This window comes from Grampus griseus, assembly GCF_964374135.1.
Source record: "Grampus griseus genome assembly, chromosome: 14".
NCBI lineage: Eukaryota > Metazoa > Chordata > Mammalia > Artiodactyla > Delphinidae > Grampus > Grampus griseus.
Window position 1 is genome coordinate 3,550,948 of NC_139008.1, and position 71,932 is coordinate 3,622,879.

The 71,932-nt window shown below is 50.8% G+C and overlaps 1 protein-coding gene across 2 annotated transcripts; it reads right to left on the bottom strand.

The window, feature by feature from the left end:
* Positions 1-1,991: 1,991 nt before the first annotated feature.
* Positions 1,992-50,772, bottom strand: MMD2 (monocyte to macrophage differentiation associated 2; the record flags this gene model as incomplete). 2 transcript variants are annotated; one of them, XM_082670586.1, is made up of 7 exons in its annotated part: positions 1,992-2,195; positions 5,849-5,918; positions 6,733-6,834; positions 11,623-11,697; positions 15,552-15,712; positions 17,904-17,985; positions 50,717-50,772. In XM_082670586.1, the coding sequence occupies 7 exons, from the start codon at positions 50,761-50,763 to the stop codon at positions 1,992-1,994; spliced, it is 741 nt and encodes a 246-aa protein (XP_082526712.1). The 2 variants fall into 2 exon arrangements, with proteins under 2 accessions (XP_082526712.1, XP_082526711.1); XM_082670585.1 differs by having other exon boundaries at positions 5,849-5,972; positions 50,717-50,763.
* Between the last annotated feature and the right edge of the window lie 21,160 nt (positions 50,773-71,932).

Genomic DNA, 71,932 nt, shown 5'->3' on the forward strand with positions numbered 1-71,932 from the left:
CTGAACAGAGTTCCCATCAGAGGAACCGGCACCCCAAAAGGTGTGGGAGATAACAGGGCAGGCTGTCTAGGGGAAAATGTAAGACCCAACACCCAGGAGGAGGAACAATGAGACGCAGGTATCAGAGGAGCTCAGCGGGGGTTGGGGGGCCAGTAAAGAGAGCCCGGGTCAGTGTCCCAAGCACCCAGCATCGGCCCTGTCACAGGGCTTTGGTCCCCATCAACCCCTTGATGACGGGACTGTCATCTCGGCTTGCCATGGCGCCACGCTTTCGGAGCTTTCCTAAACAGCATCCCAGGACCCACGTGAGCCCTCCCCACCTCAGGCTCAGGCAGAGGTCGGGTCACAGTGTCCCTGCCCCCAACCAGGGGCAAGCCTTGCCCTCCAGCCTGCCCTTCCCCCGCAAAGCTTCCCCTCCCCCCCCAACTCCAACCCTGACCCCAAATGATGAGGAGTACTTGGTGGACTCCACAGGGCAGGTGTGCAGAACAGAGGCAGCTTCCAGGGTCTGGGAGTGTCAGTGTAGACACGCACGCACGCGCGCGCGCGCGCGCAAGAGGACAGAACATCCCCAAGGCATCTCCCAGCTCAGAACCTGCCTGCCTGAGGAATGTGTCGGACAATTTAATACCGGCTTGGATGTGGGATTCCAGCTGCCGGAGTCCTGAAATACCCTGGAATGTACGAGAACTAAGCATAAGGCATCTTGTCTTTGCCCACTTGACTCTGGTTGGGAGTCGTAGAATGAAGCCTGTAGAATGAGACCGATCTTGACCCAGAGAGTCTGAGATTCCAGGTCAGACCCCGGATCTAGGCCTGGATCCCTCCCAGTAAACGTCCCTGTGCCGGGTACAGATCGCTGGCCCAGCCCTGGGAGGGGGCCGAGGATAGGCCCCTGGAAGCCTTTTCTTTGGGCGACTGGGGGATTCAGAGGCTGGGGTGACCCAGTCACTCTGCCCAGATCCCTATCAAATTAGCCGAGGCCTTCTCTCTAGGGCTCATCGGAGGAGACTCCAAGGGCCGCTGATGGGCACCCGGTAAGAATCTGAACCACAAACCCTAAACCGGGAGCAAGTACACAAGTTCTTGGGGTCTGCCTGCCCCTCCCCATTCCCACCCCACCCCCAGTGAATGGCTCTCATAATTTCTCTGGACTTTTCGGCATGAGAACAAATGGCCAAGCGACAGCTTTCCCATCCCCAGCCACCCATTCCTCTGCACTGAGAACCAGCTACGGTGCAGTAGAGCGACAAGGGCTGCTCTGGGTACACTCGGTCTCCCCCCACGGGCCCAAACCGGCCCCTCTAGGGGATAAGCCTGCTCCCTGACATGGAGACACTGAACTGGTCTGGCCATGACCCCAGTGCAGAGCACACGGGGCAAGCAAGGCCAAGAGGTGCCATCATGAGTGCCAAGTCGATTGGTAGTGGCTTCCCAGAGCAGTCTTGGGAAGGATCCTGATACCACGCCACGCTGCAGTTGATTGGTGATGTCTGCCACGGTCGTGGATCTTCACCAGCCCTGATCTACAAGCTGGGTGACTTTCCCTGAGCAGGGGACAATTCCCCAGCCAGGACTTTGGTAGCAGAGAAGGAGGCCCTGGCCACCCAGGTATAACTAACCCACTAGACTCCCTGATAGATTTCTCAGGACCTTATAGGAAGCTCATATTGGCCCATCATTCCTCAATTGGCCAGGACCACGTCTGCCCCCTTTTCTGACGATGTTGTATTAGGAAACATTTGTCTAGAATAGAAACACATTACAGGGTTAATTTCTCCTCTGTAAAAATGATTAAATGCTTTCGTTCTCACCTAGGACCCAAGGGGTGGTCTGGCTGTCACCAGAAGTAACCTTGGACCCATCAAAAAGCTCTACCCATAGGAGGGAAGACGGGGGGCCTGGGCGCTGGGCGCTGGGCTCAAGTTCACAGAAGCACTCCCTGTGATGCTCTGCTCCAAAAGCCTAAATGTCCTGTGCAGGCTGACACCTCATTTGGACACCTTGGCCTGCAGGGTGCTGGGCAGATACAGGTACCTCCAGATGGCATAGTAGTGGGTACCAGCACCAAATGCCACAAAGAGATGCCAGATGGCGTGGGCAAAGGGGATCCTCCCGTCACTCTTGAAGAACACCGTGCCCAAGCAGTAGAAGACCCCTCCGGTCACCAGCTCCCAGATGCCCTCGGTGTTGGGCTGTCGGCAAGGACAAGGGTGAGCACAGGTCAGACGAGCAGCCAGCAAGACCAGAATCACCCAGCCATTCCCCCACCACCCAAGGTGAGAAGACGCGTGGATGGTGAGGCAGCCCAGAGCCCCAGGCGGGGCATCTCAACACAGTGACGTCATCAGTTCTCCCCAGATTCATTCTCCAGTGTAACGCATTTCTATCAAAATCTCAAAGAATATGTTCTAGCTTTGTTATCTTTTCTAAAAAGCAGTCTCTCTGGGTGTATCCCCAAAGAAGTGAAAGCAGAGACTCAAACAGGTACTTGTACATCCAAGTTCACAGCAGCATTATTCACAGTAGCCAAAAGGTGGCAGTAACCCAAGTGTCCATCACGAGAAGAACGGATAAACAAAGCGTTATTCACGTTACTTTATACAATGGAATATTATTCAGCCTTAAAAAGGAAGGAAACTCTGACACATGATACAACATGGACGGACCTCAAGGATGTTATGCAAAGTACAATCAGCCAGTCACAAAAGGACAGATACTGTAGGATTCCATTTACGTGAGGTCCCCGGAGGAGTCAAGATCATAGTCAAGAAGTAGAAGGGTGGCGCCTGGGGGGCTGGGGGTGGGGGAGGGGAGTTAGCGTGGAACGGGGACAGAGGTTCAGTTTGGGACGATGAGAAAGTTCTGTGGATGGATCGTGGTGACGGATGCACGACAAGGCGAAGGTACTTCACGCCCCTGAATTGTACTTAAAAGTGGTTAAAAGCATAAATCCTACGCATATTTTATCACGCTTTTTTAACGTAATACATACTCACGGCGAAAAATCGTAGAGCAAAGTGAAGTGCAGCAAGAAAAAGGCAGCAGTCCCAGCCCTCTGAGGTGCGCACCATTAACACCTGGGTTTCCGTTGGTTATGGGGGCTCAACGAACAGGAGGGACGGAGGGAACGGGGAGTAAGAAGAGCCCACTGCCCCCTCTCCCTGAGCCCACTTCCCGCAGGTATCACCGCTCACCACCAGTAACGGTGTCTGCCGGTATCCTTCCAGGATTGCCTAGACACGCACGATATACCTACGGTCTGCACTTCATATACATGTACGTGTGCAGAGGAACTAATCATTTTAGAAAAGGGGGCTCGCACCATCCCTGCCGTCCTGAGACATCCGTTCCACGACAGAGTCTTGTGGAGATCAGGCTACATCCCCACGCGGAGGTCCATGCCAGTCTTTGGAACAGCTGGGTAGTATTTCATTGAACATACGTATAGTCACGCACCCAGTTCTCAAGCGGTGATACCTGAGTATTAAGGACATGTTACAGTAACACTTCCCAGTGCTTACTGTGTGCCAGGCCTCGTACACAGCGCAAGGGGCCTCACGTGAGGTAACTCATGCCATCTTCACAGCAATCTCACGAGGCAGGGTGACTATGTGACAGGCACGGACACACGCCCACGACAACATGCCAAGTGAGAAAAGCATGTCGTAGAACAGTGTGATCCCATTTTTGTAAAAGAAGAACAAACAAGTCGATACGTCCGCATATCCACGTAGACTTGCCTATAGATAAAAAATGGAGGGAATTCTCTGGCGGTCCAGTGGTTAGGACTCAGCGCTTTCCCTGCCAGGGTTCAGTCTCTGGTCAGGGAACGCACATCCCGCAAGCCAAGTGGTGCAGGAAAAAAAAAAAAATGTAAGAGATACACAACGAACCATTAATGGTGGTTGCACCTGGGGCGTCACATTGGGGAGGGGGTGAGAGGGGGATTTCAGCTCTTTTATACGTTTTCAGACAGGACTTATTTTTTGCGGTGAGTATGTATTTAAATATTCACTTACAATATATGCATTTAAATTATGTAATACATAATTTGATGGATATTATATAATTAATAGATACAACTGAAACGCACACATTTAAACAAGTAAACTTGGCGGGGGGAAGGTACTCTGTAAAAATAAATACAAATCGCAGGGAAAATGTTGAGTAGGAAAACTAATGGGGAGAGATTTCACTGCCAAGTATTAAGATGCAACAAAAGCTAAAATAAGTGACATGTGTGGCACTAGTATAAGAATAGGCCAACTTGTGAAACGGACCCACGTACACGTGTATGAAGCTAACATATGATAAAAGGAACATTTTTAAATGGTAGATAAATAACTGCCTAATCGTTTGGGGAGGAATCACCACATACATAAGAAACGGCGGTGGGAATACAGAGTTTAAAATTAAAAGTTAAACCGTAAAGGAAACAGGAGAAAATATAGGTAAATACTTATATAAACTTGGGAAAGGGAAGACCTTCCTAACCATAACACTTAAGGTAAAGCCATAAAATTAAAAAAAAAAAAAGAAAAAACAAACATGCTAGATTTGACTACATACATTTTCTTTAAGAGCTATGTATGGATACTAACACACTCAGAAATTTTTCACTTCAAAATATTTTCAACTTTAAAATAAACCACTACTCATAGATAAGAGATTAATTTAGACAAAGATCAATGCCTCAAATATATATAATGTAATGTCATTTAAATTTATAGGATACGTTATTTATTGGTCATTTCAAACAGATAACAGTCAATTTTAATTTTGGGGAAAAAAAAGAAATATCTATTTAAACACAAATTCCTCCAGCAAGATCTATAGGACATACGTCCTTTCTTCTTTCGAAATAATTTTATTAGCTATAATTGACGCACCATAAAATTCACCCTTTTAAAGTTCACAATCTAGTGCTTCTCGACTACATACATTTTTAACATCTGCCAACAATAATCATTTAAAAGTAAGAAGCTGTTACCTGGCCTAGGGAGGTACCAGCAGGCTTAGTTGACCGTGCCCATTTGACAGAAGGGACAACTGAGGCTCAGAGAGGAAAGGGGATCCACCCACGGCCACACAAGCTGCTGCTCTTCCGTGGCTGGGGCCCTGAGGCCTCTCCCTGCAAGGCTCTCCTGCTCACAGGGCGAGGTGGTGCAGCCCAAAGATCCCGATACTCGGGGTTGGAGGTTACGGGGCCACATCCCAGCTCAGCCCCTTGAGGGCTGCATGTCCTTGGGCCAGTCACCTTCTCTCTCCGAACCTGAGCATCCTTGTTCATAAAATGGAGGTGGTCACATCCATCTCCAAGGACGCCTGGGGCGGGGAAGTAAGGTCCTGTGAGCAAGCTTCCTGCACGTCACAAGGGCTCAGGACGCACAGTAAGGAGGTCAACCTTCACGTGTCAAGAAGCAGCTTAGGGTGTGGAAGCATCAGAGGGGGTGTCAGAAGTCTGAGACTTGGCTCTGCCTCCATGGCCACCTATGTTATTATTATAGATTTAGTTTAGCGATCGGGTGCTTACTCTGCTCCAGGTACCATTCTAATCACTGTCCATGGGTTTTTCTTACTTGAGCCCTAAATAGGCGGGAACTGGAGCCCCGAGGGACTAACGCACTCATTGGAGGTGAAGCAGCGAGAGGAGGCGCCGTAGAACCGGGGAGCCGAGCCCTGGGGTGACCTGCACGTTCTCCTGCCTCAGCCCGCAAGTCACGCTGACCCCGGGCCTCAGTTCCCTCGTCTGCCAGAGGAGAAGGTTCAACCTGACAATCTCCAGAGTCACTGTGAGTCCCCGCCAGCCAGACAGGAGGCCCCACGCCGGGTGGGGGCAACTTACCATGGAAAGGATGACCAGGGCGGGGAAGAAGCCCATGACGACGTAGCAGAGCAGCTCCACGAGCTTGTACCTGCCAGGAAGACAAGCCATCTTGGCCTCAGGACAGCCTCCCCACGAGGGATAGCTCCCCGCTCGGGTTAGGAGGGGACACCCTGGCCGGAAGCATGAGAGAAAGAGACTCCACCCTCTGCCCAGCACTCCTGGGCCCAGACTTCATCCAGCTACACCCAGCAGGTGCTGGCAGAGTTGGGTGGCCATGGGAGGGTCTGTTTCCCTCTCTGAGACTTGGTTTCCACATCCATGAAACGGCATTTGAGGATTGCAAATGCTGGGTGTAGCATGCCTGTGGGTGCTTCCCATGTGCAACCCAGGGCAGACATTACTATTCGATCCCCGCACCTTTCCGCACAAGGCCCAAGCAGCCACTCTCCATCCATCTGAGTGGCTGCACCAGCTGACACCTGTTTGCTGTCCCTGGAGTTTCCAGGAGTCTGTTATTCCCTTTGGCTTCAGCTCTAGCTCTGCTTCTTTCCCACACTTAATCCCTCCCAGCTTGTCACTCAGCAGGATGGAAGGAAGTGGGCAGCCCTGAGAGCCTCTCCCCCTTATCCGCTAACACAGCTTCGGGAAGGCAGGTAATACCTGACAGCATTCAGTGGGTCTAGGAACCTACAACGCCTTTTTTTTTTTTTTTAACTCTTCAGATTGACCCTATGGGCTGTGGACCTGGTGGCCATCAATGGACCTGAACACAGGGATGCCAGGCACAGCTGAGCCCTCATGCTTCTGGGGTGACTCTGGGGTCTCGTCTCACTGGGGGCAGGGAGGAGGCCCTGACGGAGGCAGCCCCCCACCTGAGGCCGCTCCCCCAAGCCCTGGCTTACCGCTCGTGGAAGAAGAAGACATAGACGGTGCCCACGGAGGCCATGACCCAGACCAGCCAACGCATGTGCGAGGCCCAGGGGCCCAGCTCGCGAAGGTTCAGCCTGGGGGGGAGAGCCGAGGGCACAGCCTGAGAAGGTTCAGCCTGGGAGGGAGAGCCAAGGGCACAGCCTGAGGCGGGCCCTGGGATCCAGCCCTCCACAGCCAGCCCGTCACAGGAACACCGACCCCAGAGAACCCCTGTCCCCACGGCCCCACGTGTGGGATGCGGCCTCTCACGGGAGGACACGTGGACAGACAGAAAGGGAAACGGAAACAACAGGCAATTATTAGAGCAAAATTAGCACAACTGATAACGTCCAAGCATTGAAAGAAAAGGGCATCTCAAGCCAGTGGGCATATAAACAAGTAAAGCCTGTCTGGAGAACGTATCGGACTCTGAAGGGCACGTAGCCCGTGGCCCAGGCACTCCAGGTTCAGGGGCTGGCCAGAGGAACGCTGTTCTGCGAGCACACAGAGGCGCAGAAAAGGACATTCATCCCAGCATCAGCCCCTGTAGGAAACGCCTGAAAACCACTCAAACTGGCCACCAAAAGGGGACAGGAATATAAGGTGAGTGTCCCTCCAGGCTGGTTACCTACGTACTGACTCTCAGCTCTACAGTCACCCTTTTTGCTGGCTGGGTTATTAACTGAGCTGGGCCTCATGAATTTCCTCCTTCGCAACTGGCACAGCATCAAGTCTGTCGGTAGAGGCTGATGGAGAGACTTTGCAGAAGGAATTCCTTCTTTCCTTCCGGATTCCTGTGACTCTCTCCCCAGGCTCCCGGAAAGTGGGCTTTTCTCTCCACTGCTTGGCACAGGTGGTGTCTCCAGGGCCAGGCATCTGTGGGTCCCAGCCTCCTCCAGCCTTTGGCCTCTGTGTGTTTTCTCCAGCTGTTGGCTTAGGCACACAGCCGGGGGCCCCGGACAGTGCAGGCCTGTGCCCCGCCCCACACACATGCATTCCTGTCCAGCACGCCGACTGTCTTCAGCCTGTGCAGCCGTCTGCACAACTAAACTGCACGGAAACGCTCCAGATTCCTGCAGAGAGGGACCCTGGTTCCAGAAGAGGGTCATTTTTCTTTTGCCCTCAATATTTATAACTCTACTGGGTTTGTTTTCCGAAGCACTGGGGAAGGAAGATTCTGTGTCACACTTGATCCTGCCAGTTTTTTCCATCCTTCGTGACATGGTCCTGCTGGCCTCGTGAATCCCGTGAATGACGTCTGCGTCCTCTGATTCTCTCTCTCTCAACCCCACATCCGAGCAACTGCCAAGTTCTGCCGACTCTTCCTCCTACAAAGCCCGCGAGCCAGGGCACATCTCCCCACCTCGGCACCTGTACCCCTCCTTCACGGCACAGTTGTGGTTCACTCCTTGTGCCAGTATCCTTGGGACAGTCAACGTCTGCATCCTCCGTGAGACTGTAAGTCCCATAAGGAGAGAGAGTCTGCGTCTTTGCTCACAGCCGTATCTTCAGACACCAGCATGGGATGGGCACAGAGCCGGTGCCCGAGTGGTCACAGCCAGGGATAAAGAGTAGAAATCCAGGCACTGAATCAGCCAGGCGGGGGACAGTCAGAGGGCTATTCTAGAAATCTACATCGAGGAGAGTTACGGCAGCTGAGCACAAAACCTAGCTTTAGGGCTTCCCTGGTGGCGCAGTGGTTGAGAGTCCACCTGCCGATGCAGGGGACACGGGTTCGTGCCCCGGTCTGGGAAGATCCCACATGCTGTGGAGCGGCTGGGCCCGTGAGCCATGGCCGCTGAGCCTGCGCGTCCGGAGCCTGTGCTCGAAAATGGGAGAGGCCACAACAGTGAGAGGCCTGCATACCGCAAAAAAAATAAAAATAAAAACCTAGCTTTACTCTAATTGGCAACATCCGAAAAGAAACCTGAGATCACCTGGCTCCCAACAACTACAGGTGGTGCCTGGGGGTGACACGGGGCCATCAGGAGGCGGCCTTGTGGACTGAGTGCCCAGCCACGGCTTCTGGCTTCTCCCTCCTGCTCTCAGCTTCTCCCGTGGCTCCCACCTACCCACTCCAGCAGCAGCCCCTCACCCAGGACCAACACTGCTTCTCAGAGCCTCCATACGCCTGCCCACCTGGCATCCGACAACCAGAAGCATCCTGGTCGGCAGGACAGAAGCACGTCCCCTCCTCCCGCAAAGCCCAGCTGGGTATGGGGCTGCCTCTGACGATGTCTCCAGGCTGACGGCAGCAGGGCTGATTTCCTAACACTCCCGAGAGTCGCTGATTTCCTGGGGAAAGCTGATGCCGGAAACCCTGGCATCCGCCGCTCTACATCCCCTCTCCCCCACCTTCAGTCACTCAGTCCACTCAGTTTCCTGTAAATGTCTTTTCCATCCAACCATCCATCCATCCGTCCATCCATCCATCCACCCACCTATCCATCTATCCGTCCTCTCGACTCCAAGGCCGCTACCAGGGCCCCAGCCATCACAATCTCTCTCCCAGGTCCTTGCACCAGCCTCCTCACACCTCCCTGCTCCCAAGGCATCACCTTTAAGTCCAAAAAATAAAACTACATCAATATCCTGTTTCAAACCCCCAACCACTCCTCAGTGTAGACCAGCAGCTCCTGTCTGTACCCTGTTCACCACCACACCCGCACTACAATGACCAGAGGACCGTGGAGCAATAATCACCCTCAAACGCCGGTCACAGGAGGTGGAGACCTGTGGTTTATTCGCCCAGAGCACTGTCCAGCAAGCAGACTGGACGCTGACTCCTGCAATCATGACTCCACGACTCTCACCACATAATGTTGCCCGAAAGAAGCAAGATCCGAAGGAACGATGATCCCATTAACATGAGGTAAGAAATCAGGCAAAACTACCCTACGATGGTAGATGTCAGGACTGTGGTTACCCCTGGGGGGCAGCGGACTGGGGAGGGGCTGGAGATGTTTTGTTTCTCCACCTGGGTGCTGGCTGCAGCGTATGGGAACTCACTGTGCATATCCCCCAGGCACGTTTCAAAAGCAGTTGTCGGGCTTCCCTGGTGGTGCAGTGGTTGAGAGTCCGCCTGCCGATGCAGGGCACACGGGTTCATGCCCCGGTCCGGGAAGATCCCACATGCCGTGGAGCGGCTGGGCCCGTGAGCCATGGCCGCTGAGCCTGCGCGTCCGGAGCCTGTGCTCCGCAGCGGGAGACGCCACAACAGTGAGAGGCCCGCGTACCGCAAAAAAAAAAAAAAAAGCAGTCGTTTTTGTGCGCACCGACAAAACCCGTTGATTAGTTGAGATGATAAAAAAGAACGCTCCGTTTACGACAGCCAAAAATGGGAATTCCCCAGGCAAAAATGGAACAAACCTCTGTGGCTTCCACTCCTCAGAGGCCAACGTGCAGATTCTCAGAGCAGCACACCTCCTCCAGGAAGCCCTCCTGAGGCCGCCTCTGCAGGGTGGTGCCTCCTCTGAGCTCGACGGCTGCATGCGCACAGGCCCGTGTCACCGTGTTGTCACTGTCCTGTCACAGAGCCCCTCTGCCAGCCAGAACCTTAGTGTCCTGACCCCCAGCACCGCCCAGCCACCCAGACACATTCAACAAGTGTGACTGGAACGGCCCTTCTCTCCTCACAGGGGCTCTGCAGGCTTCCCGGCTTTTCGCGTGTGACCTGAGTGTTTCTTTATTCCAGAACTTTCGAAAACCCTGAGGCACTTGCTGGGGGAGTTTATTTTTTGGTTTTTCTTTTTTAATTAATTAATTTATTTATTATTTTTGGCTGCGTTGGGTCTTTGCTGCTGTGCGTGGGCTTTCTCTAGTTGCAGCGAGCGGGGGCTATTCCTCGTTGCAGTGCACAGGCTTCTCATTGAGGTGGCTTCTCTTTGTTGTGGAGCACGGGCTCTAGGTGAGGGGGCTTCAGTAGTTGTGGCACGTGGGATCAGTAGTTGTGGCTCGCAGGCTCAGGAGTTGTGGCTTACAGACTTAGTGGCTCTGCAGCACGTGGGATCTTCCCGGACCAGGGCTGGAACCCCTGTCCCCTGCATCGGCAGGCGGATTCTTAACCACTGCGCCACCAGGGAAGTCCCTTGCTGGGGGAGTTTAAACTGGTACAATCTGTGGAGGGTGACTTGGCAACAGTTAGCCAAATGAGTAAGGCCCACTCCTGCCCTGCAGCCATCCAGTCCTCAAATTTACCCCACAAAGACCAGGCTTGGCCACATGAACCTGCTGTTTCTGTAGATCAGAAAAGCTTGCCTCAACAATTTCACCTGATTCGAGCCAACAGAACCAAGCACCTATGCTGAGTGGTACAACAGCAAGGACTTTCACTCCAGCCCTGTTTGTTATAGCAAAGGAAGGGGGAGTGCCTACGTCATAAATATTCAATAGGGGTGGCCGGGGAACATTATACTGCTGTAAAAAAAAAAAGAAAGAAAGAAAGAAATAAAAAGGAGTGGGGAAATCTTCAAGGTACTAATACGGAAAGATGTCCCCAAGTCCACGACTAAGAGAATGAAAGCAAACTGCAGTTTGTACGGTATCCTTCCTTTTGTATTAAAGTAGGAAAGTATAAGTATAAATATAAGGATATAAAATATAGGCATGCTGCGTGTATTTGCATATATACATATGCATATACGCAAATGTGTGTCTGTACATGTACTCATACATACACGTTTGCTCTTTCCTACACAAAAGCAGTCCGGAAGGATACACAGGAAACTGGTACTAAGTAGTTGCTTCTAGGAAGGAGAATGGGTGGTGGGTGTCTTTTTACCTACACGCTTTTGTGCCAACACATCACCCAGCCAAACACGAAGAAATTCAGACAAAGGAAAGAGAGGACGCCAGCCCTCCCAGGGACCCACAGAGACACTCACCAGGGCGCGTAGGAGGCCGCGATGAAGAAATAGATGACCATGCGGTCGGACATGTGCAGACAATGCTCCACCGTCCTGTGGCAGAGAAGGCGGGTTACGGGCCCTGCCCTGGACCAATGGGCTTTGGGGGAGCCTGGGCTCGGGGCTGACGCACCTCCGTCCACCATGACCCCTCGGGCCTCGGTGTCCCCATCTGTGAGTGACCAGAGCAGTGGTTTTCCAACCAGGCTGCCTGTCACCCTAGGAGTTGAATGGAGACACCTCGGGGGTACCACCGAGGACCCTCCTCACCCTGACAGCCTCCTCCCATATTTTAATCAGAGAAAGTCTGCATTCTGTTTTATATTCTGGGCTTTTTGAAAGATTTCAAATGATAAAGAATTCAGTAGCTTAAAAAAAAAATGTGAGACACAGACTCACAGATACAGAGGACAAACTAGTGGTTACCAGTGTGGAGAGGGAAAGGGGAAGGGGCAACATGGGGGAGGGGATGAAGAGGCACAAACCATTACGCATAAACTAGGCTACAAGGGGGATTCCCTGGCGGTCCAGTGGCTAGGACTCAGCACTTTCATTGCGGTGGCCTGGGTTCGATCCCTGGTCGGGGAACTAAGATTCCACAAGCCGTGTAGCACGGCCAAAACACTAAATGAATAAATAATAAAATAAAATAAGCTACAAGGATGTATCGTACAATCCAGGGAATATAGCCAGTATTTTGTAGTAACTATAAATGGAATATAACCTTTAAAAACATTGTGAATCACCACGTTACATACCTGCAACTTATATAATACTGTACGTCAGCCATACTTCAATTAAACAATGAAAGAAATTCAAGGACCTACTGTATATCACAGGGAACTATACTCAATATTTTGTAATAACCTATATTGGAAAAGAATCTGAAAAAGAATATATATATACACAAACACATATATATGTACGTATAACTGAATCACTTTGCTGTGTACCTGTTAACTAACACAACATTGTAAATCAACTATACTTCAATTAAAAAAATAAAATAAAAATAAAAATGAACTTTAAAATGCATACTCAGGGCTTCCCTGGTGGCGCAGTGGTTGAGAGTCTGCCTGCCGATGCGGGGGACATGGGTTCATGCCCTGGTCCGGGAGGATCCCACGTGCCACAGAGCGGCTGGGCCCGTGAGCCATGGCCGCTGAGCCTGTGCGTCCGGAGCCTGTGCTCCGCAACGGGAGAGGCCACAACAGTGAGAGGCCCGCGTACCGCAAAAAAAAAAAAGCATACTCAATAGAAGTCTAGCAAGCAGAAGAAAGTACGGAAAATTAAATGTTTATTAATTCTATTCTATTCTCCTTTCATTAAAGAAAAATAAGTGCAAAACCAACAAACCTAGGTGCCGCCTGAAGACCCTCTGGGTTCTGGCATTCTGGTTCAGGTCCAGGCTCTGAAGCCATAAGACCTGGGTTCGAATCCCAACCCTACCACAGAGGGACTAGGGCCTTGAGCAAGTTACTTACCCTCCCTGGTCTCAGCTCCCTCAGCTGTAAAACAGGGAGGACACTGGCCACCTATCGGGGTCGCTGTGAGGACGAAGAGGGTCAGGACTCAGCACAGCGCATAACAGGAAGTGCTCATAAACGTTACTGTTTCCCTTATGACCTCCCCTTGAAGAGCAAATTACAGTCATCAATACCTCTGACCAGTGTGGTAGCCAGCCTCCAAAATGGTACCCAAGGAGCCCCACTTTCTGGTCCTCACACCTGTGTGCGGCCCCTCCCACAACAAATATGGCAAACATATGGAAACAACAGGAGGTTGCAGAAACGATGGTGTGTGGTTTCTAAGGCTAGATCATAAAAGATATCACAGCCTCTGCCTTGTTCTCCTGAATCACTAACTTTGCGGGGGGACGAGCCATGTGGCCAAGGGGAGGTCCACGTGGGAAGGACTGAGCACCCCCAAGCATCCAGCACCGACATGTCAGGCCTGGGAGGGAGACACCTTGGAAGTGACTTCTCCAGCCCAGGTCCAGCCTTCAGATGATGGCAGCCCCGGGCAGCATCACGACTACATCAGCAACCTTGAACCAGAAACACACATCTAAGCTCCCAAATTCCTGCCTCTCTGAAGCTTTGAGAAAGAATCAGGGTTTACTGTTATTTGAAGCCTCTACTATGATTCAGGGTAATTTGTTACGCAGCAGTGGATAACTAGTACAAACTGTGATTCTATCTAGCGACCGCAGCCTTCATTCAATTTGGCCGTGTTTCTATCTGATGCTGGGCTAACTGCAAGTCTTCCTAGAAATAAAAAGAATAACAATAGCTGATACATACAGAGCACATTCTATAATCAGAGCACCGTTCTAAGCTCTTTACGGGCATTAACTCTGTAATCCCACCTAGGAGGCAGGGACCATACTTTTCATCCACCACGTCGCAGATGAGGACACTAAAGGGCAGCACCGTCACACCACTGGTAAGTGGGCCCCAAACCCAATGACCGCTGTCTTTAGAAGAAAAAGGAGAGGGAGATTTGGACACAGAGACACACGGGGAGGAAGGCCTGTGAAGACAGAGGCAGAGATTGGAGTGATGGTGCCACAAGCCAAGGAACCATGGGAACCACCAGAAGCTGGAAGAGGCAGGGGAGGGTCCTCTCGTAGAGACATGGCCCTCCTGATACCCTGATCTCGGGCTTCTGGCCTCCTAACTATGAGAGGCTAAGTTCCTGTTGTTTCAAGCCCCCCAGTGTGTTGTAATTCATTACAGCAACCAGGAGCCACAGAGAGGAAAGAATGGGGACAGGAGGGGCTGGGATACAGCAGAGTCACAGGGATTCTGGGGGCAAGGGGGGCATTGGACATGGGGACCAGTGGTCACTGCAGCTGCTACAATGGACCAGAGCGTCCCCTCACTTTATGGGGGCCCTGGAAACCCAGAATCAACACTGGCTTGGACACAACTATGTGACCTTGCGCAAGTCACATTCCAGATTCAGTGTCATCAGCCACAAGACAGGGATTCTACAAGCTGCAACGTGGATGAGCCCAGGACATCACGGTCAGTGAAAGAAGCCAGTCACAAAAGGCAGAAGCGTCTCAAGGTCCATCAACAGATGAAGCGATAAACAACGTGTGGTCCACCCAGACAGTGGCGTATGATTCAGCCTTGAAAAGGAAGGCGATTCTGACACCTGCTACAACACGGATGAACCCTGAGGACACTGGGCTCACGAAAGGATAAATATTATACGATTCCACTTACGTGGGGTACACAGAGCAGTCAAATTCATAGAGACAGAAAGTAGAAGGGTGGGTGCCAGGGGCGGGGGAAGGGGGAATGGGGAGTTAGTGTTTAATGGCGACAGAGTTTCAATTTGGGAAGATGAAAAAGTTCTGGAGATGATGCTGGTGATAGCTGCACAGCAATGTGAATGCAGTTAACACTACCGAACTGTACACTTAAAATGGTTACGATGGTAAATTTTATGTCCTGTGTATTTATCACAATTTTTAAAAAATTAAGAACAAAACAAATCAAAATTAAAATCCAGGATTCTAATGCCTACATTGCAGAATTATTGGAAAGATGCAGAGGGACATCTGCAGAATGCCTGGAACCTAGGGGGCGCCCAGAAGGGGGCGATTATCATGACGATGATGAGGGTCCCTCACAATGACCCTGGGAGCGAGGGGCTTGTTCTTCCGGACTCGCAGAAGTGAGCAAACGAGGCAAATGAGGGTGAGGTGGTCCGCCCACGTGGCAGTCAACCCCGCCGGCCCGAGGCCAAGACGGCACAAGGCCTTCCATCCAGGGCCCCTCCTGGCTCAGCCAAGCGTGGCCCGAGGCATCCTGCCTCACCCCTCAGCCCACCGTGGGTCCCAGCCCTGGTCACCCCTCCAGGAGCTCGCCCCCTCCCATGGGCTAGGCAGCAGGCACCTGAGGTGGCTCTTCTTCCAGGAGATCGTGTGGAACACGGTGGACACCACGAAGAGCCCACAGAGGCCGAGGCCGTAGATCCAGGCAGAGATGGTCTCCCAGTCATCGTCCGACAGGAAGTAGAGGTTGGAGCTGCCGAGAATGCTGGGAATGATCCAGAGCTGGAAGCAGGGTGGAGGGAGGTGCTGCAGGGCCAGCCTTTGGGGTGGGGTCCAGGCAGATGTGGAGGGAGGTGCTGCAGGGCCAGCCTTCGGAGCGGGGTCCAGGCAGATACAGAGCCCCTGAGCAACCCGAGCCTTTTCTCCAGACCTGCGCTGTCCAACAGAACTTCCCACGACGGAGGGAAGGTTCTAGACCTGCACCATCCAGAACTTCCTGTGATGGTGGGAAGGTTCTAGAACTGCGCTGTCCAGCAGAACTTCCCACGACAGAGGGAAGGTTCTAGACCTGCACCATCCAGAACTTCCTGTGATGGTGGGAAGGTTCTAGACCTGCGCTGTCCAGCAGAACTTCCCACGACAGAGGGAAGGTTCTAGACCTGCACCATCCAGAACTTCCTGTGATGGAGGGAAGGTTCTAAACCTGCACCATCCAGGAGAACTTCCTGTGATGGTGGGAAGGTTCTAGACCTTCACTGTCCAACAGAACTTCCCATGATGGAGGGAAGGTTCTAGACCTGCACCATCCAGAACTTCCTGTGATGGTGGGAAGGTTCTAGACCTTCACTGTCCAACAGAAATTCTATGATGGAGGGAAGCCTCTAGACTCTGGACTGCCCAACAGAACTTCCCATGATGGAGGGAAGGTTCTAGACCTGCACCATCCAGAACTTCCTGTGATGGTGGGAAGGTTCTAGACCTTCACCTGATGGAGGGAAGGTTCTAGACCTGCACCATCCAGAACTTCCTGCGATGGTGGGAAGGTTCTAGACCTTCACTGTCCAACAGAAATTCTATGATGGAGGGAAGCCTCTAGACTCTGGACTGCCCAACAGAACTTCCTACGATGGTGGAAACATTCTAGATTGGCACTGTCCAGTATGGGAGCCACTAGGCACACGCCGCTACTGAGCACTTGAAATGTGACTTGTACCACTGAGGACTTGACGTTTTCATTTTAATTGGTTTCAATTTCAATTCCAACAGCTACACGAGGCCAGAGGCTACCCTACTGGACAGCGTAACTCTACAGAATATCGCGGTAAAACAGGAAGCCAAGATCTCCTCTCTGCAAGAAGCATCTCTGGCCACTGCCCCCGACCCCCTGGGTCCACGGATACCCCAGCCTCCCGGTCAGGGCACCCCGCTTCATGCCTCTGTGCTGTTGCATCTGTGGTTCTCTGTGAAGAAGGCATCCCTCCCTATCATGTCCACCTGGAAAACTCCTCACTCTTCGAATCCTGGTTTATCCATCGTTCCCTCTGAGAAGTCTCGGAACTCTCCAAAGCACTGGGGGTCCAGGGTCCCGGCAAGGGTTTGCCCAATTTCGTGTGTTAGGAGCCCTTTTTCTGGAGAGAGATTCTCCAGCAGCCCCAGCCAGCAGAACTCTAACGTGGGTGGCACAGGTGATTTTAGATTTTGTAGTCACCACATTTTGAAAAGGAAATTACTTATAGGTGAAATTAATTTTAATATTTTGCTTAGTCCAATATATCCAAAATTTCATTTCAATGTGTAATTAATATGAAAAGTATTAAGAAGATACCTTACATTCTTTTCTTTCCATGCTAGGTCTTTAAAAGCTGGTGTGTATTTTATACTCACAGCACATGTCGATTCAGACAAGCTACATTTCAGTTGTATGAGGCCAGTGGCTACCAAGCTGGACAGCGTAGGTCTAGAGCTTCATTAAATCCTCAAAGGGGCCCATGAGCCAAAGGGTTAAGGACCACTGCCCAGAGAAGGATTTCTTACACAAGGCTGGGGTGGGGGGAGAGGGCAAGTATTCCAGGCAGAGGGAACAGCATGTGCAAAGGCACGGGGTCATGCCTTCTATTTTGGAAACAGCAGGTGTCTCAGAGCGCTGGAGCCTGGGGACAAGATCGTGGCAGTGGAAGGTGGGCCAACATAACACAAAGGCTAAGACCTATCTGGGAGCTTGCTACCGAGCCTGGATGCTGTACAAGTACTAGGGAACCACTGAAGGTTCTTAAGGTAAAAGAGAGGCACGCTCAACGCCTCCAATTTCCCCAAATGACCTTCCCCCGAGATCCCACACGCTCTTCCAAGGGCCATGGAAGACTTGAGAACAGGCCGCTCGGGACATGGCCGTGGAACGGAAACACAGTCTCTCCAAGGGCAAAGAGGCTGCGTCCCCAGACCCCTCTTCAGCTCTCAGCCCCCCAAGACTCACAGCATGGGTGGCGCAGTTGGCGGCATGCTCGTACTCCGTGGGCTGGTACCTCCTGTGGGCAGGGACTCGGTGGTTCATGAACCTGCAAGGAGACACACAGTTCCCGGAAGCTTGGCTGGGAAGCCGGGAGCGGCCCGGTCACAGAATTCCCAGGAGGCCTGAGGACCTCGGCCCCTGCTGGTGGGAAGAGGGTCCGCCTCCCCTCCCCTGCCGTCCCCTTTCCCTCCTCTTCTCCCCTCCCCCTCACGCTCCCCTCCCTCCCTCCCTCCCTCTCTCTTTCCACTACACTTTCTTTGCACTATCCAACATTTTGTGCTTAATCCCCAAAGTGGTGTTTGCTGAATATCGGGTTGCAGGGAATTCCCTGGCGGCCCAGCGGTTAAGACTCGGTGCTTTCACTGCTGTGGTCTGGGTTCGATCCCTGGTCGGGGAAGCTGCGCGGCACAGCCAAAATAAATAAATAAATATTGGGTTGCAGCATCCTCTTCATTTCTTACTTTTAATTTGCTTTAAGCACAACAGACATACAATATAGCTCCCCAAGGTACGGCTGGATGGACTGCGACGTAGACACGTGCCCACGTGACCACCAGAGCCTCTTTTGCACACCCAAGAAAGCGGCTTTGTTACCGAACCCAGGTCCGGCCGCTCGCCGCTCGAAAGCCAGTTCTCGAGAGACAAGTGTTGGTAGGAAAGGGAAGGTTGCTTTATTATGGAGGCCGGCAATCGGCGGGGAGGGCGGACGCCTGTCCGAAGGCCGACTCCACGCCCCGCCGACAATCAGGGGGCAAGAGCTTTCACAGACAGAGGGAGGGGGCTACAGGCAGGAACAGCACAGGCAGCTCCGACAGTCGTCTTGAAATTGGTCATCAGTGGTCTGACCAGCGTCATCGCGATTATTTTAGGTACAGTTAATCTTCAGTTCCAGGGTCGGTTTGTTTCCATTTCTTTGGGCCAATTCTTGGAATTGTGGCAGCTTATGTCACGGCTACAGCCTGGTCATCATGTAGCTAACTTCTTCCACCTGGTGGTGTTTCAGTACCTATAAGACAGCTCACGGGATATGGCTCAGAATATTATCTCTAGCCCTTGAGGAGGAACTAAAGGTCCTTGACTTTGCTTAATGACTGAACTATTATTATTTGGTCTCCTTTGACTGTGTTCCTCTGTTACTGCATTTTCTCACTTCTCTGATTAAACTTATTCTTTGGCTAAATTTTTTCCACAGACAAAAGGCAGGCGGAGGACATTGCGGGGGGAGGGGCAAGGACCATAGCGTCCTGCTCCATTTCACCTTTATACCCCTTCCCAGGGGTACTGCCCGCCAAGGACACCCCCCTCTGACACTGCCACCATAGACTAGTTTTGCCTATTCTTGAACTTCCCATCAGTGGGATCACACAGCACACACCCTCTGGGTCTAGCTCCTTGGGCTCAGCATGACTTTTGCCAGCCTCAGTAACTGGCTGTTTTCGTTGCAGTAGAGTATTCCACCCGGTGAGGGGACCACAAGTTATCTATCCCATCTCCTGGAGGCGGACGTTCCAGCCTGGAGCTGTTATGGTAACTCTGCCACGAGCGTTCACTGTAGTGAACATATGCATTCATTTCCGCTGGGCGGAGACGTGTGGAACGGCCACGTGACTCTATCTTGACAATGAACATTCCTTTTTTTTCTTAACTTTTTTTTTCTTTTCTGGCTGCACCATGCAGCCTGAGGGAACTTTGTTCCCAGACCAGGGATCGAACCCATGCCCCTTGCAGTGGAAGCATGGAGTCCTAACCACTGGACTACCAGGGAAGTCCCAACAATAAGCATTCCTGATGCCCTGGTGTCTTGGAATCTTCCAAGCCCCATCCACTGCCTCCGCCCCATTCTCTCACCTGATCCTCACGGGAGCTCCTGGTCCCTGCAGGCTACCATGGAGCCACAGAGTCACCACCATGCCGGGTTTATGGAGGGGAAGCTCCAGGGCAGAGTTAGGAAGTGACATCACCCAGGTGGGATGGGACATGGCCACACCTGGCTGACCAAACTCTCTGCAGGGGTCTTCAGGTCAGGCTGGCGGTGGGGGAGATGAGATCTGCAAACACCTGGCTCTCGGGCGGCAGGCAGGACCACGCCGGCTCAGAGTCAGGTAAGTGGACAGTTCACCTTGGACTTTGCCAAGAATCAACCACCAGCTGGGGTTAAACTCCACTAAAACACAAATAAAACTTCCCCCCACACCCCAGGAACCGGATCATTACTATAAAGACCTACACAAATGAGAACTGGGTGTATGGTTCAGAACAAAGGGCACCATGCAGTACAGTGCACAGAGCATTTATGGAGTGCCCACTGTATGCTGTGTCCGTGCTAGGGGCCGTCCACTTAGCATTTCTTGAGTACCTTCTGTATGCTGGATCTATGCCAATAAAGCAAATACAATAACAACAAAAATAGGGTTATGGGTTGAACTGTGTCCTCCCAAAATTCCTATGCTGAAGTCCTAGCCCCGAGGACCCGAGAATGTGGGACTTATTTGAAAAGAGTCGTTGCAGATGTAATTAGTTAAGATGAGGTCATACTGGAGCGCGGGGCTGAGCCCCTAATCCAATATGACAGGTGTCCTTATAAGAAGAGGAGAGACACAGAATGAAAACAAACGGCAGAGACTGGAGTGATGCAGCTTCAGGCCACGGATGCTGGCAGCCGCCAGGAGCTGGGAGGGAGGCCTGGAGCAGACTCTCCCTCAAGTCTCCAGGAGGAACCAACCCTGCAGACATCTTGACTTCGGACTTCCGGCCTCCAGAATGGAGAGGGACCAGATTTCCGTCATTTTAAGCCGCTAAGTGTGTGTTCGTTTGTTACCACAACCCCGGAGACACTAACACAGGTACACACAGTGTTAGCTTTGATAGATTCTGCCCAAAAGCCCCCCAAAGAGGCGGTGCTAATTTACGCTCCCTCCACTAGGGCTGGGGGGGTGGGGGTCTGAGGCCAACCGTGAAGGGGGTGCAATGGACGCCTTTCTTCCCAGCGGGAAACCAAGTCTCCTCCACCTGTTACTGGGCTGCCCTCTCCCCTGCTCCTTTAACAAACAGCAACAAGCCACCCGTGGTACCAGCCCCTCGGATCTGAGGGTGACGTCATGGTTGCCGTGGCGACCTGGATGGGCAGTTATTTATTTATTTCTGGGTTCCACAAAACTTTCCTTGTCTCTCACCCAGCACTGCAGCTATTGAATGAGAGAGAGAGAGAGAGAGAGAGACAGGGGTCGGGGGCCAGGGCCCCAGGGCCAGGGGCAAACGCCCAAGAAACAGAGTTCCCACAGCCCTCAAGAAAGGAGAACTTTTTCTTTCACTCCTTGTAGCCTAATTTCTTTCTTCCTAAACCTCTAGACAGGCGTTTGAAGAGGACAATTAATTCACTGTTTACGTTTTTAATTTTCCTTTTAATTTATATTCAGTAAAATTTCCCCTTTTGCTACACATTTTTATGAGTTTTGACAAATGGAGAGAGTTGTATAATTGCCACCATAATCAAGATAAATAAAAGGTCCATCACTGCCCCCCCATTTGCCCTCCTGCCCCCTGGTACCCTAACCCTCCCCGCAGCCCAGTAACCACTGCTCTGTTCTCTGTCCTCATAGCTTTGCCCTTTCCAGAACATCATATAAACGGGATCATATAGAAGCTCTACAGACCTTTTTTTTAATGTCTAAAGAGAACTGATTGCATAAAATCAAGTGTATTCTTAGGTGAAAAGAAACTGTGCTTTGAATGCCGAACAGGGACTTAGTTATTAGCTCTTGTTTTCTGTGAGAAGAAAATGATGAACCCGCCTAACATTACTATTCTTGGCTGTCATCTCAACCCTTCCAGGCTTCCCCCCACCCCCCCGCCCCAGCACAGCCTTTTGAGTTTGGCTTTTCTCACTCAGCTTAAGGCAGGTGAGATTCATCCATGCTGTTGCCTGGGTCAATGGTTCCTTCCTTTTTATCGTTGAGAACTATTCCATCGTAAGGATGTGTAATGACTTGTTTATCCGTTGCCCAGCAGAGGGACAAGGGAGTCATTTTGAACAGCTGCAATTCAGAGATAACGTTTAGACTATCTGGAACAGAGCTGGCAGTCAGCTAGGCAGCCTTCAAGATTGTGGGAAATTTCAAAGAGTCGACATTTCTAGCAAACTGCCGCTGGTTCAACGAAAAGAGGGAAATGGGCCTTCGGCCTGCTTTCTGGAGAACAGAATCCCCATTCTGTGGCCAACCCTTGCCACTTAGATAACCACGTGGCCACTGCATTTGATGGGGGTAGGGAGGGCAACTCCACGTGGAGGGCTCCCAAACTGAGCTGGCAGGGAGACAAGGACCGAAGGTTGCCTTCCACCCTGAGCTGGAGAGGGCAGGGCTTCGGAGCCACGCACAGCTGGGTGGAAAGTCCCTGTATGATCACTTAGCTGCTGTGTGACATAGGGGAAATGTCTTAACGTCTCTGGGCTGCAACTTCCTTGTGTGTTAAAGGAGATAATAGTACCTAGCCTGCAGGTACCATGAAATGATACGGTTCAAGAGCCCATACGGGGATGTTTGACATACAGCGGTGCTCGGAGAATAAATGTTCTTTTCCCCTCTCCCTGGGGAGCTCCCCTACGGAGCCCAGGCACCGTTTTCTTACTGGACCCATCCTGGTACTTCACAAAGAGCGCCCCATTAAAGCCCACAACATCCTTGCAAAGTAGTTACTATTATTCCAATCTGAAGAGAAGAGGTCAGACCAGCGTTTCTCAGTCTTGGCCACACGTTAAGAATCATCCGGGAAAGGGATGGGTGGATAAACAAAACGCAGTCCAGCCACACAACAGAATATTATTCAGCCATCACACCTGCTACAATGAGGGTAAACCTCAAACACACGACGCTCAGCGGAAAAAGCCAGACACAGAAGGTTCCACATTGCATGGCCCCATTTATATGAAATATCCAGCCAGGCAAATCCATAGAGACAGACAGCAGGTCAGTGGTTACCAAGGGCTGGGGGCAGGGGGAGAAACTGTTTAATGGGTACAGGGGGTCCTTTGGGGGTGATGGAGATGTTGGTTGTACAGCCCTGTGAATGTATGCATGCCACTGAACTGTTCACTTTTAAACGGTTCGTTGTATGTCGTGTCAATTCTACCTCGATGCTTTTAAAAGCTAAGAAAACGAATCACTTGGGAAGCTTTTAACTATGCCAATGCCCAGGCTATACCCCAGACCAGAGAGGCTGCAATCTCTGGGGCTGGAACCCAGGCAGGGATATTTCTAAAGCTCCCAGGGTGGGACTTCCCTGGTGGTCCAGTGGCTAAGGCTCTGAGCTCCCAATGCAGGGGGCCCAGGTTCCATCCCTGGTCAGGGAACTAGATCCCGCATGCGGCAGCTGAGAGTCCGCATGCCACAACAGAGATCCCGTGTGCCGAAACTAAGACCCGGAGCGGCCAAATAAATAAATAAACATTTAAAAATAAATAAAATTCCCAGGCTGAGAAGCACTGAGGTAGGTTCATTAAAAACCCAAGATGCTAAACTGGCCTGTGACTAAAAGTTACACAGACCTGGACAGAAACTAGTAACAGGAATGAACCCGAATGTTTAACAGGTGAGAGGTAAATGCAGAAAAAGAGGCCTGAAAGATAAAGGAGAGATGGGTGGATTTGGGGGTGCTGGTCACAGAGGACTTCCCTCATATTTTAATTTCCAGGATGAGGTAGAAGATAATTTGACCTGTATTGTTTGACTTTTTATGAGATTATATTCAAATTTTCCTTGCATAACTGAAAATAAGTCTTTAAAACTGTACCATGAAGAAAAATGGGAAAAAAAGAAAACTGAAAGAAAAAAGAAAAAAACTGTTTAATGACATGGGAAATGTTTGCCACATAATACGAAGCGAGAAAGAGAGAATCTGTAATTCGTTATGATTATAATAAGGTCAAACTATGTTGTGGATGGAAGAAAACACACATAAATGAAATACAGATTTGTGGTGAGGCAGTAGGATTCTTTTTTTTTTTTAGTAGAATTCATTTTTGATGACATACTTCTTCTTCTTAAAAATTCTTTTAAGGGAGTTGACGGGAGATAAAGGTGGACTGCCTATCAGATCACAGTACCGTATCAAGGGCTGAATTTCCGGGAGAAGTAATACTGCGGTTACACGGGAGAACGTCTTTGCTTTAGGAAATACACGCTGCCGTGTTTAAGGATGAAGTGTCCAGATGTCTGCAACTTATCCTCAAAAGGTTCAAAAAGAAGAGAAAGCAGCAAAGCCAACATTGCAAAATGTTAACATCTGGTGACTAAGTGAATGACTGGCACCTAGATGTTCACTGAACTTTTCTCGCAACCTTTCTATGTTAGTTTGAAATTTTTCAAAATAAAATGTTAGGGGTGGAATTCTTTTCCTGTCATTATGCTAATGCTTTTACAATATAAAGATTTAATCGCACACGACTGTTGCCAGAAAAGGCAAGAAGGAAGGGGTGCGGGGCGTCCCAGAGACATGATGGTCAGAGGCACTGAAGACCAGAGAGGAAACTTCTGGAAACCAGAAGGGCATCAGGAAAAGCTTGGTGGCTGGAAGGAGGAGGCATGTTTCGAGGCTAGGAGGGAACCCACGAGGCTGGAGTGGGAGCTGGGGAAGCGGCAGGGGGTCACAAAGCAACACCAGTTCCTATATCCCAAGGTTCTAGCTTTCCAGAGGGGGCAGGGGGACAGTCATCTCCCAGCACCCATTCTCCCCTCTTTCCCTGGGAACGCTGACCTTTAACTTGGCACACGGATGCCCAGAATAAAGGAAGTCGCCGGAGGAAAACATCTGGAGGTAGGCTGTCTTCCTACCGTCACCCAAGTACAGTACGACTGTCGAGCTTTCTGGCAGCAGGGGAACTTCAAGCTTATGCCCATAACTCCCTGAAGACATCATTGATGTACCTTGGTTTTACAGATCCCACAATTTGAACTTTCTTAACGGATCATGAAAAGCAGAAAATAATATGACTTTATTTTCTACTTTTCATGATCAATTAAGCTTTTTCATCGGCTCTCCCATTGGCCACAGGACAACAGCCATACTTTCCAATATGCTTCCAATTCACTGAAGGTGCCACTAGATGGATGGGTAGGTGGGGTAGGTAAGTAGAGAGAAGGCAGGCAAATAGCTTTCTAGACAAATAAGTGGATAGTTGGATAGATGTCTGGATGGATGGATGGATGGATAGAAGGAAGCAAGGAAGGATGGATGGATGGATGGATCAGGGGTGGGGGATGTTGGGGTGGAAGGATGGGGTGGAGGATGGAAGATTGGCGAGATGAGTGCAGGTGTCAGTCATTTGGGGTGCTATAACAAGATACCATAGATTGGGTGGCTTAAATGAGATACATTTATTTCTAAGAGTTCTGGAGGCTCAGAAGTCCAAGATCAGGGTGCCAGCAGATTCAGTGTCTGGTGCAGACAGCAGCCTTGTTGCTGTGTCCTCACAAAGTGGAAAGATAGCTCTGATGTCTCTTCCTCTTCCTGTAAGGGCACTAATCCCATCATGAGGGTCCCACCCTCATGACCTGATCTAACCCTAATTACTTCCCAAAGGCCCCACTTCCAAATACCACCACATTGGGGGTTGGGACTTCAACATACGGATTTTAGGGAAACACATTCTGTCCACAGCATGCCACCACTGGTCCCTCAAACTTATGTACTTCTTGAATGTAAAATGCATTCATTCCATCCCAGCAAGCCCAAAAGTCTCAGCTCAACCCAGTATTACCTCTAAAGTCCAAAATTCAAAGTCCCATCTAAACATCATCTAAATCAGACATGCGTGAGACTCAAGGTACAATTTATCCTGAGGCAAAATTCCTCTCCAGCTGTGAGCCTGGGAAACCAAATAAATTATGTGCTTCCAAAATACAATGGTGGGACAGGCACAGGACAGACATACAGACATTCCCATTCCAAAAAAAAAAAAAAAGAAAATATACCAAAAAGACGGAAGGGGTGATGGGCCCCAATGAAGTCCAAAACGTAGCAAGGCAAGTTCCTTGAGATCTTAAGGTTCAAGAATAGTCCTCTTTGATCCGATGCCCCGCCCTCCAGGCCCCCTGGGGTGACAGCATAACCTCCACAGCTCGGCAGGTCACCCCACCTCTGAGACACTGGGCAGGGCCCCACCCTTTGAACCAGAAGCAGCCAGCCCCGTCCTGAGATCTAGAAACCGCGTTCATCATCATCCTTCCCTCTTCCAGGGAAACAGCACATGTGTGCAGCCCTCCTCCATTCCTTTGGTCCCGGCTTCAGAGGGAGGCTGACTCGGCCCACGGTCCGCATCAGCACTAATCTCTGTATGAATGGTCTGTGGGCCACACCCGTGATGCTCCCTTCTGAACACGTGCTCGTTTTTACACTATAGATAGGCTGAGAATTCTCCAAATCTTTACATTCCGGTTCCTTTTTGCTTGATAATTCCTTCTTCGATTCATTTCTCTCCTCCTGCATCTCACTGTGAGCAGCTGGGAGGACCAAGCCACTCCATCAATACCGGGCTTAGGCAACCTTCTCAACGCATCACCCAATCCCATCACGCGCAAGTCTTACCTTCCCCGGAACATGAACACAACTCGGGCAAGTTCTCGGCTGCGCTATACCAAGGATATTCTCTCCATTGTCCAGTAACATGCTCCTCATTTCCACCTGAGATCACACCACACTGGCCTTTACGGTCCATATTTCTGCTAACATTCTGTTACCGATTGTTACAAATTCTCCAAGAAGATGAAAGCTTTCTCTACCACTCTCCTCTTTTGCTGAGTCCACACCAGAATCACCTTTAAAAGTCCCTTCTCGGCTTTTTCTGGCACGAACTTCAAGACCCTCCCAGTCTCCACTCCTTCAATCCCAGCTCCACTCCTTACCAGCCGCGTGTCCAGGGACAAGTTACTCAAGTTTTTCGGGCCTCAGTTTTCTTATCTGAGCAATGGGGATGTTATCAGCCTCCACCCAGGGGGATTCTAAAAGGATGGAATGGGTTAATCTGTGCACAGCACTCAGCACGTGTTGACACATGACTGAAATTGATGATTCTGTTACTATAAATCCTCCATCCTATTATTGAACCCATTTGACAGCTGAAAAAACCGAGGTCCTGAAAAACCAAATCACCTGCCTAACACATGACAGCTAGGAAAGGATGGAGCCAGGATTTAGGCCCGGGATTGTCCAAGCTTGAGACCTGGGCTCCAGGGAGGTAGTAACACCTGCCTCGCAGAGGAGAAGACATGATGTGCCAAGTGCCCCACGCACAGTAGGCACCTGTACATGTTGATCACTCTCTGCCTCCTCCATCACCTCTGGAAGAGATGCTATGACGTGTCTAAGTAAGGAAAGAAGAAGCTTTGCTTTAAAAATCAGGCCTCATCACTGCACACCCGTTAGGGTGGCTATTATTTTAAAAGAAACAAACAGAAAACACATGTGGAGAAGTGGGAACCCCTGTGCACCGCTGATAAGACTGTAAAACGGTGCAGCTGCTGTGGAAAACAGTATGGAGGTTCCTCAAAAACCTGAACATAGAATGACCGGCAATTCCACGCCTGGTTCTACACCCACCAAAGAACTGGAAGCAGAGATTTGAAGAGATTCTTGCACACCCATTTTCAGAGCAGCGTTACTCACAGCAGCCAAAAGGTGGAAGTCACCCAAGTGTCCGCTGACAGCTGAGCAGATAAACAGAATGTGGTTCGTCCACACAATGGAATATGACTCAGCCTTAAAAAGAAATGCAATTCCGACACATACGATGACATGGACGAACCTCGAGGACATGATGCTGAGTGAAATAAGCCAGTCACAAAAAGACAAACACTGTAGGATCCCACTAGTACGAGGTCCTTGGAGGAGTTAGAGTCATAGAGACAGGAAGTAGCAGGGCAGCTGCCAGGGGCTGGGGGAGGGGGAGGGCGTGTTAGTGTTCGATGGGGACAGAGCTTTAGTTTGGGAAAAAGAAAAAGTTCTGGGGATGATAGTGGTGACGGTTGCACAACAATGTGAACGTGCTTAATCCCACTGATTTGCACACTTAAAAATGGTTCAAAGAGTAAGTTTTATGTTATGTATAGTTTACAAAAAAAAAAAAGAAAAATTCAGGCCACAGGCAAAGCTGTGTGCATACGAAGACCCTCTGTTAACATGTCAGCAAAAAGTGACACGAGCTGAGTTTCAGGTTGTGCCGTCGTTACTCTCGCCCCAGAATCCTGCGCTGCCCAGGACCTAGCAGGGTGGAGAAAGGGGCCAGAGCAAACGTTACTGCACAGAATCACCGGGGAGGGACTTCCCTGGTGGCGCAGTGGTTAACAATCCGCCTGCCAATGCGGGGGACACGGGTTCGAGCCCTGGTTGGGGAAGATCTCACATGCCGCGGAGCAACTAAGCCCGTGCGCCACAGCTATGGAGCCTGAGCTCTAGAGCCCACGAGCCACAACTACTGAAGCCAGTGCACCTAGAGCCCGTGCTCTGCAACAAGAGAAGCCACCGCAATGAGAAGCCCGTGCACCGCAACAAAGAGTAGCCCCCGTTCGCCGCAACTAGAGAAAACCCGTGCGCAGCAACGAAGACCCAACGCAGCCAAAAATGAATAAATAAATAAATTTATAAAATTAAAAAAAAAAAAGAATCACCGGGGAGATCTGAAAAATCCCAATGCCCAGGCCACATCCCTGACAATTAAAACAGAATCACGGTGTGGGGAGTGGTGTCCAGGAATTGGTATTTTTTAAACTTCCCACGCGATTCCAGTGGACAGGCAAGCCTGAGAAGCAGTGGGCTGGGGGGAAGAGCCCAGCAGGGAGGGGATGATGGGCCCCCCCAGATGGTGCCAGGTGCTACACAACGGGAATGTTCCTGGACCCCAGGACCACAAAATGAACACCGGGCTCAGCAGGGGCAGCAAACGGGCTTCAACTCACACGGCAATTCTGGTCCACTGATAAGAGGCTGCCTGGAGTGCTGTGCTAAAAGGATTCTGCGAACGAATCTAGATGATGAATTAGCAATGTCTGCCATGAACGAATCTAGATGATGAATTAGCAATGTCTGCCACGGGTACCAGGCAGGCGAGAGGCAGCCATTCCCTGGTGTAAGAGTTACCCAAATGCTTTCACTCCCTCCTCCTCTCGGAGCCTCACAAGGACGCTGGAAACTGAGCAGAGCCGAGATGATGCTTGTCATTTTATACAGGGATTCGGAGAAGTGAAGCCACTAGTTAGAAGTGGTGCAGCTAAGATGGCAACCCAGACCTTCTGACTCCTTGTTGAGACCGTCCACTCACTTCCCGTTTCAGCCCTGTCCATGGTTCTGATAGGAAAGGTTCTGCCATTAGTCTTTCACGTTGTAGTGTAAAGTATCTGACCATCCTCTCCAGGATGGAGGAATGGCTGTGGAGCTGGAGGCGAAGGAAGAGAAGGGACAGGGCCCTTTCCCAGCTCCTGAAACCCACACCTCATTGGCCAGTGGTTAGAGCAGCCCTGGCCACAAGTTATCCGTGACCCCAGTCCCCCTGAACCCTGGCTTTGTCAATCCCTCCCATGCTGGACAGTCCACACCAAGACTCCCAGATCCCAATGACCAAGGCAAAGCCCTGGCGGACCCAGAGCATAAACGCCTGTGCCAAGGCCAAGAACAGAAATGCCAGGCAGCTTCTGCATGGGCTAAAAGACCCTGTGTTCCAGGGGGATCTGCTTCCTTTGTTTCCTATCCCTGACTCACTCCCTTCAGTTTCTCCTCACCCCAGGAAAGCTCTCCCTGTGGCCCACAGTCATCACGCCTCTGGGCCTTCCACATATTGTTCCTTCTACATAAAAGCCCCTTTCCCTCTTCTCCAGGTGGTAAACTCCTATTCAGCCTTCAGAGTCCAGGTCAAAAGGCCCTTCCCCTGAAAATTCTTCCTTGATCCCTACCTTCACACCCCATCCAGGCTGGGTTGTAAACTGCCTTCTCTCACCTCAACGCCACTGCTTAAGTTGCCTGTTTGGAATCTCCTTCCCTCTTTTCTCTTCCTGGAGCATTCCTAGGCAGAGAGAGTGGCTCTCCCCTTTGGACGCCCAGAGCTGCCCGTGCGACCCCTACTGTAGCACAATTATACATATTTGGGTGCTCTGGGTCTGCCTCGGCCCCGAGACTGCAAACCAGGGGACTGGCCCTGATTCCGCTTCATCTTCCTGGACCCAAGGCAGAGCCTGCACACAACAGGTGACGCTCAGCAAACAACCTTATGATCAATCATCTCCGAGCATTTACGAAGTTGTTTAGACTCGAGGTAACAAGTTGGGAACAGTTCCAGTCTTTTAAAACCTTCAGAATTTTTGGAATAGACAGACTCCAGAGACATGGGTTAATCCAGCCAGGACCCTGGCCACTCAAGGTCACACGATTCCAGGGGCAGGGCCAGTTTGCTGCTTTAGAAAAGCAGGAGGTATGAATGGAAACCCCACTGGAGAGCCTGGGGAGAAGGGGGGAAATATTATTTCTTTTCTTTCTATTTCTGGGCTGCCTCACTGGCTACAATGTTCATTTACTACTTCAATAATTTTGTTAAAATCTAATAAAACAAAACGTTTTAAATATGCAGGTCTGTGTCTGAAATCAATATTCGAGACCAAACGTTCCCCAACCTACAGCATTCGAGTTGCGAGAGGGGAGAGGCTGTTCCCAAAGAGAGTTCCGGTAACCACCCAACTGCCCGTCCAGGGCAGGATGCAAACACACTGCGGAGGGTCCCACATGGAACCAGACTGCAGAGAGAAGCGGCGAACGCCCTGCACTCAGAGACAAGGGTGCATCGCAGTCATGGTGCCAAACAGGACAGGCTCTCTGACTCCATTTCTATAAACTTCAAGAACCGGCACCAGGAGTCTTTGAGGATAAAAGCCAGGACAGTGGTTACCCTTGGAAGCGGGGAGGCAGTGACCAGGGGGCGTGACGGGGTTCCTGGCAACTTGCGACACTGAGTGATTTGCTGTGGGTGCTGGTGCCAGGAGTGTGTTCGGTTTCCCAGCCATAACGGAAAGGCACACACTTTCCTGTAATTACACTTAGATAAAAGGCGAAAAGATGGAGTAGCCCCAGGCCCCTACCAGCCAGGTCTGGGAGGGGTCTGTAAAAGGTGTGCTTCCGACACCCCCCCCCGGGGCCCCTATGGGCAGCCCCAGGCACGGCCCAAGCTCGCTGACCACCTGCCCTGTCCCCACCACCTGGGCCTCCCTCCAAGCCGAGTGCACCCCAGATGCTCCTCTGCCGTCCTGCTCCCCGGCTTGCAGTCCGGAGCAGCCAGGCCAGGCTCAGAGCTTCTGCAATTTCTCCCTCCCCTTCTGGCCTGGGCCAGCCTGGGGTGCACAGCCCCCAGAGAGAAGCAGGCCCGCTCTCCCAAATGAGCCCAGGCTCAGGAAAACCGCTGCGGCCGACCCTTCCGGGCTGGGCCAGTGCCTGGCAGTGGCAGCCCTGAAGCCCCAGGACAGAGGACTAAAGAGATTTGTCCAGGAGACAAAGCGGGAGTCTGTCCGTCCCACAGAAGCAAGGGCAGCCCAGGGCAGAGCTGGCCCCGGGCCCTCTGAGCCTCTTCCTTTCTCCAGCTTGGTCCCGGGCTACTTCTTTGTGTCCATTCATGAATTCACAGCTCCTCCTGGACGGCAGACAGCATCTTGGCTCCGTCTTTGGGAAACAGAGTCGGAGAGAAACAGTCCATGGGCTGGGGCCAGCTCAGAATTGTGGTGAGATCAAAATCCCAGAGGGGAGACAGGAGGGGAACAGGAGGGGAAGCCAAGGAAGGAGGGGAAAGGGCCAGGGTCTCTGGCAGGTCGGGAGCAGAGAACACGTGGCATTCCACGTGAATGGCGCCCCCTGGGGGTGCGTGCCTGGTGGTACTGACCCAACACAGCTGGGGCCAGACACCCTTAGCCCTGCACCCTCCCCAGGGCTCCCTGGGGAATCTCTTCCCCTCTGGCATAATGAGGGTCCACGCCTCTGAAGCAGGGGCCACCCCATCCTGCCTGCCTCACCAGGAAGCTTCCAGAAGATAACAAGATGAGGAGATGCCATGGGAACCCAGAAGCCCAGGGTGGGCCTCCATCTCCACAATCTTTGTAACCAGGGGCTGATGCAAGCCCGGTGGTCGACCCACTGCCTCCGTGCTGTGAATGCCCATCCCCCTCCCCGGCGTGCAGACCCCAAGCCCGAGAGCTCTGACCTGGGGGATCTGTGCTGCAGCTGCAGGAGCCTGGGAGCTAGCGCTCCGAGAAATCAGCCTCCACCAGTGACGCGGGGGGAGCTGACGGATGCCCCGCTCCCCTGCCCTCAGCGGAGACGACTCCAAGCCACGTCCCCCCGTGTCTCCCAAGCAGAACTAATTAAGCTCCGAGTGCCTACAGTGCAACCGCTTCTTACAAACCCTTTAGCGGCTGCGTGCCCTGCCCTGTGCTCACTTCCGCACTCCCCTATTGCCGTATCTTGGGGTCAGCTCCCAGATACACCCCTTGTCCCTGCATCCTCGTCCCCGGGTCTGATTCTGGGGAAACCCACACGAAGGTAGATTCTCGGCAGCTACGAGTAAAACCCCGAAGGTACCAGCCACAAGCGCTCTGGGCAAGAAACAATATTGCCTCTGAACGATCCCAGTCCCAGCTGAGGCCGCTGCTGACCCCAGGAGGCTCATCTGCACAGCACTTCACAGTTTGCAAGGCTCACGCACACCCGCCGGCTTCCACCGCCTCTGAAAGGGACGGGCCACTGTCCCGTCCACCCACGACCCCCTAAACCAGGGGGATTTAGGGGATCTGCAGCTTTCCCCTCCCTGAGGCCAGGATGGGGTTACAACCACCTTCCTCATCCCACAGGGGCCACACCCGGAACACGCCTTCTAGGAGACACGCCCCGAACCCGAATCCATCAGGAGGAACTTTAAGAAACTCAGCAAATACCTCCCCCTACCCACCCCCACCGCTCCCAAGGGACCTTCAGCCCTTGGCTCGCCGTACGGAGCCCAAAGCAGCTCTAACTCCAGAGACGAGGGCGACCACGCGCCAACAGATGAGCCGTTCCCTCCGCCCGCCGGCACGACAGGGCACGCTGCGATGGCGGATCCTCTCACGGGAAATCATTCTCTCCACGCCAGTACTATTCCCCGTGAAAGGAGGGGCCGCTCGAGGGCTCGTGGAACGTGCAAGAGGCCTGGGAACGTCCCATCCCCGCCGACACAGCGCCACACACAGCCTGGCACAGCCCAGCCCTGCCCGTGGCCGAGCGTCCAGGGTACCATCACAGGGCAGGTTTGAGCCCAATTCCCAAGCAGCGGGCCCTGGGGTCCCCCAGAGCTGGGCTCCAGCCCAACTCCACCTCCCGTGACCCGGACTCCCGTGAGCAGGCAGCAAGGCAGCTGCCTTCAGGTAGAAACAGATTCCCCCCGAGATGCACACGTTTCTGGAGCAGAATGCACGCAGGTGCACGCACACGCACCCACACGCTCATACGTTGCGCACACAACCCTGAAATACCGTCCGCACATGCTAAGAATGCCTCCACTACGAGCAGGGACTGACCCATTCCTTCCCCCAAGGCCTTTCTTTGTAAGAAATGAACCCCCTGGTTTTGTCTTAGATAATAATGAAGATCCCACCACTTTGGTCCACCAAGTGCAGAGGTGCTTGGGGGGGACGATCTCTTTCCTTAAGAGCGGCTCCTGAAAATCACAAAACTATAACCACTAATGAAATCATTGATTCAGACAAGGGTAACCAACGGATGCGGAGAAGGCTGGTGAGAGGCTGCTGAGCGACAGGGTGGTCAAATCCGGGGAACCCAGCATCACTTTCTTGGCCCCAAGATCAACCTCAGCATCACCAGAAATGGGACAGTCAGATGTCTCCTGCCTCCTGGGGAGATGCAGTGCGAGGTTTCTTGCCTCTCTTGCCAAGGTCGTCACCCCGAGTGTGACAAGGCTCTGCAGCTGTGCAGGGTACCCTGGCAGTCACCGGCCATACGCGGCTAAGTCAATGGAAACTCACTAAAACTAAATAAAATGCACAATTCAGTTCCTCAGCCACGCCAGCCACATAGCAAGCGCTCGACAGCGCTAGGAAGTTTTGCCCATGTCGTCAGGTGTGATGGGGTCTGGTGGTTACGGAAGAATTAATCCTCACCAGTTAGAGACGTGGACTGACACATCATCTGGGATTTGTCTTCAACTGTCGGCAGAGAAAAAGCAAAGAGAGGAAGCAAGTGTGGCAAAACGGTCATAAATGTTAATTAGAAATTGTTAGTCATTGTTAGGCTATGAGGTTATTACATTATACTAGTCTCTCTACTTTTTGAATGGAAGTTTTCATAATGGGAGGAATGCAATATTTGCATGATCTCAAAACACTCCCCTTCCCGCAATGCTCTTCATCACCAAAAGGAATGGTAACTTTACAGAGAGCAACGTGGTGGATACCAACTGAACCAAGGGTCAAGGTTAAAACACCACAGTGACAGGACGGTCATCCTGCTGCCGGCAAGCGGCCACTGAAACAGTGATACGGCAACCGGTAAAGTCTGCAGGACACTTATTAAGTAAGACTGCATCAATGCTAACGTTCCTTTATATTTTTGTTTCCTCTTACACTGAATAAATGACCTGCTTATGTCACCATTTTCTTTTTTTTAATTAATTAATTTATTTATCTATTTCTGGCTGCTTGGGTCTTCGTTGCTGTGCGCGGGCTTTCTCTAGCTGCGGAGAGCAGGGGCTACTCTTTATTGTGGTGCGCAGGCCTCTCATTGCTGTGGCTTCTCTTGTTGCAGAGCACGAGCTCTAGGCGCACGGGCTCAGTAGCTGTGGGTCGTGGGCTCTAGAGCGCAGACTCAGCAGTTGTGGCGCATGGGCTTAGCTGCTCCGTGGCATGTGGGATCTTCCTGGACCAGGGCTCGAACCCGTGTCTCCTGCATGGCCAGGAGGATTCCTAACCACTGAGCCACCAGGGAAGTCCCAAGCCCACCATTTTCAACTAGCTTTTATTTTTCATAAATTTTCTAATTGTGGTAAAATACTCATAACATAAAATTTACCATTTTAACCATTTTTAAGGGTGTCTTTTTGTGGCATTAAGCACATTCACGCTGCTGTGCAAACATCACCACATTCCATCTCCAGAACCTTTCCATCTCCCCCAGCTGAGGCTCTGTCCCCATTAAACTCTGACTCCCCAGCCCCCTCCCCCAGACCCTGCCATCCGCCTCCATGAAATTGACTCCAGGGACCTCATGTAAATGGAATGACACAAGGTTTGTCCTTTTGTTTGTTAGCTTATTAGCAGAAGGCAGTAATAGCATTTTCTTTGTTATGCTCACTAGCGTAACGTCCTCAAGGTTCATTCATGTTACAGCCTGTATCAGAATGCCCTTCCCGAGACCTCCCTGGTGGCGCAGCGGTTAAGAATCCGCCTGCCCATGCAGGGGACACAGGTTCGAGCCCTGGTCCGGGAAGATCCCACATGCCGCGGAGCAACTAAGCCCGTGCGCCACAGTTACTGAGCTGGCGTGCCACAACTACTGAGCCCACGTGCCACAACTACTGAAGCCCGTGCACCTAGAGCCCGTGCTCCGCAACAAGAGAAGCCACCGCAATGAGAAGCCCGCGCACCGCAACGAAGAGCAGCCCCCGCTCACCACTAGAGAAAGCCCGTGCGCAGCAACGAAGACCCAATGCAGCCAAAAATAAAATAAATAAGTAAATGTTAAAAGGAAAGAATGCCCTTCCTTTTTAAGGTTAGATTTCATTTTTTAACCTCATTCCATAAGCGAGTACCCTGGGACTGAGGAAATACGCACTCAAGGCTTTGGGGTAAAGGGGCATATGGGCGAGCAACCCGCCTGTAGCCAGGAAATGAGATGAGCAGCCCTCCCCAGTAAGCTCCGGCAGCCCAGTCCCTTGGGAATCCCAGGAAGCTCCCCACTTTCATCGCCACAGCAGTCTCTGAAGTAGCCTCCCTCCCTTGAATTCTTCCCCTTCCGGAACCCAAGTCATGACACTCTCAGCATAAATCAGCCTCAACGGTGCCATGGAGCCCACTGGAGAAAGGCCAGCTGCTGGGCGCACCCCAGGGTCTTGGGGACCAGAGCTGGCAGCCTCCCCACCCCATGGCCTGAGGGCCAGCCTCACCAACTCTCCCCTGGTGTCCCTGAACCTTCCCCTCCATGCTCTGCCCTCTTCCAGGAATGGCCTCCCCCTCCATCACCTCCTCTGCCTCCCTGGAGAACTATTCATCCTGAAGGGTCCACCCAAATGCCCCAACCTCTCTGCAGCCTCTCCTGCCCTACGGTGGGTGCGGGTGGCTTCTGCCTGTCTAGCATCTATCCCTCATGCAGTCAATGGCCCCACTTCCGTCTGGGGCCGTCCCTTCCCCGCTAGCACTCCATCAGGCTCAGGTGGAGCTGCACCCCACCTCGACCCCAAGTCATGCCTGACTCCTCGTCTCCAAGCTCCAAAAGAGAGGCTGTGACCTAGCTCTGGCATAGCCTTTCCCCCGACCTCAGCAGCAGGTCCGAGAATGGGCATGAGATCCAAGCCAGGACAAGAACACTCGACTCCAGGGCCATGGTGATTCCGAAGGATTCCGCAGGAAACCCTCCATTTGTAAGCACTGTGGGCGGTGCAGAGAATGGAGCCACCAGAGGAAACAGAGCCCAGAGATGGAGAGAGGCAGCCTGGTCGTCTTTGAGACCCTGGATCCAGCTGTACCTGAACGCACATGCTTTTCACTTCTGAGTACCAACCTTTTTTCTCTTCTTTTCACTCCCCCACTGCCCCTTCCTCCTCTTTCTCCTTCTCTCTCTTTGCTTTAAGCCAGTTCAAACTGAGGCTTCGTTACTTATAACTGAAAGTGTCAATGTCACCCTCAAACCCTTTCTTACCCAGGCATTCAAGCAGAAACCATACTGACATTTCCAGCATATTTATCAATATCTCAATTATGCACTTGTTCACATATTATTAGCAGACCGAGTCCTCCCCTAAACGATGAGCTTCTGGAGGGGAGGGGGTAAGCTTTGCATAGGACTCATTTTGGTGCCCCAGCCCTGGCTCTCAACAAGGTTGTTGTTGGTTTATTAATTTATTAATTTATTAATTTATTCATTTTTGGCTGCATTGGGTCTTCATTGCCGCATGCGGGCTTTCTCTAGCTGCGGTGAGCGGGGGCTACCCTTCGTTGCAGTGTGCAGCCTTCTCATTGCGGTGGCTTCTCTTGTTGCAAAGCACGGGCTCTAGGCACACGGGCTTCAGTAGTTGTGGCACACAGGCTCAGCAGTTGTGGCTCGCGGGCTCTAGAGCGCAGGCTCAGTAGTTGTGTCACACGGGCTTAGTTGCTCCACAGCAAGTGGGATATTCCCGGACCAGGGCTCGAACCTGCTTCCCCTGTATTTGCAGGTGGATTCTTAACCACTGCACCACCAGGGAAGTCCCTCACCAAGGTTTCTGAATGAATCAGTGAACCACCTAACCAACTGTGGGTGCCCAACCAGTGGACAAGTCAGGCATGCCCACCACATGCCAGACCACGCTGGCCCCTCAGGGGACACAGGGTGTCTGAACAGCCCCCAGCCCACGCCTGCTCCAAGCAGCTTGCAGTCTGGCTGCGGAAGGGCGATCAATGACACGGGGCCTGCCGGACTCTCCCCTGCTTGAGACGGGGACTTAGGACAAACCCGGGGGGGGGGGCGCTGTGTCTGGATGAATCTGAAGGTGCGTGCCTGCACTGCTGCGGGCGTGGGGTCTCTGGACAATTGCCACTTCCTAAGTCTCCCTGCACATCTGTCAGCTTAGGTTTACAGTCCAGGCACGGGGCAATGAACTGAGATCTGCTGGTGCTGAAAGGACAGCTCCCCTGGGAGCCCAGCACAGCTGCTGGCACCCCAGTCCCGCGGCACCAAGCTGTCATGTAATCGGCACCCACCGTGTGCCAGTTCACGTGCATTTCCTCCAAACTGTCCTGTGAGGGAAGCATCATCATCCCCGTGTCACCCGACCCTGCCCCTCACACCCCCTCCTGGCCGCGTCACCACCTGGAATTCTAGCATACGGTTATCTGTCTGTTGTCTGTTTCTCACACCAGAATGTGAGCTCCACGAGGACAGGGTCAGCCCTGTATCCCCAGCACCGGGGACAGCGCCCAGCGCACCACAGCACGCGGCAATTATTGCTTAATCAACGAACAAATGAAACAGATTTCCATGCGGTGCAGCCAGGTGTCCACGGCAAGGGCGGGGCACGTGCTCCTGGCTGGCCTCACCGTGGCCCAACACCACACTACAGACCCAAGCTCCCTCCCCTCCCTCTCCTGCCCCACCTCCAACTACAGACCTCCACCCAAGCGGTAATTATTAAAATCGGGGCCACACAAGGCCCAGGGCTCCTGCTCCCTTCAAGCCCCCTCTTGGCCTCCAGTACTTCCGCCTTCTGGTTGGTGAGATCCGCCCACATGGCAGGGTCGTGGCGACTTCCAGACAGCCCCAGCCCAGATGCCCTTGTGCCCTTGGTGACTCCTTCAGCTGGACATTTGCGGAGGAGGGGGAACTTCATCATCGGGTGGAAGATGGGAGCTCAAGGGCAGACCACACCCCGCAGGTCTGACCTTCACCATCTGGCAGCTCCTGCTTCCCTAAAAAGCAGGACTGAAGGTGCAGGGACCTGGTCCCAAGACGAGACTTTCTCTTAGTGTAACCCTAATGACTCTGCTTCACTCAGAGTTATTCACTGTCCATTCTGCGGCCAGAGGGACACACCCCACACCCTGACACGTGTATGCACCTGGGCCACCCCTCCTGCAGCAATGGAGGACCTGAGTCCCAGGGAAGCTAAGTGACCAGCCCAAGGGTGCCCGGTGGGTGAGTGAAGGGACCAAGACGAACGGTACACCGTCAGAACACTCAGTCCACGCTGGGCTCTGGGCCAAGCACTTGCCATGCTCGGCATTTAGTTCTCCAACTCTCTGATGAGGGTCAATTATTTTGTCCGTTTTACAGATGAGGAAACGGAAGCTCAGAGACTCAATCAACCCTGTGAGATTAGTACTACTATTATTTCCCGTCTTTCAGAAGAGGAAGCCAAGGCACAGAGAGGCCATGTAACATGCCCGAGATCACACAGCCATTAGGGGGAGGGGCCCCGAGGCAGACCCAGGCGGTCCGACAACAGAAGTCACCTGTGGTGAAATTCCACTTTCCAATTCTCAAGTACGTAAGTCCCCTACACACGAACCTTCAAGTTGCGAACTTCCAAAGATGCGAATGTGCTACTACCCAGACATCACTGGATCGTGTTTTCAAGGGGGTAGATAGCATTGAATCCAGCAAGGAACCAGAACCTGTGCCACCAACGTCAGGCGAGAGTGACATTGCAGCTCGCCCTCCGTCTCCTACTGCTGACGACCCTTCAGCTCTGCCATCTCCCACCTCCTCTCCCCACTCCAGTCAGTACCTCTTCTTGCCTGTTCCCTCGATGCCAGCCCCTGTGTGCCAGCTGTTGTGCTGCGCTGCTGTACTTGCCAAGGTACTGTACTGTAAGATTTAAAATGTTCTCTTGGGACTTTCCTGGTGGCGCCGTGGATAAGACTCCATGCTCCCAATGCAGGGGGCCTGGGTTCGATCCCTGCTCAGGAAACGAGATCCCACACGCATGCCGCAACTAAGAATCTCCATGCCACAACTAAGGAGCCCGCCTGCTGCAACTAAGACCCAGCACAACCAAATAAATAAATATTTGTAAAAGTTTTCTTTATTTGTTGTGTTTCTTTTTTATGTACTATTTGTGTGAAAAGTATTATAAACCTATTACAGTACGGTACTATGTAGCCGATTGTTAGTTGGGTACCTAGGCTAACTTTGTTGGACTTATGAACAAATTGGACTTACAAACACACTCTCGGGGCGGGACTCATTCTTCTGTAGGGGACTTACTGTATTTACTATGTGCCATCCACTCCCAGGTAACGTGGAGAGGACATACCTGCTCTCTCCACTGCCCCGGGTTCGTGGGGAGACAGCCAAGGGAGCAATTCAAATGTGGGGCAAGATGGAGACAGCAAGCAACAGAGGTGAAGGAACTGAGGTTATGAGAAGGCAGAAACTAGGAGGCAAAGGAAACCAACAGAGACAAGGGTGAGGAAAGGAAAGGTGATGGTGAACGCGGAGAATAGGGTAAACACCCAGAGAGGCACTGAGGCATCTATGGGGGCACCTGGCCTCCGGCTCCGGCTCCCTTGGAGCCCTAAACGCACTAAACTCTGTAACAAGCTCAGGTGCCCTGCTGTTTAAGAAACGACTTCACTTAGTCACGGTGAGCACTGTCCACACTCACACTTTCTGTGAGCTGAGCCAGCACTCCGTGGTCAACTCCAGTGGCCCTTCCACTCATCTGGCTACGGATCCCCGGGGCTGCCAGGGAGGGGTGTGAAGAGGTCTGGACCTCAGCCTGGGAGCTCTGACAGCACGGGGATCCTTGCAGGGAGGGCTGGGTTCCCTGCAGGGAGGAATCGGCAAAAACTCAGACTGTAGGTCAGACAGATCTGAGTTTAGAGCTAGCTGTCCCTCTCACCTGCCATCAGACCAGCCTCCCTGTCAGCCTCATCTGTACCATGGGGCCAATAACACTTATCTGGCAGGGTACAGAATGGATTAGAATCAATGCACACGGCAACTAGCGCAAAGCCTGGAACATACAAAATGCTCAGGAAATGGTGTATGTCATTATTGTGGTGGCAATTAACAAGAAAAAATTAGTGGCAGAGAAGCAGTCTGAGACACTGACAGTTAGTCCGCCCAAATCTCGATCCACACTTCTTATTGCACCTACCTGGCCGTGTTCTTGATTTGCTTCTCTGTTGGCCAGGAGTCCCGGGTTGAGGCATCAGAGGCTCCCTCTGCTCAATGGGAAGAGTGATTTTGAATCCCATGATCGATTAGTGATGTCTGCCCTGGGTACAAGGGAAGGCTGACAGTAGGTGTGCTATGTATCCTACCCTAATAATCCTATTAATGTTCAGGCAGTACTACCCTTAAACAAGAGGGACTCTGTCCCTAAGCCTGTGCCGTTAGATCCATTACTTCTCCAACTTTCACGCACACATGAATCACTGAAGGATCTTATGAAAATAAATATCCTGATTCCATAGGTCTGGGGTGGAGCCCAAGATTCTGCATTTCTAACAAGTGCTAGCTGATGCCAATGCTATAGATCTGTGGAGCACGTGTGGATCAGGGTTTAGAGGTCCTGCTCTCACAAACTCAGACTAACTTGTTAGGGAGACTTTGAGCACCTTGGTCACAGGGGATCCAGCACTCATCGCTGGCAGTGTGAGCTGTCATCCTGGACGTTCACTTTGTGAATAACACGGGCAGGACCAGTACTGCTTCACATCTCCTGTCCTGTGTCCTTGGAACAAAAGGTGGGTGCAAATCTATACAATGGAACATCACTCAGCCTTAAAAAGGAAGGTACTACAATGAGGTATCACCTCACACCGGTCAGAACGGCCACCATTAAAAAGTCTACAAATAACAGACGCTGGAGAGGACACGGAAAAAAGAGAACCCTCCTACACTGTGGGTGGGAATTTAAGTTGGCGCAGCCACCATGGAAAACAGTATGGAGGTTCCTCAAAAAAAGGAAAAATACAGTTACCATATGATCCAGCAGTCCCACCCCTTGGCATATCTGGACAAAACTATAATTCAAAGAGATACATGCATCCCTATGTTCACAGCAGCACTATTTACAATAGCCAAGACATGGAAACAACCTAAATGTCCATCGACAGATGAATGGATAAAGATGTGGCATATATATACAATGGAATATTACTCAGTCATTAAAAAGAATGAAATAATGCCATTTGCAGCAACACGGAGGGACCTACAGATTATCATACTAAGTGAAGTAACAGAAAAGAAAGAGAAAGACCCTATCATTTACCATATGATATCACTCATATGTGGAATCTAAAATATGACACAAGTGAATGTATCTACAAAACAGAAACAGACTCACAGACATAAAGAACAGACTTGTGGTTGCCAAGGGGGAGAGTGGGTGGGGGAGGGATGGCTTGGGAATTTGAGATTAGCAGATGCAAACTATTACATATAAAATGGATAAACAACAAGGTCCTACTGTATAGCACATGGAACTATATTCAACGTCCTGTGATAAACTATAACGGAAAAGAATGTGTATATATATATATATGTATAACTGAATCACTTTGCTGTACAGCAGAAATTAACACAACATTGTAAATCAACAATACTTCAATAAAATTAATTTTTTTTAAAAGAGGAAGAAAATTCTGACACTTGCTCCAACATGGATGAACCTTATGCTGAGTGAAAGGAGCCAGACGTAAAAAGGACAAGTATTGTAGGATTCCACTCACACGAGGTCCCTAGAGCAATCATATCCATAGGGACAGAAAGTAGAAGGGTGTGGGTCAAGGGCTGGAGGAGGGGGACGGCGGAGTTAGTGTTTAACGGGGACAGAGTCTCGGTTTGTGAAGATGAAAAACTCTGGGAGATGGATGGTGGTGCCGGCTGCACAGCAAGGTGAATGTACTCAATGCCGCCGAAGTGTACACTGAAAACTGGTCAAAATAGTACATTTTACATTGGGCATATTTTACCGTAATTTTTAAAAAACTGACTGCATCCAAATGCTGTGAAGGTTTGTGGGTGATGCCACTGCTGGCATTGGCAGCCAGAAAGATGTGAGCAGCAGGCAGGCTTGGGTAAGAGAGAAGACAAACCACAGTCACGCTCCCCGTCCGTGGGTTACACATCCCAGGGATTCAACCAGCCGGGGATGGAAACTACTACGCGATCCGCGGCTGATTGAATCCGTGGATGGTTGAATCCACGAATGCAGAACCCGCGAATACGGAGGAACACCCGCAAGAGATCTGAGCATCCGCGGACACGCCAGCATTCGCGGGAGTCCTGGAACTAAATCGCTCCCTTATCCCCGCTCCCCGCCCCGGCGGGTACGGAGGGACGACTGCCATTCATCCGCGAAAGCCTTACTCTGAAGACAGCATGAACGCCATAGGCTGATGCCCAAGAAAGAGTCACAGCCCAGTAACCTCAAGCATCCATTCGTTTCTCTTCCTGTTTCATTTCCAGGTTTCAAAGACACTCATGAATTGCCTTGGAATTCCCAGTACGGGCACATGGCAGCTGAGAAGCATGTGAAACATTAATGAATTCATATCACTCCTGAACTTGTATATGTGCAGGACTAGAGGTAACTTGCATTAGACATAACTCCTGTTCTTTTCTTTTTAATTGAAGTACAGTATAGTTGACTTACAATGTGTGCCAGTCTCTGCTGTACAGCAAAGTGACTCAGTTTTACACATACAGACATTCTTTTTTCAAAATCCTTTTCCATTATGGTTTAGCCCAGGACACGGGATATAGCTCCCTGCACTATACAGTAGGACCTTGCTGTTCACCCATTCTAAATGTTGATAGTTTGCATCTACCAACCCCGAACTCTCAGTCCACCCCTCTCCCTCCCCCCAACCCTTTGGCAGTCATAAGCCTGCTCTCTACCTATGCTTTTTTTTTTCCTACCTATTCTTTATGTTGGCAATGAGGTGGACACTGAACTCCAGATGTGAGCAGTTTCATTTCCATATGATAGGTTTCAATCACATTTTCAAAAAACATCAAATAAAATATTTCAGCTTTACTTAAATACTGTTTGACTTTAAAATGTTACACTTATTCATCTTAATCTGTATTTTGCCTTTTCAATTTAATAGAAGTTTTTGAATATTTTAGAATTAAACATCATTTAACTTTTCTCAGTTTCTGACATTTGCTTTAATTTACATTTGTGGGGTTTTTTAAATTACATTTTTCATTTGAATCCCTTACACTAGTGCTCTTCCAGAGAAATTTCTGCAATGATGGAAACGTTAAATGTCTGTGTTGTCCCATACAGCAGCGCTGGCCACATGTGACTATAGAGAACTTGAAATGTGGCTGGTGTGACTGAGGAACTAGATTTTTAATTTTATTTTAATAAATTTAGGTTTACTTTTTTTTTTTTTGGCCGCATGGCATATGGGCCCTTAGTTCCCCGTCCAGGGATCAAACCCATGCCCCCTGCATTGGGAGCACAGAGTCTTAACCACTGGACCTCCAGGGAAGGTCCAAGATTTACTTTAAATAGCCACAGGTGGCAAGGGCTACAGTTCCCGACAGAACGCCTTTAGATGATTACTGTTAACAGAACCCAAATATAAGTGAAAATCTTGACTATAGATAATGATTTTGCTGCAGTGAAATCAATCAAATAAATCATATGACATACATAATAATTAATAAACTATGTCTTTATTACTCATCCAAGCAAGGCTGCCCAGCAACGAATGCCAAAGACGCGTGTAAAAATTAACTACACTCAGCTGCCTTTCTATTTATTTATTTATTTTTTTGGCCTCGCCACTCGGCATGTGGGATCTTAGCTCCCCGACCAGGAATCGAACCCGTGCCCCCTGCAGCAGAAGCGTGGAGTCTTAACCACTGGACCGCCAGGGAAGCCCCCTCAATTGTCTTTGATGCCAGCCAGTCTTCAATCAGATGACGGCCACCGTTTTACAGAGGGCTCAATGTTGTCACCACAGAAGTATAGTTGTCGGAAGGAGGACAGAACCCATTTTGTTGAGAAGCTTGTTAGCTTGGTTGTTTTACTTGAAATAACCAGACATACGGCAGGTGGGCTTCCGCGGGGACATTGCTCTGGCCCGACTGCGTTTGGGGCGGGGCTGTCAGTGAATGAACAAAGGTGGCCGGCGCACAGACAGTGTGTTCTCAGAGCCCTTCCAGTCCCGGCGAGGGTGCAGGCAGCAGGGAGGGCTCGGAATTCTAATCCCCGCGTCCAGTGGGGAGTAGAGACTCGGCGTGTGAGACACGTGCCCTGCAGCTGCGGGTGATGATGATGATTATTCCCCAGGGTCGTGTTGGGGGGGGGGGATGCAGACAAGCAGGGCCCAGACAAACCCAGGTGTGAATCCTACCAACTGCTCTACGGCCTCGGGCGAACCAAACAGGACTAGAAACTGCCGCTACTCCCAGGACGGCCAAGGATCAGAGGAGACGATGTACAGGAAGTGTGGGTCATCTATCTCCCCCTCCTCCATGAAGCCCTGGGCCGACCGTGCCCCAGGCAGCCCGGCAAGGCAGAAGCACCCCTGAGCCCCTTCTCCAGCCAGGCAGACACCTGCTGACGTCGGAGAAAGCCCTGCCAGGGTGGAAGGGTTCCTCCGACAGCCCCGTGGATGTTGAGAAACTTGCTTGTTACAAACTGCCTCGAGTCCTCTCTGGAAAGAGACAGACTGGATAACAATAACAACGACATAAACAGCCACCGCTCTGGAGCACCGGCTGTAGACCAAGGACCTCGCCAGAAGCTTCACATACCTCATCTTCATCACCTCAAGAAGCACAAACGTTTACGAAGCCCGTGACCTTCAGAATTTCAGAGTCCCGGCTGGTGCAGGACTGGTCCTAAGTGGCTGTGAAGGGACCTCAGATAGAAGGACGGGGACTAAACCTACAGAAGGCCTCCCAGGGCCACTGCCACCATCCCACCTGTGAACCTCACTTACAAGGAGGAAAGCAAGGCTCAGGGGAAAAGTCCCCTGCACAAGAGAAGACGACAAAGAGGAGGGTGGAATCACAGCACAGGCTCCTGGCTCCTTCTGTGTTTCCCAAGGACCCCGCCATGGAAGGAGTGGGACCCGATCTTTTTTTTTTTTTTTTTTTGCGGTACACGGGCTCCGGACGCGCAGGCTCAGCGGCCATGGCTCACGGGCCCAGCCGCTCCGCGGGACGTGGGATCCTCCCGGACCGGGGCACGAACCCGCGCCCCCTGCATCGGCAGGCGGACTCTCAACCACTTGCGCCACCAGAGAAGCCCAAGGGGCCCGATCTTTGGCCTTAGGAGCAACTCCAAACACCACGGCAGGAACTGCGCTGGGGGGGCAGGGCAGGTCCCCAACCAAGTCATTATAGTCTGGGCCGTCGGTGAGCCTCGGCACCAGGCCAACACCCAGAACTGACAATGGATCAGGTATGTGCTGCAGAGATGCTCCTGCAGCGTGTGCACAGAAGCGGAATCCAGAAAGCAACCTGAGTGTCCAAAAGTGGGAAATAATAAAATAAAGCAGGGTGTGATGACGACATGGAATATTAAGCAAAAGCCCCCCTTAGGCTGAGGTTGCAAAGCAATTATGAAAGACAAAGGAGACGGGATTACGGCAGGTCAACTTTCAAAAATTAGAATACAATGCTAGCTATAGAGTACCTACAGAAAAAGCCTGGAAGAAAAGTCAACACATCTAACAGTGATGATCTCCAGACCATGGGATCAAAGGTCTGCTGCTTTCGTCTTTACACCTACTTCCCATAATTGAAAAACTTTTCTCCAAGGAGCATGTGTTACATTTATAACCATAATGTTAGTTTACAGTGGCCCACGTTTAAGGTCACATTGCATTAAGCGAAAGAGGGTACCTATGTCTTCGGAGGTCAATTCGCTCATCCTAAGTCACACAGCCAGTATTACGCAACAGATTTTGATTGGTAACTGCTCAGGTGCCGTTCTGGACATGGAAGCAGCAGGGGGCACAGACAGACAGGTGGACTACACTTCCCAGCTTCCTTGCAGTGAGGTGGAGCCACGTGGGGCTCACCCAGGAAACGTGAGACCTCGCTGCCTTCTAGGACACGCGGAACCCAGTTTATTTTTCTTCTCAAGTTAAGAATTACAAGGACCCACAAGCCCCCGGTGTATCTTTCCCTCCCTCCCTTACAGGTAGCCACTAACCTGATTTTGGAATCATCGTCGTCTCACTTTTCACGTACTTTTCTCTGCACTCCTAAACGACACAGTTTACTGGGATTTGAGTGTTACATGATTGGAGTCATGCTTTCTTCCGTGTTTTGCTACTGTGCAAACACGTCTGTGAGATTCATGCACACGTTGCCTGGGACTGGACTTGTTTTCCTTGCAGGATTACTGCTCCATTGCATGGGTACATACGGTTCCATCAACGTGGACCTCTGGGCTGACTCCTGCTCTTCCTTACCTTGAACAGTGCTGCTGAGAAGATCCTGGGCCACCTCCCCCGGCATACATGTGCAGAATTTCTCTAGCACAGACACCCAGAAGAGAGTGGCCGTGTCCAAGTTTACATGGTAATTTCTGTTTTCCAAAGTAGTTATAATAGTATTGTCAGACCTCTTATATACTGAATACAAGAATGGCGTCCCATGGACTCTTATTTCGCATTTCCTCGATCACCAATGCCAGCGAGCAGCTGTTCACATGCTTATGGCTCATCTGTGTCCTCCCTTCCTGAAATGACTCTCTTTTTACATTTTCTATTGGGCTGTCTTTTCCTTATTGCAGTTCTCTATAGATTCTGGATATTATTATTTACTTAATTTTTTTTTTGGCCGTGCCGTGCAGCTTTTGGGATCTTAGCCCCCCAACTAGGGACTGAATCCGTGCCCCCTGCAGTGAAAGCGCTGAGTCCTAACCACTGGACCTCCAGGGAGTTCCCGATTCTGGATATTAATTACTTGTTGGTTAAATATGTTGCAAATGCAAATACGTCCTTCAAGTTCATGGCTTGTCTTCTCCTGTCTTCCTGGCATTTTGTGGTAAATAAAAATTCATAATTTTTAATGTAGTTGAGTTTATCAATCTTTTATGGTTTGAACTTTTTGTGCCTTCAGAAATCTTTACCTAGCATGATAGCCAAAAGATATTGTTTCAAATTTTCAAAAAGTTTTCAATTTTTTTTTAAATTTCACTTGCAAATCTTTAATCCATCTAGAAATGCTTTTTCTGTATGGTGTGAGGTAGGACTCTAGTTTCGTTGTTTCCATCTAGATTATTGTCTCAGTACCATTTATTCAATAGACCATCCTTAACTGGGTTCATCAGCAAGGCAACCTTTGTCAAAAGTCAAATGCCTTTATATACATGAATCTGTTTCTGGCCTCTCTGTTCTGTTCCATTGGTCAGTTTGCCTGGCCCTGAACCAACACTACAGTCTTTAATTCCTAGAGCTTGATGATAAGTATGTTCCTGGATGTAGATAAACCATTCAAGGACTCGAGATTAGAACCTTAAAGATCAGCTGGTACAACCACCCACTGAGAAACAGAGGCTCAGAGACGGAAAGCATCTTTTGCAACGTCACACAGGAGCAGTGTTAAGAGCGGAATGTTTGTGTCCCCCCTCCAAAAAAAAATTCGCATGTTGAAATCTAACCCTCAGTGTGATGACATTTGGAGGTAGAACCCTTGGGCATAATTAGGTCATAAGGGTGAAGCCCTCATGAATGGAATTACTGCCCTTATACGAAGAAGCCAAAGAGCTAGCGCCGTCTCTTTCTGACCTATGAGGATACAAGAAGTCGGCAGTCTGTAACCTGGAAGAGGGCCCTCACCAGAACCCGACCTTGCTGGTACCCTGATCTCAGACCTCCAGCCTCTAGAACGGTGAGAAATACTTTTCTGCTGTGTATAAGGCACCCAGTCTACGGTACTTTGTTACGGCAGCCTGAAAGAACTAAGACCAACACCCATCTCTCACCCTGGAGGACATTCCTGTCCTGTTCAGTATGACAACCACTGACCACATGTGTTTATTGAGCACTTGAAATATAGCTAGTTCAAACTGGGATGGGCTGTGAGTATAAAACACACCAGATTTTAAAGACTTGTGGTTGAAAATAAACTGTAAAATATCTTATGAATAATTTGTTTATATTGATTACATATTGAATATCCTTTGGATATAAAGTGGTAACTAAAATATATTCTCATAATTAATTTCACCTGTTTCTTTTCACCTTCTTATGACAGTGAGATGGGAAATTAGCCACACATTAAACTGAACAGCTATGAGAAAATTTAAAACTACCTCCGTGGCTTGTATGCTATTTCTATTGGACAGGTCTGGGTCATAGTATTAAATTCACTCAATCACAAAGCCTTGATTAAGGACCTAATATGTGGACTGGATGGTAGTAAGGGCCGCAAAAGGAAGAAGGGAACAGAAATAGTTCTAATCAATGCATTCCATTTCCTCACTGGACTCGTCACCTGTAGAAGCGTCATCAGCCCAAGCATGAAAGAAATGGTTCATGGTCCAGCCCTCAGCCCAGCTGGAGAGCTCTATTCCAGTTACAGTGGGAGCAGCACCAGTGTCAAAATCTAGAGATCATTTAGACCAACCCTCCTGTCTAACGGATTAACCAGTAGAGGTCCAGAGAGGTTGAGACGCCTACCCAAGGTCACACAGCAGGTGTGGGACAGAGCTCCTTCCCCGCCTCTGAAGTCTCCAGCCCCGGGTTTCTCCCTTCCCTTCGAGTGAACACTCCACCAACTTACATCTCACACCAGCACACAGGACCCTCGAGAACAATCCTCTGAAAGTCCAAGTTCCCACGCCAGACGAGACCGCCTCGCAGATCTGTGCAGCCAGCCCCTCCCACCTTCCCGCCAAGAGAAACACCACAGGAGTTCCTCCGGGCCTTCCCACCAGCAACCCCTTTCCAGCGGGACTCCCCAACTTCATGAAGGAGACACAACGCCCCCCCACACCAGAGGAAACAGAGATGAGACTGAGAGGGAAAGGACCCAGTCCTGCCTCCCCACTTTCCCGCCCTGAAGCCGAGCTCAGCCCGGCCTCTGGGGTCAAGCTGTGCTCCATCTGACAGCAACTTGTGGAGACTTCATGGGACCAGGGACCCTCAACAATTGCCAGGAGACAATGAGCTGTGTAGGTGTGACAGCAAAAAGGATGCCAACCCAGCTCAACTCACCACCTGCCCACTCCACCCACGGAGGCAGGAGGCCTGGCGGGAGGGTAAGAGCAGGTGAAGGCGGGCTCCCCGGGGCAGGAGGCCGACGCCTAGGGCTGCACACCCAGAGCAGTGGGTCCTCCCGCAAGACTCCTAGGGGCGAAGGGGCAATCCTAGAAAAGGGTTTTCATCCAGCTTCCAGGCAAGCCCACCCCGCCAAAATCTTTGAGGAACTTAATATTCCCTCCCCTCCCCCCAGCCCCTTAATTGGGAATCAAAGCGACAAGACCTTGGCTTCCACTCGGCAATGTGAAATCACTTTAGAAGAAGAAACTGAGGTTCAGGTGGGACCACAGACTTCCCACTATGAAAAAGCCAAGATGTATAGGTCCTGGTCCTGTGCCTCAGTTTCCTTACCCATTCCTCCTGCTTGCTAGGAGGGTGCTCAGGGGTGGTGCGGGGGACAGGGGTGGTCGGGGGTTCGCTGGGGCGGTGCGGGCCAACGCCTTTTATCATTAGCAAAAGCGCCGAATAGCGATTGAGCCCGTGCAAAGTGCTTTGAAGGGATCATCTCACGTAATCCTCGCGGGGACCCCAGGGGTGGGGACTCTCATTATCCCCGCCTTTGAGACCTGGAAGTTGAGGTTCAGAGAGGTGAAGCGACTCGCCCCAGGGCACCACGCTAAGTCGGAGGCGCGGGCAACCCGCGCTCCTCCCGGGTCCAGGGCGCAGAGCCGCGCGCGGAGACTCACAAAGACAACGACGTCTCGTGTCCGGTTTCTTCCGGCCGGGGACAGGGTCCATTTATCACCCTGAATTCTCGGGGCGGCGGGGGGAGCGCGCTGGCGGCGCAGGAAGCCGGACCCGCCGCCCGCGCTCCCCACCCCCGCTCACCTCGCGTACTTCGTCTTCTGGAAATCCAGGAGCCGCGGAGCGAACATCGCGGCGGTTCCATCAGCCTCCAGCCCGGGGCTCCGACCGCGGCAACTTGAAGAGGCCGCGGCGCCGGAGCAGCAGGTCGGCGGCCGCGGGGCGGGGGCGGCCGGGGGCGCGCGGAGCCGAGCTGGAGCCGAGCCCGGAGCCGCCGACGCCAAATCCCGAGCAGCTGGTGGCGGGCGGGGCGGGGGGGCTCCGGGCCAATCGCCTGAGTCCCCGCAGCCCCGGCCCCCTCCCCGCGCGGGGCCGACCCCTCCCAGCCTCGCTGCGGGAAGGGAACCCTGGGGGAGGGGTGGAGGCCTAGGGGGAGCTTCCGAAAGCAGCCCCTTCTTCCTTGTTCCCCCGGCCCCCTCGTCCCGTAGTTTTTCCTGCGAGAAGACTGCCTGTTAGACGGAGCCCCGCTGTCCCCCGCGGCGGGGGCCGGGACGCCAGGGGGGGCGGACCCTGCCCGCGTGCCCGCCCTGCGACCCCTCTCGTGGCCGGCCCCAGAGCGCACCTGTAGCTCACACTCCCCCCTCCGCCCCCGCCTTGCGTCCCTGCGAGGTGCGACGGCCCCAAGAGGATGGCGCAGGCTCTGGGGAACCCCCTAATTCCCAGAGGCTGTGACTCTGGGGACCCTCACGACCCTGAGACAGGGGCACACGCATATGGGCATTTGGTCTCCAGGTACCCAGGATGTGCCCACCACCACCCCAGCCCCCAAACCCTGCCCCTCATCTTTACAAAATTCAGCTTTCTCCTTTAGGGGACCTTGGCCTGGGCGATGGGCTCTGTGAAACCACCTACTGGAAGAGGTGACACCCTGGGGGCTGCTGGAAGGCAGGACGGCCTTTGATGTGGAAAGACAGGTCCCCAGGTAGAAGATCAGGTCCCTCCTTCCCACGCACACACCTCCCCCTCCTTCCCTCTCCTCCCTTCCCTTCCCAAGCCCCAACTCCCTGCTACTTTTTATAACAAGATTTATTTGAGATCCTACTACACAGTCAGAAAATAATCCCACCCACGTCCTCTGCCCCAAGGTAGCTAGAACAAGATGAAGGAGAAAGACAAAAGGACTCCATCAAATTCATTTCTGCACTCCAGATGCTGGGCACACGGTGGGCACACACACCTGAAATTGGTGAGGACCAGAAGGGTTGCAGGTAGATGCGTTCAGAGGCCACTGCAGGGCTGGGGGTGGGATGGTCAAGAGAAGCGATCCAGGGATGCTTAGGAGGTAAAAATCCACCAGACCCTGTTGATGGAGGACTAGAAGTGGGGGGTGACGCCTGGAATTCTGGCTGGCCCTGCTGGGTGGGTACTGGTGTCACCTAGGGAGGGGGGCAGTGACAGGAGTAGGGGAGATCATGAGTCGGGTTTTGGCCAGGTGAGCTTGAGGTCAAGGTCGGCATGGGTGGAAGGCCAAGGGATGGACATGTGGGCCAGAGGGTCTGGCAGGGTCCCAGCCCAGCCAGTGAGGAGGGGCTGGGAGGGTCAAGCTGGACAGATCCCTTAGCGCCGTGGGTTTCGAATTGCTCTCTGGACTTGCTAGCGCTGTGACTTCCAGTACAATAACCACCAGCCTCGTGCAACTACTTACGTCTACGTTGAGTTAATCGAAATAAAATTGAAAATTCATTGCCCTGGTTACTAGCCGTATTTCAAGGGGCTACCTTATTGGACCATTGCCAGCATCATGGAAAGTTCCACGGGACAGCACGACACCAGAAGATCGTGGAGTCAACCTAGGGCATGGTGAGCAGCATTTAAAAACAAAGTGAAATAGAAAAGATGCAATGAGAACACGTCACGTTCAAGAAACTTCTGTTTGTATACATCTGGGTCCTGGTTGCGATGGAAGATCTATTTCTTACTAGGAGTCATGGTTAAGAAGGACGAGGAGGGCTTCCCTGGTGGCGCAGTGGTTGAGAGTCCGCCTGCCGATGCAGGGGACGCGGGTTCATGCCCCGGTCCGGGAAGATCCCACATGTCGCGGAGCGGCTGGGCCTGTGAGCCATGGCCGCTGAGCCTGCGCGTCCGGAGCCTGTGCTCCGCAACGGGAGAGGCCACAGCAGTGAGAGGCCCGCGTACCGCAAAAAAAAAAAAGGAGGGCGAGGCTCACAGATGTGGTGGCTATAGCACCTCCTGTCCCCTCATATAGAGGAGGGAAAGGGAGGCTGAGAGGGGCCAGGGCACCCTCCCAAGGTCGCACAGCCTGAGGAGCAGGACCTGCCCCAGAACCCAGCTCTGCAGGCTCTGAGCTCACTGCCCGCCACAAAACCCCTGTTCTAATGAGTTCTTAGATCTCCAGGAGCCCAAAGTCAAACTGAGTCAGGTAAGGCTGAGCCCTGCATATCATGGCTTCTTTCCTGACCTTGACCTCCAACACCATTGCTCTGACCCCCAAACTCTGCCCCCAGCCTCACTGTCAGCCGCACCAGGACACACCTGTCCCCAGACACAAGCCAGACCTCCTCCAAAGCCCTCAACCCCAACTTCCAGAAAAAGGGCCCTGCTGGCTTTTCAAAGCTGAGAGCCCCACACTTTCTGGGGTGGCCAGGCCAGGCTCAGGGGGCCTGCCGGTAACCACAGCTCCCCAGAGGCCGAGTAGAGACACACAGAGAGGTGGCCTGGGCCTCCCCCGGGTTCCTGGGCCTCCCCCGGGTTCCTGGGCCTCCCCAGCTCCTGGGCCTCCCCAGCTCCTGGGCCTCCCCCGGGTTCCTGGGCCTCCCCGGCTCCTGGGCCTCCCCAGCTCCTGGGCCTCCCCCAGCTCCTGGTCCATTGGCCTCCTCCCGGCCCCCACCTGCGGTCGACCTTCAAGCAGCTCTTGGCTGTGGGCTCAGCAGGGCCCCGGAGGAGACCCCCGAAAGGAAACACAAGCCTAGAAATGGATTTTCTTTTCCTCCCAGAGCAATAGAAGTTGAATAAAAAACAAGTTACTATTTTTACGGCTGGGATCCAGTTGTTATAGCAACCGAGGGCCTGACTCCTGCACGGGAGTCAGGGTTGGACTGCGTGTGACGGAGAAGACAGGTGGGCTCCGGGGGCAGCAGGGACTGGGGGACAAGCCTCAGGCCCCTGACCTTGGGGCCTGCCTGGGGTCCAGGTCTGCCCCACCGCCCCCCCGATCGGAAGTCTGGCCCTGCTCGCTGCTGACCCACCTCACCATGGCAGGTGGTTCTAACATCTTCTCCCTTTGGTGCAAGCCCACCTCCTACTAGCGCTGTGGTCCCAGACTCGGCCCAGCCTTGCTCCCAGAGCCTTACTTCACCAATCCTGGGACTGGGTGACATGCCCCATCTCCACCTGCGGCCCTGCCACAGTGGCAACTCTCGGGCAGAGGAGATCAGATCCTCGACCTCACCTGGCCGAAACCCCACTCGCGATTCCCCCCTCCCTCTCTGCTGTTCCTCCTCTGGTCCCCTATCTCCCAGAGGTGGTACCAGCATCACCCCACTGGGCCAAGTTGGACAGGGGTTGGGAAGCTCTGAAGTGGCCTCCCTGGGACTCAAGGCGAGGTGCTAGCACTCAAGCCTCCGTCCCGTCACTTGTAAAATCGGGGTAACAGCACCCACCTTGCAAGATCGGCGAGGAGCAAAGGTGGCCTGGGGCTGACATGATTATGGAAAGTTTGCTTCCCCTTTAATCCTCTCTGTAACTCTACGTGGCAGGCGTTGGCATTGCTAATATACAGGTGAGGACACGGGCTCAGCCAGGTTAAGCCACGCAGCAAGCCACACGGCTAGATTGAAAATCAGACCCGGGGCTGTCTAAGCCTTAAGCCCCTGCACTATTGAACAGACGTTGATTATGCACTTACCGTATTCCTGGCTCTTCGGAGGTGCAGGGCGGGAAGTAGGCGGGTGAGATAAAGGCTGCCCAACCACCTATGCCTCTGTCCCCTTCCCTGGAGCCCTGAGCACCTCACCAGGCTCTCCCTGCCCCGCAGCAAGCCCCCACCTGGTCCTCAGCATCCTCCCTCTTGCTGACGTTGATCTCCAACAGTAGGTGTGAAAAGGGCACCTACTGTGCGCCTAGCAGGGTGTGGGAGCTAGAGGGAGCCACAGTCCTGGCCGCCTAGAGCTTGGGGTCTGGTGTGACAGAAGGGACGTGGCACAATTGCAAACCATCTGTTCATTCGCTCAGTCGGTGAATTTGAGTAAATGGCACCTGCCTGATTCTTCACGTACATCACCTCATGAATCCTTTCAATAGCGAGACAAGGATTCCCATTCCGCTGACCGACTAAGGCTTGAAGAGGTGGCTGGTGGCAGGTAGGAAGGGTGGAGCCGGGTTTCAAACCCAGGCTGACCTCACAGCAAACCCCCTGCTTGTTTCCAGAATTTCTCTTTCAGCATCCCAGCCTCCCTGCTTGGGACACACAGGTGAATGGGGGGCAGGCCTGGTGAAAGCAACAACCCAGGGGCAGACAAAGTCTTGGGGGGTTGGGGACCAAGGAGGGGGAGCAACTTTGCCTGGGGGCTCAGGGCTGGGAGGAAGTTGGGAAAGCTTTCTCAGCTGAGGCTGTACGATGGCTGGAAGGTAGCCAGGAGGACGAGGGGCAGCCAGCGGAGGAAGCGTCTTCCAGGCAGAGGGAACAGCATCTGCAAAGGCTCAGTGGCACGGAGCAGCCTGAGTGAGGGGTCTGGACTCTACCCTCTAGGCATTGGAGAAGCAAAGCATTTTAAGCAAGGGGGTAGGCGAGCGGCACTCTCCATGCTACAGAAGCTCTGATGCTCGTGGAAGATGGGCTGCCATTTAGGGCAGGAGCAGAGACACCCAGCTGAGCTGAGGGAGCAGAGACTAGAGATGCTGGGAGACAGAATCTACATGTCTTCAAGTGGAAATGGGGGGAAGGAAGGCATTGGAGTGGCCCCCCAATTCCAAGCTGGGGCCCAGCTTCTCAATGACAATACCACATTTCATCAAATCTAAGACAGCATCCAGGTAAGGTGCACTTTTGTGTACCACTCAGAAAGATAAATCGCTAGCAATTAATTCTGCCGACACGGTATTGTGAACTTTTTCAAGCACACAGAGCAGTTCAGAGAATTGTACGGTGAACACGCATATAAACACCACCCGGAATCTACTGCTAACATTTGGTCCTATCACGAATCTATGCCTTGATCCATCCATCATTCCACCTTCTTTTTTTTTGAGTGCATTTCAAAGTAGCTTGGCGACATCATAATAAACGCTAGCATACTTATCTATTACGGTCCTCTTTTTAGGAGGAAATCAAAGAGTGAAATACAAGTCTTGAGCAAATATTCACTGATATACTAAGTGAAGTAACTCGAAAAAGAAAGAAAAATACCATATGTGGAATCTAAAATATGACACAAATGAACCTATCTACCAAACAGAAACAGACTCACAGACATAGAAAACGGACTTGTGGTTGCCAAGGGGGAGAGGGTTGGGAGACAGATGGCGTGAGGGGCTGAGGTTAGCAGATGTAAGCTTTTATATACAGAATGGATAAACAACAAGGCCCTACTGTATAGCACAGGAAACTTATTCAATATCCTGGGATAAACCATAAGGGAAAAGAATTCTTTTTTAACTTATTTTTTTGGCCACGCTACGCGGCATGCGGAATCTTAGTTCCCCAACCAGATATTAAACCCGTGCCCCATGCAGTGGAAGTGTGGAGTCTTAACCACGTGACCAGCAGGGAAGTTCCCTGGAAAAGAATATTAAAAAGAATGTATATATGTGTATAATTGCGTCACTGCTGTACAGCAAAAATTAACACAACATTGTAAATCAACTATACTTCAAAAAAAAAAAAAAAAGAAACACATTCACTGACATTTGACAAATGCATACACATATGTAAGCAAAATCCTATAAAGTTGTAGAACCCCAGAAGGTTCCTTCATGCCCTGTGCCGGTCAACCCCCAGCCCCACTCCCAGAGAATACCACTCTTCTGGTTAGTTTTGCCTGTTCTAGAACTTTCTATAAATGGAATCATACAGTCTGTATTCAGCATAATGCCTTGGATGTCTTTTGATATCCTTTGACCCTCAGCATAATGTCTTTGAGATCCATCCAAGTGGTTTCGTGGGTCAGTAACTCATTCCTTTCATCACTGAGTCGTTCCCCAGCGTGTGGGCGTACCAGGGTTAGTGCGGCCATTCCACTGCTGATTGACGCCCGGGCTGTTTCCAGTGTTGGGCTGTTACCGCCGCTAAGAGGTCATCAAATGTTAAGACACATCCTGATTTCAGGGCTAAGATGGGAACTGCAGCTCGAGCCACTGGGAATTGAGCATTTATTACCTGCAAGGTGTGGGCTCTGCACGTATTCGCTCATTTCATCCTTCCAGCATCCCTCGGTAGGTTTCTCCCCCTGTTTTACAAAGGGGGAAACTGAGGCAGAAAGAGGTTAAATCACATGCCTAAAGGCAAACAGCAAACAGAGCTGGAATCAGGAGCCAAATCCGGGGAGGATGGGTCCAGGGCTTAACTTCTGTGCCAGCCGCCCTGGAGGCGAGAGTGGGGCTGCCTAGTGTGCCTGGGTCCTACCCCAAGAGGGCACCCCTGCTGACCACTTGTTTCCTCAGGGCCCTGCAGAGATCCAGGCCTGGTGAGGGCTGCTATAGACCCCCAGGCGGGCCAGGCGGGCCCTAGAGTGGAGGGAGGACTCCGAAGCCTCCTGAGGCAGAATTCACAGGCCCATCCCAGCGCCCCAGGAGCAGAGACGGGGTAAGAACAGGGGGCCCGGGACCTGTCCCTCCCCCCCCAGGGCTTCAAGGGCCCAGCAAAGTCCCTGCCAGGCCACGACCCCTTCCTCCCGTCCACCCCCTCCCTACCAGAGCGGTCTCTCTAAAATGCAAACCTGATCAAGATACTCTCCCCATTGCCCTCAGGGTGGAATCAGGATGAAAGGGCCTCACCCACCATCACAATGGTTGATGACTCTAAACCCCCCCAAACACTCGTGCTTTCTCCCACTCTGTGAGTATGCAGATGCTGTTCCCCGCCTGGAATGCCTTTCCACCTGGCAGGCCTCTATTTGCTTTTCTAGATTTAGACCGAGAGCAAAGGGCTCTGCCAGAGCTTTTGGGAAAATAGCTTCTTCTTCCTTTTGTGCCACCTTTGAGCCACGCATATCTTATCTATATATGTGTGTGTGTGTGTGTGTGTATACATGTATGTGTGTGTATGTGTGTATACATGTGTATGTATACACGTATGTGTATATGTATATAAGTGTGTGTGTGCGTATATACATGTATGTGTATATATACGCGTGTATGTATATGGATGAAACTATATAAAATGGTTTCTATATACATATATCTCTCAGATTTTATAATGTATTGCAGATTTTACCATGTACATGTTCCATGTTTTATTTTATACGTGTGTATGTAACTACTGGAGTATTAGTCTAACCAGGCTCCTCCGTCCTCTGTCATCGCCCACAGCTGGGACCCCGACCATTCATTCCTTGTTCAGGCTACCACGTGCCAGGGCCCCGAGCCTGATGGAACTGCTGGGCCAGGGAAGCCAGGGGCAGGGGCCGGGGGGGGGGGTGGGGGGGAGTCTTCCTCCTTTACACCCTTGACTCCCTTCCCCCACCAGCCAGCTTCAGATCTTCCCAGAAAGGAAAAGAGCGGCTCCCAGGAGCCAGCTCCACCCCGGTTGGGTCCCCCGGAAGCAGGCTCTGAGATGAGATTAGCCTGAGGGGATTTAGTAAGGGACTATTTTTGGGGTGGGCAGCAGAGGCAGGGGGAAGAGGCAGGAAGGGGTGGAGTGAGCGGCTGGGCTGCAGGGCACTCTTTTTCTTTTTTTTTTTTTGCATCTCAGTCTATTTTTTTTTAACATCTTTATTGGAGTATAATTGCTTTACAATGGTGTGTTAGTTTCTGCTGTATAGCAAAGTGAATCAGCTAGACGTATACATATATCCCCATATCCTCTCCCTCTTGCGTCTCCCTCTCACCCTCCCTATCCCACCCCTCTAGGTGGTCACAAAGCACCGAGCTGATCTCCCTGTGCTATGCGGCTGCTTCCCACCAGCTATCAGTTTTTCATTTGGTAGTGTATATATGTCCATGCCACTCTCTCACTTTCTCGCAGGGCACTCTTGACACTGGCTTCCACAGATCTCAGGCGAGTTCTGGAGCTGGGGAGACCCTCCAGGAATGAGGGAGTTGGGCCTTTACACCCTATCCGTCAGTCATCGGATGCAGCTGCAGGAAGGGGCAGGGGTGGGCGAGACAACCTCGGAGGGCCAACAGCCTGGAGCCTCTCTTCCCAGCCTCCCACCTCCTCCAAACACATCTGCTCCACTCCTGACTTAGCTGGGAATCCAAACCCCAAACTTCCCAAGCAGCAGAGACCAGGACAGGAGGAGGTGCGTGGGTGTGGATCCCATCATGGGTCTGGTCTTTGTCCTCCAGACACCTGCTGTCTCTGCACAGTGTACCTGTGCCCAGGAGTTACTGCCCAAATCCTGTAGGAGGAGAGACTCGGTAGTGTTACATCTCAGTTTGCAAAGTGCACAAGGGCACTAATTCAAGTGAAACCGGTCTCATTTTCAAAGAGGGCACTAGGGCTGGAGAGACCTCCTGAGAGGATGAAGCCAAATTCAGACCTATGTTCTCCAATGACCTGGGGGCTTAGATGGAGGAGGGGGAGGGGGAGAAGGTATTTCAGCTCTAAAACTGTAAAATTAAAATATAGCAACAGCAAAAGAAGAGCAAAATTGGAGTAATCATACTATGTGATTTCCATTTACTGTAAAGCTACAGTAATCAAAACATTAAGAGGACTTCCCTGGTGGCGCAGTGGTTAAGAATCCACCTGCCAACGCAGGGGACACGGGTTCGATCCCTGGTCCGGGAAGATCCCATATGCAGCGGAGCAACTAAGCCTGTGCGCCACAACTACTGAGCCTGTGCTCTAGAGCCTGCGAGCCACAACTACTGAAGCCCACGCGCCACAACTACTGAAGCCCGTGCGCCTAGAGCCTGTGCTCCGCAACAAGAGAAGCCACCGCAGTGAGAAGCCCGCACACACCACAATGAAGAGTAACCCCCGCTCGCCTCAACTAGAGAAAGCCCACACACAGCAACGAAGACCCAACGCAGCCAAAAATAAATAAATAAATATTTTTTAAAAGACATGAATACAAGGAAAGAACAAACATACAGATCAATGGGATAAAACAGACCCTTCGATTTTTAACAAAGATGTCAAGGCAATTTAATGGATACACAGGATAGTCTCTGCAACAAATGGCGCTGGGAAAAAGAGAACATCCATATGCAAAAAAAAGTGTTGCTTCCATATCTCACATCGTATACAGAAATTAACTCATAGGCGTCAGTGGTTTCCAGGGGCTGGGGGGCAAGGGTAGCCAAAGTTGATGACCAAGGGACACAAGGGAATTTTGGGGGGCAATGGAACGGTTCTATATCTCACTTGTGAGGGTGGTTACACAACTGTATAAATGTGTCAAAACTCATAGAACTGAACACTTCATGCAAGTGAATTTTGCTGTGTGTAAATTATACTGTAATTAGACTGAAAAGACTTAAAATACATGTAATGGTACGGGGGAAAAAGACACATCTTTGTACCTGTTCTGTGTGTGTGTGTGTGTGTGTGTGTGTGTGTGTGTGTGTGTGTGAAAGGTAGAGAGCAAATACGTGGTGTTCTTGCGCCCATTTGCTGCTGTAATTGATGGTTATCAACTTTAACTTACATGCGTTTTTTTTTTTTGTTCTGTTTTGTTTTGTTTTTTTGCGGTACGCGGGCCTCTCACTGCTGTGGCCTCTCCCGTTGCGGAGCACAGGCTCCGGACGCGCAGGCTCAGCGGCCATGGCGCACGGGCCCAGCCGCTCCGCGGCATGCGGGATCCTCCCAGACCGGGGCACGAACCCGCGTCCCCTGCATCGGCAGGCGGACTCTCAACCACTGCACCACCAGGGAAGCCCTACATGCATTTTTAACCATGGAAATGTTCAGTGCTCAAATTCCCAGGAGCTGGCCACTAGCCCTGACGGTCAGGTCAGCCCTTCTCTCATCCAGGCCTCTCTGACATGCTTAGCCCCTCATCCATACCTGCCCCATCCACCCCACTTACCCACCTCCTGGTCACTGGACATCCCTGATCCCAGGCCCCTCAAGAGGATCCAAAGCCCAGGATCCAGACTTGGAGGGTCCCTTGGGTCCAAAATCTGGGCCTTGCTGCCCTCTTGTGGCCAGTAGAATTATCACACGTTAAAAAGTATGACAGTCTAGGAGTTGACCCTGATTGGGGCTGGGGTAGAGAGTGGGCGTGAGGGGCGTGCGGGGGGAGCGTAACTTGAGAAAACCTTCTCAGCGGTACATCTTGAAATTTGAAATGCGAAGACTCTTCGACCCATTGGCCCCAGCTCTGGGAATCAACGATGATATTTTCTTGCCGAAATATACTTCCTCTGGTTCTCAGTAAAAAGTTAAAAGGGGGCTTCCCTGGTGGCGCAGTGGTTGAGAGTCTGCCTGCCGATGCGGGGGACACGGGTTCATGCCCCGGTCCGGGAGGATCCCACATGCTGCGGAACGGCTGGGCCCGTGAGCCATGGCCGCTGAGCCTGCGCGTCCGGAGCCTGTGCTCTGCAACGGGAGAGGCCATAACAGTGAGAGGCCTGCGTACCGCAAAAAAAAAAAAAAGAAAAAAAAAGAAACCACAGAACCCAGAACGTGGGGTGCCTGCAAGAAAAGTGATCCTGTCTCTTCAACAAATCCCTGGCATAAAAACGGGGAGGGGGAAGATTCTTTTGATGAAAATGAGACTTCCAGGCTCATCATGAATGTAATGCAGAGCCGTTGTTTGGATCCTGGTTCTAAGGAAACCACTGTAAAAAAGGCTTTTGTGAGACAGTCAGGAGAGATGGAGCCCGGACAGCGTGCTTGATGACATTAAGGAATAAGCATTCATTTCGTGAGGTGAGACAATGGTTTTATGGCCATGTTAAAGAAAAAAAGGGGTTTTCTGAGGTGTATACTGAGGCACCTATGGGTGAAATGAAATCATGCCTGGGATTTACTTCTCAAGTATTTCTACCAGATGTCAGGGAGTGTAGTTGAAACGGGGGTGAAGTGTCGATCGTCATCGAAGCTGGGTTACGGGTGTGTGGAAATGAGTTGTGCTTTCCTCTCTGCTTCTGGTGTATGTGAAGATATCCATAATTTTTTTAAAAAATTGAGCGCTTAAAGGGGAACAGAGGGATTCCCTGGTGGTCCAGTGGTTAGGACTCCATGCTTTCACTGCCGAGGGCCCAGGTTCCATCCCTGGTCAGGGAACTAAGATCCCATAAGCCGCGTGGTGCGGCCAAAATAAATAAATAAATGAAAGGGGAACAGAGAAGACAGCTGGACGGGGTCATGTTACGAAACCAAACTTGGGTCTGCTCACGCGCACACAGTAAAGCCCATCTATTGACACTCGGTCACGGTGAAGGAAAGTGCAGCATTTATTGCAGGGTGCCAAGCAAGGAGGCCAGGTAGCTAAACGCTCAAAGGCCTGAACTCCCCAATGGCTTTCAGGGAAACGTTTTTGAAGACCAGCTGAGGGAGATGGGTTGTGGGGCGTGTGATCAGCTCGTGGACATTCTTCCGATTGGTTGGTGGTGAGGTAACTTGAGGTCAACATCATCAACCTTCTGGTTCCAGCTGGTCTGGGGTCTACGTGCTTGTGGGCAGCATGCAGTTCACTTCTTCCACCTGCTGGGGGCTTCAGTCTCTGCAAAACAGCTCCAAGGACGAGGCTCAGAACAGTATCTACAGCCCTTGAGGAAGAAGGAAAGGTCCTTGACTTTGTTTAACGGCTACACTAATATTATTTTGTCTTATGTGACAGTTTTCTTTCTGCATTTTCTCACTTCTCTGATTAGATTTATTCTTTGGAACTCAGGGAAGGCCTAGGAAGCTAAAGTTTTTCTACAGACAAGAGGCAGGCGGAGGACGGGGTTGGGGGGATGGGGGGCCGGACCTGTTCTGGAAGTCCTCATAGGGTTCTGCTCAGTTACAGTCAGGGAGGTTGGTTGGCCTTGGCCCAAGGGGTCCCATTTAAGCCAAGACTTGAAAGATGGGAGTTGGGGGTGGGGCAGATTCAAGGCAAAGGGAAAGTCTTCAAGGTGGGAAAGGGAGAAAAAAGGGTTTGGAAGAAGAATGATGGGGCTGGAGAGTGGTGGGAGAAGGCAAATAGTCCCAGGTGAGATGGAAGAGGTAAGCAGAGACTGTCCAGAACAGGCCCTTGTAGACCATGGTGAGGAATTGGATTTTGTTGGGAGGTAGGGTGGGGAGAGTGTCTATGATGCCGTTGCCTTTTAGGATTCCTCTGAGTGATGCTTCCGATAGTTTGAAATGAGGTGAGGGTGGAAATGTGGAAACCAGTTGGAAGCCTTTTCTCACCCCAAGGTGAGAGATGATGGTACCCAGGACATTGATAGGGGTGGACAGGGAGAAGCGGTTAGTTTCTAACTGTACTTTGGAAGTAGGAACTGCCCTATTTCCTGAGGGTGTGGCAGACTGGATATACAAACATACAATCGCCAGACCAGTAAGTCCAAGACCCCAAACAACCCCCCTGCAGCCATCAGCCCCAAACACTGGGACTTGATCAATCACTGACAACTGCCCTCAGTTTTGTCCCCACTTCCAACTTAGGACCAACCAGAGAAAACCAAATACACTCCCCTAACCAGTGACGTGGGATGCCCCACTTCCAGTGAGCCCATCTCCAGCCTCGCCAGGTGATGGTCTCCAGGCAGGACCTACCTGGAACCATCTCTTTTTTCACCATGAAGCTTCCCTGCCTCTGCCTGCCTTTGAGTCTCTGCCAAACCCAAGTGATGGTGGGCAACTCTCTTGCTATAGCAAGTGCAGAATAAATAGCCTCTGATTGTTCTCATTTGGGTGGTGTTTGTTCACTCCCACAGGTGTGAGAGAGAGACAGGGGCCACTGACTGAGGTGGTGAAGGCCTAGGGGAGGAATGGCTTCAGGGAAACCCAGAACGTGCTTTGAGTTTTTAAGTCGGAGATTTTCCATGTGGAGTCCCTGTCAAGGGAAGAGTTGGCTGCAACATTTTAGAGCCCGGGGAAGAGGTCAGGGCAGGAGGAATAAATCTGGGAGTCAAACATAGGATGGTACGAGAGAAGGGATGACATATCCTGAAATAGTGAAAAACTGGAAACGTCCTAGACACCCATCAACTCGGCATTGCTGTGTTAAACGTGGTAGGACAGCCGTAGAGTGGAATCCGGAGCAACTTGTAGAAAAGAATGCCTTCAAACTGAAGTGGCCCGGAAATGTCCCCAGGGTACATGGTTAAGCGGAAAAGCAAGAGGTAGAGGTGGTATTTCCACAGTGATGGAGTAGGGAACTCAGCAGACCCCTTCTCCAGGAAAGCAACAATTTAACTGTGAAAATATTCCAGATCCATCATTCAGCATCTCTGGGAACAGTCCTCAGGGCATGCAGCAAATAGAGCAACATTCTTTCCAGTCCTCAGGGCATGCAGCAAATAGAGCAACATTCTTTCAAGAAAATCTACGAAATCTATGGAAAAGCAGCCGTCTGTGGCTTTTGAGCCAGGAGCCCCTCTATCACCTACCCCCAGCACCACGTTACAGAAGCTCTACCGAAGGCTGGTGGCGTCAAGAAAACCGGCTCCTTCTCCTTCCAGCTCAGTCTGGGGCTATGGTTTCACCCTGGGAGGGGAGGACTGCCAGCGTTCCTCATCACCCCATGCTGCTGAAGCTCCGGTCCCGGCCGATGTGACCAGCCTAGAGGACTCCATCTCCCTTCTCCACCCAGTCCTCCCCAGGTGGGAGCTGCGTGTATGGCATCGCTGAGAACACTGAGGCGCCCTCGGCCCCAACCCCGCTCCACTCTCCACCCCTAGAGGTGCATGTGGAGGAAACCAGGGGCTGCCACCGGCCCCCTCCTGTGCTCCCTTGAAGAGCTTGGAGTGACGCGCGTGTCACTCCAAGAAAGGCTGGTCCGGGGATCTGCACGGAGGAAGAGGCAAGACTTGAGGGTGAGGAGCTCGGCTGCTATGGCGGAGGGGACTGGCTCTACTGGGAACCCTGAGCTGAACATGCCCCACCTAAAGGGAGATCTTGAACGTCTTGGTGGAGATGTGCAGAACATCTCGACGTTTAAGAGAGCGAGCCAGAGGGAAAGACAACCAAGAAAAGCCCTCCTGGGATCATAGACAACCCTGGGGGCGGGAAGACTGTACCCACTCAGGAGCATGCAGAGCAACAGGCGAGGTCAACTTGAAAGCAACCCCCACGCGCATCCAGCCCCATCCAGACAGGTGGAAGCCTCCTTGGCCCGGGGGGCTCGCCAGAGCTCCTGACCTACAGCCACCGGACCGCAAGCTGCTCCCACTCAGTGGCTGTTCTTGGAAGCCAGGCTGTAACATGACAGCCTGGTCAGCCCCGGCCACCTGGAAGACAGATCCTGTGCCAGGGTCGCGCCCTCCCGGCAGAGATCGTAGCGAGAACCCCAAGCTACTACTGTCTGGCTGAACGTAGGGCAGAAACAAGTAAACTCTCCCAACGGTGGTGGCAGCTTCCACGCCACACACACAACAGTAAAGGGCAAACATCTCACTGGCCAAGAGGGTTACGCACAACCTTTGACCTGTAAGTGGCTTAGGCTGACCCAGGGGCGACCCTAGGTCGCCAGGTTAAAAGACAAAAATAAGAGGAAAAAATCTGAGCAGGGACGTCGGAGGTTTCACACTGTGGGATTGGGGGATGGGGGGTGGAAGTGACTTCTCAGACTTAGTTCAGCCAAGTCACTGAACAAATAAGCAAACGACCCAGCGAACAGCAATGACAACGACCCAGGGGGTAGAGGTGGGGGTGGGGGGAGGATTAGTAGCCAAAATTGCTACAATATATTATATAAAATGTCCAGTTTTCCAGAGAACTCATGAGATGTGCGAAGAGACAGGATAGCATAACCCACACACAGGCTTCCCTGAAAAATTCTACCAAACATTTAAAGAAGAATTAACACCAATTCTTCTCAAACTCTTCCAAAAAATAGAAAGGCAGGGAACATTTCTAACTCATTCTATGAGGCCAGCATTACCCTGATCCTAAAGCCAGAGAAAGACACCAAAAGGAAAATAAACAAACAAAACTACAGACCAATATTTCTTACCAATACAAAATCCTCAAACAAACAAAACAAAACAAAAAACACTTGCAAACTGAATCTGACAGCTTATTTTAAAAAATTATATTCCATGACCAAACGGAATTTATCCCAGGAATGCAACATAAGAAAATCAATCAATGTAATACACTATGTTAATAAAACAAAGAACAAAATACGTGATAGTCCAATAGATACAGAAACACTTATAAGAAAATCCAACATCCTTTCACGATAAGACACTCAACAAACTAGGAATAGAAGGGAACTTCATCAACATGATAAAGGACATCCACAATAAACCCACAACTAACCTCACACTTAACAGTGAGAAGCTTAGTGCTTTCTTTCCCTCTAAGATAAGGAATAAGACAAAGATGTCTGCTCTTGCCACTTTTATTTAACATTGTACTGAAGTTTTATGTAGGGCAATTGATCAAGTAAAAAAATAAATAAAAGGCACCCAGATTAGAAAGGAAGAAGTAACACTATCTTTATTTGCAGATAATGTGCTCTTGTATAAGGAATCTGTTAAAATAAAACTGTTGAAGTAACACACAAGTTTAGCAAGGTTGCACAATACAAGATCAATACACAAAAATCAATTGTTTTTCTCTGCACTAGCAATGAACAATTTGAAATGAAACTAAGAAAATTCCATTTACAGTAGCATCAAAAAGAATAAAATACTTAGTAATAAATTCAGCAAAACAACTGCAAGACTTGCATACTGAAAACTATAAAACACTGTCAAAAGAAATTTAAGACCTGTGCACAATCATTGTCACACACATTACATCTTTTACATTATAAGCCTGTCTACACAGTTTTATTATTACTTTTTATGCAATTGTTTTCTAAATCAGATAGAAGAAAAGAGTTACCAAAAATACATTTATCCTATCTTTATATTTGCCTATGCAGTAGATTTTCTTGGGTTCTTTATTTCTTCATAGGGATTCGAGTTACTGTCTTCTGTCATTTCATTTTAGCCTGATGGCCTTTAGTATTTTTTGAACAGGTCTGCTAGGGACAGATCCTCTCAGTTTGTGTTTCTTTGTCAATTCTTTTTTTTTTTTTTTTTGCGGTACACGGGCCTCTCACTGCTGTGGCCTCTCCCGTTGCGGAGCACAGGCTCCAGACGTGCAGGCTCAGCGGCCATGGCTCACGGGCCCAGCCGCTCTGCGGCATGTGGGATCCTCCCGGGCCGGGGAACGAACCCGTGTCCCCTGCATCGGCAGGCGGACTCCCAACCACTGCGCCACCAGGGAAGCCCATCTTTGTCAATTCTTAATTTCTCCTTTTTATTTTTTTTTTAATATTTATTTGTTTATTTATTTAGGCTGTGCCGGGTCTTAGTTGCAGCACGTGGGCTTCTTAGTTGCAGCAAGCATGCAGGATCTAGTTCCCCGACCAGGGATCAAAACTGGGCCCCCTGCATTGGGACCATGGAGTCTTACCCACTGGGCCACTAGGGAAGTCCCTCTCCTTCTTTTTTTGAAGAATAATTCTGCTGGATGTAGAAATCTTGATAGTCCTCCCCCCACCTCCCCAGCACTTTGAATATGTCATCCCACTGCCATCTGGTGACCATCTTTCCAACGAGAATTCAGTTGCTAATTTTATTGAAATCCCTTATTTGTGATGAGTCCCTTTTATTCTTGCAGCCCTCACGATTCCCTCTTTATCGTTGACTTTTAACAGTTTGACTATGATGTGTTTAGTTGCAGATCATTTTGAGTTTATTCTACTTGGCAATCATTGAACTTCTTGGATGTACAGGTTAATGTCTCTCATCAAATTTGGGAAATTTACATGCTTTACTTCTTCAATTATTTTTTCCACCCCATTTTCTCTGTCTTATCCTCCTGGGAATCTCATTATGCATAAGTTCAGGTTTTTATATTTTTCTATTAAAAAAATTATTATTAATTAATTTATTTATTATTTGGCTGTGCTGGGTCTCAGTTGCCATGTATGGGATCTTTGTTGCAGCATGCAGGATCTTTAGTTGAGACATGTGGGATCTAGTTCCCTAACCAGGGATAGAATCCAGACCCCTGCATTGGGAGCGCAGAGCCTTAGCCACTGGACCACCAGGGAAGTCCTCTAAGTTCGTTTTTTTTCTTTTTAATATATTTATTTATTTATTTATCTGGCTGCGTTAGGTCCTCATTGCTGCTCACGGGCTTTCTCTAGTTGCAGCAAGCAGGGGTCACTCCTCATTGTGGCGCATGAGCTTCTCACTGCGGTGGCCTCTCTCATTGTGGAGCACGGGCTCTAGGCACATGGGCTTCAGTAGTTGCAGCACACAGGCTCAGTAGTTGTGGCAGACAGGCTTAGTTGCTCTGCAGCATGTGGGATCTTCCCAGACCAGGGCTTGAACCCATGTCCCCTGCATTGGCAGGTGGATTCCAACCACTGCGCTACCAGAGGAGTCCCTAAGTTTGTATTTTTTATGGCGTCCCACAGTTCTCTGAGGATCTGTTCATTTTTCTTCCATCTTTTTTCTTTCCGTTCCTCAAACTAGATTTTTCTCAGTTGAATCATCATTAAGTTTGCTGATTCTTTCTCTACCAGCTCAAATCTGCTGTTGAGCCCCTCTAGTGAATTTTTCCTTTTGGTTTTTGTAATTTTCAACTCCAGCTTTCTGTTAGGCTCTTTTCTTGATTCCTACCTCTTTAATGAGGTTCTCTCTTTGGTGAGGCATCGTCATCATACCCTTCCTTTAATTCTGTAGGTATGGTCTCCTTTAGTTCTTTGAATGTATCTGTAATAAATGCTGTTAAGTCCTTGTCCACTAAACACACCATGTGGGCCCCTTCATAGGCAATTGCTTTTCCCTGTTTGGGGGCCATATTTTCCTTTTTATTTGTGTGTCATAGTTTTTTTTGCTGAAAATTAGACATTTAAAATAATACAGCAACTCTGGAAATCAGATGCCCCTTCCCAACCTAAGGTTTCAGGTTCTTGCTTTTGTTTGTTTGTTTAGTGACTTTTCTGTACTAATTCGGTAAAGTCTGTGTTCTTTGTTGTGTGCAACCAGTGAAGTCTCTGCTCGTTTCTCTTAGTGGTCAGATAACAATTGAATGGAGATTTCTTTAAGTGCCTTGAATCAATATGTCTCCCAGCCTTTGCCAAGGGGCTCTGTGTGCATGTTGGGGGTACGCCTTCAACACTCCTGCAGGCATTTTACAATTCGGCCTTAGCCTTCACTTCCTACTTGTGCAGGGTCTCAAGACCAGCCATAGGTGAGATTCTAGGACCTTCTCAGGTCTTTCTTGGGCATGTGCACAGTCCTGCACATACACATAACCCTCTAGATTCTCAGGAATATTCCAGGAGCCTTTCAAAGTCTCCTATGCATATCTCATTTCCCAGTTATTCCTTTAAATTGTTGTTGTTGTTTTTCTTTTTTTGGGGGGGTGTCTCTTTTTAGCCCCAGTTTGTAACACTACCTCAGGCAGTTGTAATTATTAAACAATCCCCACTGATGGTTTTAGACAAATATCTTGCAGATCAAGCTATCCACACAGGTACTGGTAAACTCTTACTCAAATGAAATAAACACAAGCTTTGAGAATTGAGTTTTTCCAAACTGCCAGACAGGTTAGATAGTGACCATTCTCTGGGGATGGGGATGTGGGGGAGCCCCAAGCCCATCCTGCCCCCTCCAGCAGCAGATGTTTGTTTTCACATCTATCATAGTTGCATGGCTGATGGTTTTCAAGGCTACTGTGGATCTAGGAAAGACAGAGGAGGTTAGGCTAAATCACAATGCCACAAAGTTTACTGGTGTTTTTTTTTGTTTGTTTGTTTTTGGCTGTGTTGGGTCTTTGTTGCTGCACACGGGCTTTCTCTAGTTGTGGAGAATGGGGGCTACTCCTCGTTGTGGTGCGCGGGCTTCTCAATGTGGTAACTTCTCTTGTTGCAGAGCATGGGCTCTGGGTGTGTGGGCTTCAGTAGTTGTGGCTCACGGGCTCAGTAGTTGTGGCATGTGAACCCTAGAGCACAGGCTCAGGTAATTTTGGCACACGGGCTTAGTTGCTCCGCAGCATGTGGGATCTTCCCAGACAAGGGCTCGAACCTGTGTCCCCTGCATTGGCAGGCGGATTCTTAACCACTGCACCACCAGGGAAGTCCCAGCTTACTCTTTTTTACTGACATTCAGTTGTGTTACTTGAATCAATGCTTCTTAGCTTGTTTCAAGCCTTAAGTTAATATCCAGAGTTCTGAAAAAGTTGATTTTTGACAATTTTTGTCAGTGTTCTCTTTGCTTTTATGGAGGAATCGTTTTCAGAGATTCTCGCTCCACTATTCTGGAAGTGCTTCTCCCATCCATTCAATCTTTCTTCATAGCATTCTCAGGAGGTGAGTTATTTTAGCCCTTGTGATTATTGAGGAAACTGATGCTCAGAGAGGTTAGGTGACTTACCTAAGGACATATACCTGGTAAGAATCTGAGCCATTGCCTGATTTCAGTGTTCCGTACATCCTCACCTCTCCCCCATCGCCTCACCTCGTGCAACGTGCACTCCACCATCCTTGCACTCCAGCCCTTTGTTCCCTCCTCCATGCCAGGTGTTTATCCTACAAGTTTGTCTAGGAACTTGCTTGTGGGAGGACTGCTGATCTCTCAATGTTGCACATAAGAAGAATACTTGAGGAATGTTCTAAGCACTTGCAGATGACGGTTCTGTTCTATGGTTGATAAGAGGAAGGGAAGCTCCTCTCCCTGGGATTGGCATCAGGCCAGTCACCTAGAGGAATGCTGAAGTGATGATAGAAACTCCTTAGCATCCTTCCTGCCCTACATGCCATCAGAAGTGTCAGCCCATACTGTCTCAAGATGAGCTGGAACACGAGGGTGTATGACTGAGTCACACACAGGTCAAGCTCTCTGGCACAAATCCAGCCTGCTCTCCAACAACATTTGTCAGTGTTTCCCAATACCAAGCAGATAATAAAGCAGTGAAACAAAAACTGAGTGAGTGGGCAGCAGCCCTCAGCTCCAGCCCATCCCAGTCGTCAGGAATGGAGGCCTGGGGTGGGGGGAGGGGAGCGATAAATTGGGAGACGGGATTGATGTATACACTCTACTATATATAAAATAGATAACTGATAAGGACCTACTGTAGAGCACAGGGAACCCTACTCAATACTCTGTAATGACGTATATGCGAAAAGAATCCAAAGAAGAGTGGATAGGGGAGTTCCCTGGTGGTCTGGTGGTTAAGACTCTGAGCTTTCACTGGAGGGAGCACAGGTTCAATCCCCGGTCGGGGAACTAAGATCCTGCATGCCGTGCAGTGCAGCCAAAGTAAATAAATAAAATAAAATCTAACACCTAATTGTTAAAAAAAAAGAGTGGGTATATGTATAACTGATTCACTTTGCTGCACAGCAGAAACTAACACAATATTGTAAATCAACTACACTCCAATAAAAATTTTTTTATAAAAGGAATGGGGGCCTAGAATGTAGTTCTCTGGGAACACAGAGTGAACAACACTGACAAAAATTCTGCCTTCATGGAGCTTAGGTTCTAATTGGGAGGGGGCATTATATGACACATTGGATGTGATACGTGCTATACAGAAATATAACGCAAGGAAAGAGATGAGGAATGTGTAGAAGGGCGGAGGTTAGTGTTTTCAAGGATATTCAGGCGTCCATACCACATGTCTTCTGACCAAGTAATTTACATACAGGTGAAGGAAGCTTGACAATGAGCTCTTGCCCTTGGAATTCATCACCCTTATCACGAGCCCTATTACTCAGTAGAAGATGGAATGGCTTACTGAATGTTCAGTTGTGGTACCAGCTAAGAGACCACACCCTGTGAGGTCAGGGTGTCATTCTACAATACGCAGTACATGGCTGCAAACCAGGAGTGGAAGGGGTAGTGTTTTCTCGCGTATTACATCTAATTATTCACTTAAGAAATTTTTGTTTCCATCCACACAACCCTATGTTCACTAGATTTTGAGATCCAGTCACCTATTACTCCAGGGAA